At 35.7% G+C, this 57328-nt stretch overlaps 3 protein-coding genes across 3 annotated transcripts; all 3 read left to right on the top strand.

Annotated features, from left to right (window-relative positions):
• The first annotated feature begins 7992 nt into the window (after positions 1-7992).
• Positions 7993-14487, top strand: LOC110862805. Its single transcript, XM_022112012.2, has 2 exons — positions 7993-8852; positions 12414-14487. Exons 1-2 carry the CDS (start codon positions 8700-8702, stop codon positions 13296-13298), a joined length of 1038 nt encoding a protein of 345 aa, XP_021967704.1. The 5' UTR covers positions 7993-8699; the 3' UTR covers positions 13299-14487.
• A 4444-nt stretch (positions 14488-18931) lies between these two features.
• Positions 18932-22118, top strand: LOC118433685. Its single transcript, XM_035845865.1, has 3 exons — positions 18932-19038; positions 21110-21438; positions 21701-22118. Exons 1-3 carry the CDS (start codon positions 19026-19028, stop codon positions 21983-21985), a joined length of 627 nt encoding a protein of 208 aa, XP_035701758.1. The 5' UTR covers positions 18932-19025; the 3' UTR covers positions 21986-22118.
• Positions 22119-51432: 29314 nt separating this feature from the next.
• LOC110862804 lies at positions 51433-53073 on the top strand. Its single transcript, XM_022112011.1, has one exon. It carries the CDS (start codon positions 51433-51435, stop codon positions 53071-53073), a length of 1641 nt encoding a protein of 546 aa, XP_021967703.1.
• Positions 53074-57328: the final 4255 nt, after the last annotated feature.

Below are 57328 nucleotides of genomic sequence, written 5' to 3'. Positions count from 1 at the left end.
ATTCTGCAAATTTTCCAACAAATTATTTAAAAACTGTGTTAATCTAATTTTAATCAATAAAACATGATTATAATCGAAAACTACATTATATTTGCTAAATGCGAACATATTTTCACGCCAATTGTATAATGCACTCCAAGGCTACAGCCAATTTTATTTAGCTGGCGTGGGGGTTGCCAATACTTTTTCCATTGACTGTAAGCTATGAAAGATTACGACTATTTTAAATATATCCTATGTAACATTTCCACTATGTAAAAATTGACTATAGTGAATGATAATTCATTATAAATTTAAGCTTTTGAAATTAGATTAAGAATTTCTTTAGTTTTTAAAAAGCTAAATATTTTTCGTAATTCAATTTTATGCATTTTAAAAATTTAATTTTGTAAGCGTTTGATGTCGTATTAATAATATTTGAGTAATTGGGTAAATTGTAATAAATTTTTAGATTCCCTCAGCGCTTGGTATTTACGTTTTACCATATCGGTGGCAAATTTCTATGGTATAATTTTAATACCTGCGTGACTATACCAGATTTCTAGCAGTCATAAACAGCCTAAATGCATTTGGCAAAAAAGTGAGAATGTGATACGTAGCTCTGAGCATGAACATATTTAGATTGTGTCAAAATTAAGTATTATTTTAAAATTGTAATATGTGGTGAAATTCAATTTCTTGAATCTGACTGATTTTTGTATCAAACTTGAAATTGTATTATTTAAACACCAGAACAATAAGTTTTCAAAAATAATCATCAAAATTACACTTCTGAGATTACCTCTGCAGTTATGGTTTTGTTATAGAGATAGAGGTTTACAATCAATTCCAGAAATAATACTGGTAAAATTTTCGCACTAAAGCATGACAAATTTTAGTTTCGTTGAAATTAATGATACCCCTTGGTGACAAATCGTTACCAAAAAAGTCTGATACGTATATATTATACATCTTATTCCATGGTCTGATATTTTTAATAATAATTTTGTTACCAATGTGCATATATATCTTCGCTGTATTTATTTATTGAAATGCTTAAATTCATCTGGTGTCATAAATTCGAAGAATATAATCAAACACGAATTAATGCAAAAAGATGAAATTTTGATCCCATTAGCGCGACGAATATTTACTACAGTTTTCATGAAATCCATAACAATCTTTATGCACATCCTCTTTAAGAAAGTCTGTATTTTTGGGTTCAAGTGAAATCACAAATATTTATTAAGAATGACAAATAAATAAATAAATAAACTTACCGACCGGTAAATCCAGTCGAGATCAATTCTCGTAACCTCGATCGCTCATTACACAAATTTCACTCTCAAATTGGATTCAGCCTGAATTTTACAACTTAATAAACTCCACGCAGAGAGATAATTATGACGAGGAAGAATTCAGTTTAACTACGTCAGTTAATTCGAGTGTAAAGAATAGTGAAAAATTCTTAATTACAGATATTTATTTAAATAATTAAAAAGTTCGATTTAATGGTTTTACTACGCGTAACATTAAGTAATTATTTAAATGGACGGTACTACATATTTGAGAACATTTTTAAGTAATTATTGTTGAAAACCTAAAAAATGTGACAAATTTGTCACTTGAATTTATTCCAGATATTTCTTAACTAGTGGAAATTGTTGTGAATTTATGGATTTTATGAAGTTTACAGAGAACTGGATAAGGTTCCACATTGTTTTGCCGTGCTTAGAAGTCGCTATAATTTTTTCGAATAGTTATAAAACTGATTTATAAGTTTAGATAATGAATATGTTTTGTCATAAAATGTCGCAGAGATTCTCGTGTCAGTGAAAAAGTTAAAATTGAAATTCGAAAATAACGTTATGTTTTTTTTAAGAAATACCTTTTTTTATCGGGTACTTTTCTTGCATACAACTTTTTTGTGAATATTGGAAATCTTCAGATTTTGTATGCATGTATTTAACTGTAACTATTGATAAACTCTAGAAATTCGTGTATTTTGTTTAAAATTACGAACGGAACAATATTTACAAAAAAGTGACATTTCTGTGAAATTTCATTCTCAAATTCTGATTCAACCTCGTGAAAAATGGGATCCGCATATTATTCGATGCTACCACGTGGTCGATTTTATCCTCGGGACAACTATGGAAAACAGCTAAAACGCGATATTTCCAAAAATCAAGGAAATCCAGACCAACATAATTTTGAGGAACATTATTCCCCACTACAAAATTTATTGGTAAGGTTATTCCAAAACTTTATATTTTAAGAAATTTTAACAAATTTCACCTGAGCTAAAAAAAATGTTTACTTGCAACAATCAATCTGCGAACTTAGATTTTGATTATGATTTTTTTAAACTTAAATATTATTAAGTTTTAATTAGGTGTTTTTGTGTGTTTTCGGCTAAAAATTTCTAAAATTTGAAGGAAGATCAGATTAGAATTTATAATTTATATATATATTTATTTGCACAACGTACAGTTTTTAATTATTTTTCCTCGGTTTTAAAATAATTTGAGTGTAATTTTAGTAATTTTAGTTACGTCAACGACAGCGTTATTTCGTGGAGGTACTCACATCGCAAACAGCTTTGCGAAATAGTATTGCAAAATTCAAATTTCCCAGTATAAATTCCTTCCTAATGTTTGTAATTTATAAGGTTGGAAAATGTACACTGAAAAGAAATTAGCCGGGAGAGTTGGCACTATATTTAAGGCACATTATTACCGAAAGGAGACAATAATTTTGAAGAAATTTATAAATTTCTAACAGCAAATTTAACACGTTAACCCACCTTAAACCTACCTGTGCTACAAATCTATTGCCAGTATTTTCATTCGAATTAAAAAAAATTCTTCTTCTGACGTTTACATGATACAATTTTAACTTTGCAAAATTTCAACGCAAAATTGTAATAACTGTAATAACCGATTCGTTCTTCCAATTTCTGAATAACTCATAAAAATTCATTCTTTAAATTTCAAAATGGAATTTATGATTTCTGAATCTAAAGGTAGTAGTTAGAACTTTCATTAGCACAATGTGCAGTTTTTCTAATAAATAATTCTCCTTCGTAATGCAAATAGTTGGGAGTTGAATATTTTACATATTTTGTACACAAGTTAATATGTGTACATATTTTTTTAATCAGTTTCACATGAGGATCATTTTATGGAGATTAAGGTGAAATATGAATATTTAGAATTTTAATTTGTGAGTAGATTGTTGTTACCTTGCAGGGATCCATTCGGGTTATTGAATGAGATTTGGTCCTATCGATTGTGTGACTTAATTATCTTCAACTTATTGAAATATTATCAGCTTTCATTTTAATCATTTTTGTCATGAATAAATGAATATAAATACTAAAACTTGTCCTAATTTCAAAAAATTCGAGACATTATTTGTACATGAAAAATAATTATTACAAAATTATGCAAATTACAGAATTGTACAAAATTTCTGTACAAAATTTCAAGTTTGGAAATTTATCACGAGATAATATCAAATTTCATTTTTGCGACTTTACAACCTTTCTAATGTCGCACTTTATTATTTTTTACCAGATCGTAAACAAAATTTTGGACTATTTCGATCCAGCCTCCACGCTTGCGGCCAGGCTGATCAGTTCTTTATGGAATTCAGAAATCTGTCAAAGAATTAACGGCCCCAAAAAATCCACCCTCAAACATAAAACCATTTCAAACAATGTTCAACCCTTGAAATTTTCCACCCATTCGGAACTCGTACTTGCTAAAATTTTGCAACTCTGTCTCCGCTCCACCTAGAAAATTCTTCGTGACTTCGTTCTACTTTAAATCACGGAGATAAGTGTTATTGAAATTTGTAACCTACCACGTGACTCTCAACACGATAACTGTTAAAATTCGACTAGTATGATGAGTCAGGATTCATACAGTTCTTGGTAACTTTGTAAAACCCTTGAATGATGTAAAATAATGTTACAAACTTTTGCAAAACAAAAGACGCCCTTGATCTGAGCAAATTTGCAAAAATTGGTAAGCCAATTTTTCTAAGAAATATGTGCAAAATTTTGTAAAGGTTTGTAAGTTTGCAGAATTTGCTGATTTTACAATGTTACCCAAGGCCTGCGTGAATTGTCACAAAATTTAAAGCAGTAAGGGTCAAAAGCAGTATTTAATTTTTCTTTGAAAAGTATTACATATTTTGAGAAGGTGAAAAGTCGCAAGTAAAAAATAATATTGGGATTAATTAAGCAAAATGAAATGCAGATCGATCCTTAGCTTCATTGGTTGGCCAACGAAGTCGGAGTTAGAGTTCACTCATCATTAAAATAAAATTGGGTAAAATTCACTCAAGATTGAGAAAAAAGAATTTTGAAAGTCGGAATTTTGTAAGAGGTTAAGTAATATTTGTGAAATTGGATAAATTAATGGAAATGCTAAAATCTCCACGGCAGCTCGGCAATATGACGTCGTTTTTTGTAAATTTTGTTATTGCTTTTTTAATTGGTTACATTAAAATTTGAAATTACAGAAAACCCAAAAGTAAAAGACGACCAGATGAAAATATTTATTTTGTTCAGGTTCAATTAGGGACATGTGACAAAAAATTTTTTTGCTTGAATGAAATTCACCAATTTTTAAAATATGCACGAGTGAGTGACATGTTATTTTCTTCGAGTAAGAAATTTGTTTTTATGAAAAAGATGGCTTTATTTGAATTTTGTTTAAGGCTGCCTGGGAAGCAGGCACAAAAATAATTTCTTAAAAACGATGTTTAGGGCTCATTTTTGGATAGAATGGAAAACGGATCGGTAATTCTGTGGAGAAACCCATTCCTCACAGAATTACCGATCCGTTTTCCATTCTGTCCAAAAATAAGCCCTAAACATCATTTTTAAGAAATTCACTCTCCCAGGCACGGTTAAGAGATTTCGAATTATTACAAGTTGTAAAGTGACGTCGATTTGAAATTTATTCAGTTTTTACTCAAATTTAAAGCCCACATTTTAAAAAAATCTTTAAAAATTTAGTGAATTTCTGCGAGAAATTTTAAGCTCAGCGTGGATATTTTTGTTTTGTGTTCAGCATGTACAAATAAGGCTCAAGTTATGATGAAATTGCAAAATGGCGTCGATTGGCTCGGGTTCATAAAGTTAGCAATTAAAAACTGATGCAAAATTCAGCGAAGCAACCCAACGAATGTGATAAGATCACGGTTAATGATATAACCGGTTTTCGTTCGAAACTTTGGAAACTATGCAAGTTTTCACAAATTACGTACATAATTTCAGCAGGTTTTTAATGGGTTTAAAATTTTAATCTTAAGCAGCTTTTTAAATTTAATTATGAGTAGTTTTTTAAATTCAATTTTGATGAAAATTTTGAATGTTTTTTAATTCAATTTTAAGCAGTTTGTTAAATTTAATTTTGGAAGTTGGAATTTCGTAAGAGCTTGACGTTGTATTAATCATATTTCTGAAATTAGGTTAGGTTGACAAATTATTCAGATATGTTCTTCCCGACTTGATTTCCAAACGTTGTTAGTACGAAAAAGGAATATGTTTTTTAATTCGTTAAATTAAAAGGATGAAAAAGATAAAAGTCGACCCCACGGATTGCTTGAAGATATTTCTTCTAACTCTGGGTACTCACGAAAAGTTGGTTAGCATTTTAAAAAACTGATGCAAACTTCAGCGACGCAGCAGACTTAATAAGATTATGTTATAAAATGATACGTCTCCCTTCTAGCTTTTTAAACGCGACAGATAATTAATTGAAGTTTTTGAAATTAGATCAGCAGTTCTTCAGTTTTTAAAAAGCAGTTTTTCGTAATTCAATTTTAAGGTTTTGTTAAATTTAATTTTGAAAGTTAGAATTTTGTAAGCGCTTGACGTTGTATTAATAATATTTAGGTAATTGGGGAAATTATAATAAATATTTAGATTTCTTTCGCTTTTGCTGGTTGCTTGATATCATAGATCGGAGTACTCCGGGCTTGGAGTACGTACTCCGGCCTCCGGAGGCCGGAGTACGCAGCTTTTTCTGGAGGCCGGAGTACGCGGAGGCCGGAGTACACGTGGCCAGCCGGAGGCCGGAGTACGCGGAGGCCGGAGTACACGTGGCCAGCCGGAGGCCGGAGTACACGTGGCCAGCCGGAGGCCGGAGTACGCGGAGACCGGAGTACGCATGGCCGGCCGGAGGCCGGAGTACGGAGGCCGGAGTACGCAAAATTTCCGATCGCATAGATAGGAGAATTCCGGGCTTGGAGTACGTACTCCGGCCTCCGGAGGCCGGAGTACACGACTTTTTCTGGAGGTCGGAGTACGCGGAGGCCGGAGTACGCGGAGGCCGGAGTACGCGTGGCCAGCCGGAGGCCGGAGTACACGTGGCCAGCCGGAGGCCGGAGTACGCGGAGGCCGGAGTACACGTGGCCAGCCGGAGGCCGGAGTACACGTGGCCAGCCGGAGGCCGGAGTACGCGGAGACCGGAGTACGCATGGCCGGCCGGAGGCCGGAGTACGGAGGCCGGAGTACGCAAAATTTCCGATCGCATAGATAGGAGAATTCCGGGCTTGGAGTACGTACTCCGGCCTCCGTAGGCCGGAGTACGCGACTTTTTCTGGAGGCCGGAGTACGCGGAGGCCGGAGTACACGTGGCCAGCCGGAGGCCGGAGTACACGTGGCCAGCCGGAGGCCGGAGTACACGTGGCCAGCCGGAGGCCGGAGTACACGTGGCCAGCCGGAGGCCGGAGTACGCGGAGGCCGGAGTACACGTGGCCAGCCGGAGGCCGGAGTACGCGGAGACCGGAGTACGCGGAGACCGGAGTACGCATGGCCGGCCGGAGGCCGGAGTACGGAGGCCGGAGTACGCAAAATTTCCGATCGCATAGATAGGAGAATTCCGGGCTTGGAGTACGTACTCCGGCCTCCGGAGGCCGGAGTACACGACTTTTTCTGGAGGCCGGAGTACGCGGAGGCCGGAGTACACGTGGCCAGCCGGAGGCCGGAGTACACGTGGCCAGCCGGAGGCCGGAGTACGCGGAGACCGGAGTACGCATGGCCGGCCGGAGTACGGAGGCCGGAGTACGCAAAATTTCCGATCGCATAGATAGGAGAATTCCGGGCTTGGAGTACGTACTCCGGCCTCCGTAGGCCGGAGTACGCGACTTTTTCTGGAGGCCGGAGTACGCGGAGGCCGGAGTACACGTGGCCAGCCGGAGGCCGGAGTACGCGGAGGCCGGAGTACACGTGGCCAGCCGGAGGCCGGAGTACGCGGAGGCCGGAGTACACGTGGCCAGCCGGAGGCCGGAGTACACGTGGCCAGCCGGAGGCCGGAGTACGCGGAGGCTGGAGTACACGTGGCCAGCCGGAGGCCGGAGTACACGTGGCCAGCCGGAGGCCGGAGTACACGTGGCCAGCCGGAGGCCGGAGTACACGTGGCCAGCCGGAGGCCGGAGTACGCATGGCCGGCCGGAGGCCGGAGTACGCGGAGGCCGGAGTACGCAAAATATCCGATCTATGCTTGATATGACGTAATTGTTTTGTAATTTTTGTTATAACAAACAAGGAATTTTTGGGAAATAAATTTTTCATATTTCGCGAAACTCGTTTTTCTAGAAAAGTCATTTTTCTGAGCAGTAACATATATTTGAGATAACCCTCTTAATCAAGTATTCAAATAATACCAAGCGATATTCATATATGACTTTACCAAAGTGGTATTGATAAGTAATACCGTGTAGTAATAAATGGCTTGGAATTAAAGTTTTACCATATCGGTGACAAATTTCTATGGTATAATTTTAATACTTGCGTGACTATACCAGATTTCTAACAGTCATGAACAGTCTAAATGCATTTGACTTCTTTATGCACGGCCCTTTCAAGAAAGTCCATATTTTTGGGTTCAAGTGAAATCACAAATATTTATTAAGAACGATAAATAAATAAAAGTAAATAAATATATGAACTTACCAACCGATAAGATGCAGTCGAGATTAATTCGTGACCTCGATCACTCATTACACAAATTTCACTCTCAAATTGGATTCAGCCAGACTTTTAGAACTTAATAAATTCTCCACACAGAAGGACAACTATGTGACCAGGAAGAATTTCGTTTAATTAATCAAGTTAAATACGACTCGAGTTCTTTTTACAAAATTAGTGATTAATTAATTAAACAGTTCGATTTACTTGATTTAGCATTAAGTAATTACTTCTTGTTGAAAAGCTAAAAAATGAGTGACTTATTTTTCGCTTATTTTCACTCCGAATATTTTTTAACTTGTAGAAAATTTTGTGACTTTATGGATTTTATGAAGTTTACAATGTTGCAAGGAACTTGATAAGTTTCAACATTGTTTTATCGTTCTAAGAAGTCGTTATAATTTTTTTTAGATTAGTTATAAACCTTAATTTAAATTAATGTAATCGGAAGTTACAAAAAGTGGCTGAGATCAATGAAAAAGTTGTAAAAATCGAAATTTGCATAGTGAATTTTTTCAAGAAATATATTTTTTTTATGTCGTGTTTTTGTTTTTCGAACAATTTCTTTCTATATGAAAATTGGGAATCTCCAGATTCTGTCTGCATTCAAATTATTAACAGACTCTAGAAAATTTTGCATTTCGTTTAAAATTATGAACGGAACAACTACTTGCTAAAAAGTGATATTTCGGTGAAATTTCGTACCAAAATTCTGGTGACTATCTCGTGAAAAATGGGGTCTGCATATTACTCGATGCTACCACGTGGCCGATTTTATCCACGGGACAATCATGAAAAATGGCTGAAACGCGATATTGGTAAAAATGAAGGAAATCTTGACCAACATAATTTTGAGGAGCATTATTCCCCACTACGAAATTTATTGGTAAGGTTATTCCAAAAAGTCATATTTTAAGAAATTTTAACAAATTTCACCTGAGCTAAAAAATATTTACTTGCAACAATCGATCTGCGAACTTAGATCGATTTTGCTTGTGATTTTTTAAAATTTAAGTATTATTAAGTTTTAATTAGAGGTTTGTGTGTGTTTTCGGCTAAAAATTGCTAAAATTCGAAGGAAGATCAGATTAGAATTTATAATTTATATATACATTTAAAACATTCATTTGCACAATGTACAGTTTTTAATTATTTTTCCTCAGTTTTAAAATAATTTTAGTATATTGCGTCAAGGACAATGTTATTTCGTGGACGAACTTACCTTCGCAAACAGCTTTGCGAAATAGTATTGCAGAATTCCAATTTTCTAGGATAAATAACTAGAAATTAGCCGAGAAAGTTAGCACTATATTTAAGGGGCATTATTACCGAATGGAGATAATAATTTTGAAATGCATAAAAATGCATAATTAAAAAATACTCAGCAAATTTAACCTCAGCAAATTTAACCTCAGCAAATTTAACCTCAGCAAATTTAACCTCAGCAAATTTAACCTCAGCAAATTTAACCTCAGCAAATTTAACCTCAGCAAATTTAACCTCAGCAAAAAATGTTTACTTCCAAAAATCGATCTGTATCGAACTTTGATTTCGATTATCATTTTTTCTAAACTTAAATATTATTATATTTTAATTAGGTGTTTGTGTTTTTTGACCATAAATTTTTGAAACAAAACCAGATTCGTATTTACGTAAATATTCAGGACATTCATTTGCACAATGTGCAATTTTTTAAGCTTTTTTAAATACTGCAAATACTCACGTCAACGAGAACGTTATTTCGCGTAGGAATTCACATTTAGTAAACAGTTTGCGAAATAATATCGCATTTAGTAAACACTTTGATTTCGATTATCATTTTTTCTAAACTTAAATATTATTATATTTTAATTAGGTGTTTGTGTTTTTTGACCATAAATTTTTGAAACAAAACCAGATTCGTATTTACGTAAATATTCAGGACATTCATTTGCACAATGTGCAATTTTTTAAGCTTTTTTAAATACTGCAAATACTCACGTCAACGAGAACGTTATTTCGCGTAGGAATTCACATTTAGTAAACAGTTTGCGAAATAATATCGCAAAATCCAAAATTTTCTGGGATAAATATGTTAGAGGGTGCTCTAGAATTAACGCAACTTTCTTTATTTGCAGATATAAAATAAAGCAATTTATTTTTTTAAACGATATTTTGGGCAGAGATAGGCAAGGGTTCGAACTAATTATTTTTTGCTTTCAATGGTCCAAACACCCCCTTTCACCCAATCTGGAGAAGCGTTTATCAGACGCTCCAAAAAGTGCTTCGCCACTGTTTTGAGCTACCTTTTTTGAGATTTCTGACCACATTTAGTAAAATAAGTTTAAACTTTTAGTTGAATGCTTTCGGCTATGATATTCTTTCCAGCTTAAAGACAAAAATTCTTCAATAGGTCTTGTACGGGGCAAATTTGGGAACGTTGTTTACCTCTCCCATGTTAATTGCATTTGATCCGTTTATGGGCGGATCGGGATATTTTTACTTAGATCTATTTTCTAGTTCTGCTTAAATGGTTTTCTAGAGGGTAGGAGAGTTGTACTTTGCAGAAATAAAGTTATTTCGATACTTTGGGTAGTAAATCGGGTGGTGGACGACGTCCAATTTTGATAACTTCAGGTTGAGCCTTTTTTCGGCAAGCTTGTTTCCCACTTTGATTTTGACCTTCACTGTATTCAAAACCTTATATAGGCTTATAGGATCTGATACCCAACTCCTAAGGTTCAAAATAATGTGTAGTGTTAGGTGATAACTTCAAGTACTTAAAAGAGTTTCGCTTCGACATTGTAGATTTCTAGCTGTACGAGTCTTCACGTTTTGGGGGCTACCACACGAATGGGCCGACCAGATATTTTTTTGTGATTAGGAGTTTTTTGTAGCTCATACCTACGTAGTGTATGCCAAATTTTCGGTTTTTGAATTACTTGATTTTTAAAGTGACTACAGCTCAATTTCTTGGAGCGCGTAACCACTTTTTCGTGGTGTGGCAGTCGGCTTTTGCTAGTTGCTCGGTGGTTTGTGACCTCATTTTGGAACGGATAGAGATATCGACTTCTGGTTTTCGGATTTTAGACGATGGATGGATGTGCTACATGACCACGATCATTTCGAATTTGGGGCAAACTGATATCCCTAAGTTTTGTGCATATGAAAACAGTTGCGTTAATTCTAAAGCACCCTCTACTACTGTTCGTTCAGAATTAATATGCAGTAAAGTCCTCAAAATTTTTTAAAAGGTCAAATGGCCTAAGTTATTGATTGCCATTAACAACTATTTAATTATTCTACTTTTTAAACGAAAATCAGTCGAAAGATGGAAAATAATGTATTTTTAAACAAAATTAAGTCATGGAAAAAAATCATCCGCCAAATAACCCTTCAGATTTTTTAGTGCATATTAATTTTGAATGAACAGTAATATTTATAAATTGTAAGATTAGAAAATTTACATTGCAAATAAATTAGTACCATATGCTATACTTTACTATAGTATATTTAAAGCGCATTACCACCGAAGGGTAATAATAATTTTGAACAAATTTGAAATTTTCAACAGTGAATTTGATATTAACAGATCAACCTACTGTTCAACAAGCGACAAATCTGGGGTCAAAAATTTTATTTATAATTTTTATCAATTTATTATTTGGACGTCTACATGATGCAATTTTTAATTGTGTGGGATTTTTGGTAGTTGTAATACGCGAAAGAGAGCAAAAATATGTTTTGAAGAGTGGTGCGAGGAATCGAACCCCGCGTCTCCCATTTCCCGGACGGACACCTTTACCACTAGGCTAACCGCCCTTCTTCACATCTATCACTCTCTTTTACAACTACCAAATTCCACGTATTCTCTCCTACAATTGTTGAAATTTCAACGCAAAACTGGAACATATTCGTAGTTAGTACTTTCATTTGCACATTGTGCCATTATTCATAAATATATTCTTTTCTCCCCTGATGCAAATACTTCGGGGTAGTCACGTAAATACTTTAAATATTTTGTGCATAAGTTAATAAATTGTACATGTTCTTTTTAATCAGTTCCATATGGAGGATAATTTCATGCCGATTTAGATGAAATTTGAATATTTAGAATTTTATTTTTTGAGTGAATTATTGTTACCTTCCAGATATCCATTATTGAACAACATTTGGCAACCTTTTCTTACAGGTTGAAGCACTTATCTTCAACTTGTTGAAAGATTGTACATTTTATTTCAATAAGTTTTGACATTTAAACGCCACACATAAATATAAATACTAAACTAGTCGTAATTTCAAAAATTTCACAACATAATTCTTTTATGAAAAATAATTATTAAAAAGTTACACAAATTATAAAATTGTGGATTTGGAAATTTACTATTCTAGAAATGGAGACAATGCAAAACTTCGTTTTTGCAGATTTTCAATCTCTCTAATTTCACACTTGCTTATTTTTTACTAGATCATCAACAAAATTTTGGACTATCTCGATCCAGCCTCCACCCTCTCGGCCCGACTGATCTGCTCCTTATGGAATTCAGAAATCTGTCGAAGAATCAACGGCCCTAAACGATCCGTCCTAAACTACAAAACAATTTCCAGAAATATTCAACACTTGAAATTTTCCACCCACTCCGAACTCGTCGAGTTGCTAAAATTTTGCAACTCTGCCTCCCGAAAATTCTTCGTGACGTCGTTCTACTTTAAATTACTGCCAAAATTAAGCATTTCCATGTTGGGAGCGACAACTTTCTCCAACTTTCTCCAAGATTCCGTCACCCGGGTAAAAATTGCCGTCCACACGAGCCACGTTTCCCAGTGGTTCGACCTCCTCAAGAAAATGCGGGCTTTGAAACACTTGTACATCATTCGAGTTCCGGAATTCGGCCGGGCTAATTTTCAAGATGGTGGGACCTACAAACTCGATTCGAACTATGACGATAAAAATTTAATTCTAGAAAATTTGGTTACCATAAAATTACAAAGTTTAGCTTGTTCCGAACATTTTTTCAGTTTTAATGATTCCGATTTGAACGCGAGTTTGATCTCGTTTTTGAAATGTACGCGGACCGTGAAGCTCTTGCAGTTTGTCGGTTGGCCGGGAAAAGTGGTCGAAGTTTTGGACAAGGTGAAAGTTTTGGGTGAAAATTTAGAAATTCTGCGCATCTCGGGTGGGAGAAAGTTGGGAGAGGAGGATGTCAAAGTACTGACCGAGATGGAATTTCCTGCCATGAAAAGGATCGAACTTAACGTGTTGGACGAAAAAAGAGGTGGCGTTGGAGACCACGTGTGGGGAAAGCTAGTGGAGAAAGTTGGGCAGAAAGTGAGAGTGGTGAAAATTGTTTGAAATGATTCTAATTATTAAATAATTAATTACCTAATTATGAATTATTGTTTTGAATTGTGTTATAAAATTCTTGGAAAATTTGAGACGATTAAAAGGAAATATATATTGTATATTTTTTAGATCTAAATTTCCCAAACTTTAATCCATCCAACACAGCACGATCAAGTTTTCAGATACATCGTTTAACGGAAATGAGTTAGATTTATAACCTACCACGTGACTCTCACCACGAAAACTGTTAAAACTCGATTAATATGATAAGGTAGAATTCACGCAGTTCTTGGTAACTTTGTAAAATCCGTCAATTTTGTAATTAATTTTACAAACTTTTATAAAACACAAAGACACCCTTAATCTGAGCTGAAATTTACAAAAATTCGCAAGCCAATTTTTCTCAGAATATGTACACAATTTTGTAAACGTTTGTAAGTTTGCAGAAATTGCTTATTTTCCAATGTTACCAAGGCCTGTGTGAATAGTCACAATATTTAAAGCAGTAATCGTCAAAGTTAAGTATTTAATTTTTCTTCAGAAAATATTACTTATTTTGGGCAGGTGAAAAGTCGCTAGTAAAAAATTAGACTTGGTTAATTTATCTTAATTAATGAATTTAGATTAATTAATCTAAGTAAAATGCAGAATTATCCTTTGCCAACAGCTCGAGTTAGAGTTCACTCATCCTTAAAATAAATAAAAATGTCTCAAGATTGAGAAAAAATGAATTTTGAAAGTCGGAATATTGTATGAGCTTAAGTAGTATTTGTGAAATTGGGCAAATTAATGAAAATTCTAAGGTCTCCACACTCTTAATAAAATGTATTTTATTTTAAATTTAAATTTAAATTTATTTAGAGTGCACGGCTGGCTCGGCAATATGACGTCGTTTTTTATAAATTTTGTTATTGTAGTGTACTTTTTTAAAATTGGTTATATACATTAAAACCTGAAATTACTGAAAAACCAAGAGTAAAAACGACTTGATGAAAATAAATATTGGTTCGGGTTCATAAAATTAGCATTTAAAAACTGATGCAAAATCCAGTGAATTTATGGACGGCCCCTTTTTGCCGTGTTACCAAGGACAAAAATTGAGATATCAAAACTAATGATTATAAGAACGATTTCGTTTTAAAAACTAAAATGTGCACCATATTTAGTTCCATGTTTTGATTTTTTTTATCTAAAAAAATCCGTTCAAAATATAACTCGGATTAAATTTGCATCAGTGAATTTTCTTTATAATCAAAAATTAATAATTTATCATTAATAATTTATTATTAATAATTTTTAATTATTTTGTGCAAGTTACAAGTCGCTATTGAAAAATTAAACTGCGATGCATAAACCCAATTGAAATGCAGATAGTACCCCAGGGTTTATGACGTTGAGAGTTAGAGTACACACAAAATAAGTTGGCAACAAATTCATTTCCAGGTGAAGTCATCTCATCATATTGGTAAAGATTTGCCACCGTATTGTAGTAACAACTTTTGTAAAACTCAAATTTAGCACTTTTTCATTAGAAATTGATTACCATGTAGTAACAATTTCGAATCTCCGGGAAATTATTAGTATCTTTCAGTTACAAATAGGTATTTACCAACGTATGACTGCACGTGGTGGTGACGATTTGTTACCAACCTATTTCGAGTATGTGGTCATAAATTTTTTCAACCTAATTTAATCCTGTACATGACTATGCAATGTTATATGAGTTTAAGTCACCATAAATTCTAACAAACACTTAAGGAACAATCTGTTTGCTTAAATTACCTGTTACTTTCAGAATTTTATCCAATCAGCGGCAATCTCTAGCTAATCCTTAGTTAATAAATATTTCGAAAATTTATTATTGTTTTTCAAATTTAAAATCTAAATTATTTCTAGATTCAAACTACATCACGCATGCATAAACGTAGAAAAATTTTTTATGAGTTGCAGGAATTTCTGTTCAAATCGTTGCTAAAAATGAGATTCTAGTAAGACTAGATTCAATCGTAAATATGTAGGGATTTGACCAAAATGTTGGTAAATTTATATGAATTCTTACCCAATTCAGCCAATGGTTTTCTACAATTTTATGCAAAAAGTCTCATTTTTTTTATAAATTGAGAAATCGATTATGTATATACATACGCTCTTAGAAATCCAGTATTCAAATAATACTAAGCAGTATGTATATACATATTATACATATTCTACCAAAGCGGTATAGATAAGTGCTACGGTGTAGGAATAGTTCGGTATTAAATTTTTATAACATCGGTAGCAAGATCTTACGGACCAGTATAATTTTAATATCAAGCGGTAGCAACTTTAATACCGAAAAATCAATACCTTCCTGACTGTACCAGATTTCCAACAGTTTTTACATATTATTTGTAGTTGTAGTAAGAACGGCCGGGTTGTAAATATTTGTCTAACACGTAACCGAAGAGACGACGAACTACAATTGTGTGGGTAAAATACAACAAAAAACTTCCTTATTTACCACAAGCGAGGTATACCTCGAGTTATTCATTTTAATGTACACGTAGCTTTTTTCAGGTGTTCATGAAACTTTCTGAAATCCAGTGTATTCCATTTTCGCATGCAATTTGCATGCAACACCATTTTCGGTCTACCTGCAAATAATTTGAAGTCACCCCCACCCACGTAACTAACTGCATACTTGACTATGGTTATGTCATCAGTGATTAATTCATAAAGGGTTAAATTTAATGCACCACCGAATAAGCTGAAATCTACCACAAATTTTAGCTGAATTCGCCACCGGATGAATTTTTTCCAACATTAGCCTTTCTAGCCACAGATTTAGATGGTGGTTACCACAAATTTAGATGAGCTGCCATTACCATATTTAATGAGCATAGGATTATACAAGCAATATAATTTACAATAATATGATTCATTTATTTGTATAATACGTCTATACATATACATGTCATTTTTAAAAATACACCTGAAATTAAATAACATTGAGCGCTTTTTTAGCTTTCGCAACCCTATTTCGCAACCCCATTCTTACATACGCTTTTGACCAAATGGAACGGTTTTGGCTTCCGGTCTAACATCATAAGCGTATACTGAATTTCTAAACAAATTATTTCCTTGCGTCCCCCTTCAAGGCCTTCCAACAGAAATTGAAAATTGTTAGATGTCTCTCCAGCCATAACAGCAATACTGGTTGGGTGAAAAGTTCGGTTTTTTAAGAGACCCCCACTACTAGCAAAGGAAACCAGAGTGTAGTCGGATCGATGTTTTTCAAAACATCCGATTCGATTCGACTTGGTTGGGTCCTTACAAAATCCAATCCGATCCAATCTAATCTGGTCGGATCCTAAAATAATCCGACCCAATCCGAGTCCATCGGATTCGGATTGGACTGGATTAATCGGATTAACTTCGATCCTACTTTCTATAGTGTAGTCGGATTGATGTTTTTTCAAACCCAATCCAATCTGATCTGATCCGACTTGGTCGGGTCATAAAAAATCGATCCGATCCAACTTTATTGGGTCAGAAAAAAAGCAAGCCAGTGCCAGTTCTACCCTGTCGGATTCGGATTAGATTAATCCGGTTAATTCTATATTCTACTACTCTCTAAAGGAATATTAGACGCAACTGGGCTTGAGTTTCTAAAATTTGGGAGAATTTTCCTCTGGAAGAGAGGATACGGTATCACTGGTCTAATTAAAAACTAGCGAACACGTCATTTCTTTGGTTTTAAAAAACGTTGTTCAGATAGATATATTTTAACTGCAGGACAACTGTGAGAGTATTTATGACCACCCGAAAGGTAATACATACGTCACTTCTCCTGCCCAGTCTAGTCAATGATATGCACATAGATATATACATAGGTACATGCAGCAATAAGGAAATTAGGAAATTAGCATGATTTCTTGGGATTATTGTGCTTATATTTTTTTATAAATATATGTATACCCATGTTTTATCGTCATTAAATATGGTGATGGTAGCTCATCTAAATTAGTGGTAACCACCATCTAAATCGGTGGCTGAAAAGGCTAAAGTTGGAGAAAATTCATCCGGTGGCGAATTCAGCTAAAACTTGTGGCAAATTTCAGCTTATTCGGTGGTGCATTAAATTTAACCCATTCATAAAACATTCCATTGTTCGTTTATTTTAAAAATAACTCAATGGTTTTGATGTAAAGAAAAATTATTGCGCTCTTTTTGTTCTGGATGCATCCATGTAAAAGTAATTAACTTCACATGAGCTACTTAATAACGGTAAATATGTATCTGTATTGATTTAAAAAAATATAAATAAAGCTTGTTCATGACAACTCATGAGCATTCATGACTTTGTAAATAAATACGCAGGGATTTTCTACCTAAAGTGTGTGATGTACGTATGTAAATTCGGAGAATTTTGACCTTTGCTGGCTCCCTTGGATCACATTTTTGTGTGCACAGTCAGCTAAAATCGTTAAAAGATGATGTCACAATAAGGATGTTAGAGTCATAATTTTACGAAAAGTAGTCATTAATTTTAGTTTACTTGGTACATAAATGATATAAATTTCCGGGAATTTGAGACCCAGGACTTAATTTACACTCTAAGTAAAATTGTGCAAAATTTACTAATTGGATAAAATTTACGTACATTTTCAAATCGTTGTAAATCGTCTATTTTACACAACTTTGAGTTCAATTTCCAAAACTTTAATTGGAGCGTATACGCCTTTCTTTTATTATTTTTGAATAGTCATGTTTTCATGTGGTCTGATGATTTCAGTGTTTCCGACATACTTTAATTTTGTGATTTGCATGTTTTTAATATTTGTTTTATGTAAATTCAATTTTCGAAATTGCCTCGGATACTTACAATTATTTCATTAAGTATGAAATGAACGTTTCAACACAGTTTAAAATCTGGTAGAGTCAAATATGTATATACATACACGGTGCTGGTATTGACTTATTGGTGATAACTTCCTACCGGATTGGTAGTAGTTTGATTCTGAGTGGTAAATTTTAGCACAACCTCACTACACGGTAATATCCATTATTACCGAGCCGGTAGAGTCATCTACATAGGAACGTATACTCTGGTCAGATATGATTTAATACCAGTTTTTTTTTAAAGTGCAGTAAATAGATACACCCACTATTAAGTTAGTCGCTAAAAATGTTTCAAAGATTCTCAAGTGTGTCATATTCACCATGAACGTTTTTTATTGCTCACCATACGATGAGTAACTATAGATGAATCAAGTAGTTGCATTTCATACCTTCATACATACATAAGCCAATACTTCATGCAGAAAACAATCATATGATGACTCATGCTACTTACTCCCCTTGTTGAAGTTTTAAATTCTCTCATGGATAGAAATGATGTGCGTTTTAAATTCTCTCATGGATAGAAATGATGTGCGTTTTAAATTCTCTCATGGATAGAAATGATGTGCGTTTTAAATTCTCTCATGGATAGAAATGATGTGCGTTTTAAATTCTCTCATGGATAGAAATGATGTGCTTTCCTAAAGTACTTTTCGTTTGATAATCATCGCATCCACTTGGAAAAGTTTACATAAGCATGAAAATAGTTGCACATATAAATACGCCGAGATCATCGAGTTACAACCAGTTTCATCTCAGCTAAGGAAGTCTCCCAGAGTCAAATCGAAAGTTTTTTTTTTAAAACGCAACAGTACTAATTGTGCACATGCAGCGAGATAATTTAACAAGAAAGGAATGGGAAATAATGGTAAGGTTTTAAAATTTATAAATCTTTAAGTACAAATTGAATGGAGGAGTTACATTTTGTAGGTATGTACTGTAAAATTTGCAAAATTTTTGCATATGTAATATATTTATGTCTGTACAAGCGTATGGATAATTCGTTGCATAAATAATAAATCTTTGGTCGGGTAAACGTAGATTTCATGAATGAGATCAGTTCTCACTCACTCAAGTTTAAACAGGATTTTCAAGTATCAAAAAATTTGGGAAAGAAATATATTTCACGGGAACGATCATTCGAAAAGATTTATAATTTGTTACCGTGTTTTAAGGTGGAATAACTCTGTCATAGATTTCTAATCTCACTCCACCCGTTTAATTGCAAATTTCTTAAATGACACAAAGTTCATGAGTTTTGAGATACAATGTAACTTTTTATACTTTAATGTAAACTAATTTTTGCTACTATCGCATATCGATTTGAAAAAAAATTGCTAATTCATTTGCCATGATATATATCTTACAATCCTGTTAGCTAGTTTTTAAATCGACAGTTTTATAGCATCAACAATTAGTTTTACATGGTATGAAAAGTTTCATTTATCTAAAACCTCATGAAATTGATGCAATTAAAAAATTGCGAATAGGGGTAGAGCGAGACTAAAAATCTATCTACATCTAATCTTCATCCTCCATAGTTGAATACTTTTGATGCCACTTTGTATGTTTCTAGATATATGTAATCACATAGATAATTTGCAGATTTGCACTCCCCTGTTCTCCTTAGGTATTTTCAATTTTGATGAATTTTTAATTTTTTTGCACTATAGTAAGCGACTTTTTAACATGACATTTATATCATAATACGAAATAAGATTGTAACAAAATCGTCCCCGTGTGAGTCACTCACTAATGAAAGGTAAATATTTGTCACCGAATGGCAACGAAAATGATCATCTTACTTTTCAAGATACAAAGAATAGTTTGACAGTGCCGATTTGAGAATAATAAAAACAGCTTTGTAGGAACCTTTTAACATAATTTTTCTCCATATGTTCTGAAAAATTTGTCATTTCGACGTTTAAATGATGCAATTTTAAACTGCTAAAATTGAACACAAAACGGTTATTTGCATACTGTTTAAAATTCTGTTTTACAACCTTCCTCAGATTTTAAACAAGCCGAATACCGTGTTTTTTCGCATCACAATTTATTTAACAAATTTCGAAATAATCTTGAAAAAATAATAACATGCCTATTTTCTGGGTAAATTTGGGAAAAATCTGTAGATTTTCTGGGTTAATTTACGAAAAAAACACATCGTTTTCTATAAGTTTTGCCAATGTTTTGAATATGCAAAAACCTTGCAAGTTATATTTATGCCTGAACACTATCATATCTGAGTTATTGTTGAATAATTTTATTCTGCGAAAACATTGCCAACGTCGTTTAAATCCTACATTTTATGAAATTTATTAAGTAATTATTTTTTAGAATCTTTCCATAACCTCAAATATTTAATCTTTTAGTTTCCGAAATATCAGGAAATATTAGTAATCCAAAAATATGTCAATTCGCTCGTGCATATTTGGGAACGAAAAGTGCAGCTATCTATATTTTCAAATAAATTTTCTTTATAGTTTTTTTTTAAATTGATCATTACAACGTTCAAATGATCCAAATTCCAAATTAATTAAATTCAACATAACATTTTCACTTGGACAGTTTTTTTTAATTTCCCCGATTTCTAAGCAAAATTCAAATAGTTTAGATCATGAAAACGTCTCGTGTCGCATCACGACTGCGGGAATAATTTAAAATCAACTTAAAAAAACGCTTGTGTGTCAACTTAACGAAACACTTTAACATTTGGACTCATCGAAAACTGGTATCGGAGTACATATATGACTCTACTGGTCTTGGTAATAACGGGCATTACCATTTTAGTAATGTTGTTTAGCAATGAAAAATTTGCCACTCACAAATTAACAAATTTGTCAGAAAAAAATTATGTACTACTAATCCGGTAGAAAGTTATTACCAAAAAATACGTGTCAGTAACTCTACCGGATTTTAACAAGTCTATTTATTTACAGAGCTGACGCGTCATTCAACAAATTCGACGTCCAGTAGTTCTCCTTCTTTGGTGTCTTTAACGAATTCGGTGGAACTGCCGAATCCAAGGACGCCATCGGTCGAGGATGAGCCCGACATGGCGCAGGTGATGACGACGCTACGAATCCTGTCGCAGGCCACGATCTCAAGAAGACAGCAACTTTCTTCAACTTCTTCTTCAACTTCTTCTTCGACAAGCAGTTCGTCATCAGTGACATGTCCAAATTGTCAGAATCAATTCGTCCCGGATAAATCGTACAGACATAGCGTTCATAATCGGGCCGACATTTTGAAAAATTTGAGACAAATGGTGAGACGCCAAATTAAAAAAATCTCCACGAAACTATTAAACAAATTTAAACCAAGGTGTTAGAGTTATTAATACATTGGTTGGGAGCAGCATTTATTGTTACCATATTATTTGCAATTTACTAATTATGGTAACAATTTTGTTACCGAATTATTTCCAGTTTACCAATTATGGCAACAATTTTGTTACCGAATTTACCAATCGGTAATATTTAAGTTCATGATTAAACAACCTTTTTTTAAATTTCCGCTTATTTTTTTAGGAGGTGCAGTTGCGATCAAGAGGTGAGACGTTACCCGCGTGGGTGGAGGCGTACCGCGTCGGCGATACGATCAAAGCGGCCAAATTGCTCCACCTCAGCTACACGGCGGGCGGGAGGAAGGCTCTTCAGCAACCACGTGGCAACAACGTGCTTCAGGAGGCCACGTCAACCACAGGAACAGCGGAACGGGATATGCCTTCAACTTCTGGGCAGGAAGTTGGCGAAAAAAGAAATACGGACGATGAAAGAAATAAAAGAATCCGGCTAAATTCTGGGGAAATTTAAGGACGTTTCTGGAGCTAAATTTGAGAATATTATAATATTTTTATCAGTATTGTATGCATACATTATTTATTATAAACCCATCATGTTCTCATTATCAGTGCTGTCTTGATACGTAAAGATATTACTTGATAAGACTTATTATAAATATTTATATATATAAAATCATTCTTCAAATATAAATATTTCAATAAATCGATTCAAATAATATACAGTAAGCAAAAGAATAGATCGTACCTTTACGTATTTTTAATTGCGATATGAAACCGCGCACTTAGAGCTTCGGTGCTCTGCACGCTGTTGTATAAACTCATTGGCGAATAATTCCTCGTCGCCGAGTTTTAAGGTCACCGCACGGTCAAAGGTCAGAATTTTTTTAGCAATTAAGAATGAGAGGCCAAAATGAAAACTTCATGGATAATTTTTTTTGGACTTTCCAACATTTTTTATTGAATGCGGCAAGGCTTCACGAAAAAAATGAGCTATCATACGACCGTGTACGATTTTTTTGACGCCCACAGGATTTTTTCGCCATGGACAGTTTTGAGGGCTAAAATCTTGACCGTGGCGAAATTCAAAGAATTGAAATATACAAAAATATATATTCAATGTTTATATGTATGTATCTTTATTGCATAAATAGCCAGTAGCTCTTGCAAGTCATAATTACATAGTTAGTCAAATTTTTAGATTATAATAATTGAGATAGTAGTCAGGGGAGTAGATGGAAAACCAGACTGTGGTGGTCGGTCTGGAAAACCTCTACCTGATCTGGGAAGGATGCCCAGATCACCATTCGGCCCTGACTACCTGAAAAACCCAGGCTCAACCAAAGAGTGACAGAGATAATAGGCGATTTACATATGGGGAAAAATGGTGACATCCAAATGAGTAGGCGACGCGCTGGCGGGGACACGACGGGTTCTGGGCTGGAGCGGAGCGTCCATGGACCACAAACTAACCAATGGCCCATCAGGGTTCGGCCTAAGTGACCCCATAAAGGGGCCATGAAACTCTCCACAAACTAACCCCTCCCACCGCAGCACATGACCAGGTCATGGCAACCCCGTAGACCTACCCCAGCCGCCCCCACCAGCACCGCGCACACCCACTCTTCAGTCGACCACCCCCACATGCTCACCACCCCAATATAACACTCAAAGGTCTCACCTGGGGGAGTCCTCCAAGGCGTAGATCCTCCAGTGCACAGGGTCTGACGAGATCCATCTTCGCCTGATGGCTCAGCTTGTCGTTGCTGGGACGGGTGTGGCAGGGGGTGTCACTAGGCACGCAGGTGGGGGGTGTGAGTGGACGAGGCTCACGTGGCGTAGGGGCCTTAGGACACACTTAACTGGCCCTGGCACACCCGTGACCCAGATGGAAGGAGATCCAGATGCAGAGCGAGAGAGAGATACGTGTTGCACTGGAGAATGCCAAGAAGGAACTCTCTATTCAATGTTTATATGTTTTTGTATATTTCAATTCTTTGAATTTCGCCACGGTCACGATTTTAGCCCTCTCCATGGCGAAAAAATCCTGTGGGCGTCAAAAAAATCGTACACGGTCGTATGATAGCTCATTTTTTTCGTGAAGCCTTGCCGCATTCAATAAAAAATGTTGGAAAGTCCAAAAAAAATTATCCATGAAGTTTTCATTTTGGCCTCTCATTCTTAATTGCTAAAAAAATTCTGACCTTTGACCGTGCGGTGACCTTAAAACTCGGCGACGAGGAATTATTCGCCAATGAGTTTATACAACAGCGTGCAGAGCACCGAAGCTCTAAGTGCGCGGTTTCATATCGCAATTAAAAATACGTAAAGGTACGATCTATTCTTTTGCTTACTGTATTACTGCAAATGGGATTCCAATTATTCAAAAAATTGTATTTATTACGAGATCGCATTGTTAGAAGCGAAAAAAGTTCGCAAAAAATTAGGCTTCAAAATTCACTTAAGAACTTCACATCTCAAGGCTAGAATTTTGCAGTTCGAATTTCTTTTTTAAAAATTTTGTAGCGATGAAAACAGACGAATTCGTAATGAATAATAATTTCCATCTCGATTTGTAAATTTGTGTTACTTATTTACGTATACACTTTTAGAAATCTAGTATTAAAATAATACCAAACGGTATTCATACATGACTCTAAGTGATATTGATAAGTGATACTGTGTACACTCTTAATAATCCGGTAAAGTCACGCAGGTAATGATTTCTCGGTAATAAATTTGGTAATAATGTTTTACCCGGTAGTAAAAATTCGTTACCATGATGGTAAAACTTTATTACCAAGCCATTACCACACGGTACAACTCATCATTACCACTTTGGTAGAGTCATATACTTGTGCTTTTCGGTAATGTTTATTACCAGATTATTTACAGTGTAGCATTAGTGCGGTATTAAGTTTTACCATATTAGTAGCAAATTTTTTACTGACCGGTATAATTTTAATACCAAGCGGTAGCAACTTTAATACCGAGAAATCAATACCTGCCTGACTAGACCAGATTTCTAATAGTGTAAAGTAAAAGTCAGAATTAAAGGTTGCATTTACTAGGTTTAATGATAGCATGCACGTTATTGTGAGGGCTACAAGTCGTTATTTAATTTATGGATAGTTAAATTCATATAGTAGAAAAAAAGATCGCAAAATTCTCCATCTTAAGGAGTTAAAAACTGTTAAAATTTGGTTTTAATCTTGTTTCTAGAAGGTAAATTCACTCTTAGAATTCCAGTATTAAAATAATACCAGGCGGTATTCATGTGTGACATCACCACCAAAGTGGTATTGGTAAGTAATACCGTATAGCAATAGCTCGGTATTAAAGTTTTATCGTATCAGTAGCAAATTTTTACGGACCGGTATAATTTTTCTTAGTGATAACACCAAGCAGTGCCAACTTTAACACCGAGAAATCAATATCTCAGTGATTATACCAGGTTTCTAACAGTGTATATAGTGATTCGCTCGGCTTGTGTACGTATTTTTTAATGACGTTTCACACTCCTATTACTCAAATTAAATGAATAAACTAGTTATTTTCTAGTTGAATTTTATTAAATCTTTTTTACGATGGTTTCGAATTGAACTATAAATTTGATTGAGTTTATAGTGTCGAAAAACTTTGTTTATACAGATTCAGGTGAAAGCTGCGAAAATGCATTAATTATATCCACATAATGTCAAATGTAATTAATTGCGTAACATTTTAAAAACTTTAATTGTTCATAAATAACACGAAATCAGTCTAGGTGCTTTCAAGCTACAAAAATTATTGGTGAGCGGGAAAATCAAAATTTTGCTCCAACCTTGAACAAAAAATAATTGCAATTTTTGCATTGATAATAATTCTAGAGATTTTTTAAATTTTTCGGGAAGTTCAAATGTCGACGAGTTGATTATTGATTGAGCAAAAAATCAACTCAAACCTTGATTTTTTAATGAGCAAGAAAGTCTGGTTTTGAGTGAAATCTGGTGAATTTTGAGTGAAATTTGAGCGAATTTTTAGTGAAACGAGCAGAATGAGCAATGAGCAGAAAAGCCTGATTTTTTTCACGACTTTGAGAGCAACTAATTTATTCAGGCATAGAATCTATTATTAGTTCGAAACAAAACTATATCGCCATGACTATTTGCTGCAGCGCCAAATTTAAATAACAGTTTCCCCTTTGCTAGGAGAAGTTCTTGAATGAAAATTGCGGAGCAGATAAGCAAGCCTCCGATAAGCATGTAGAACGCGCCGGAAATGTGTTTCAAGGTGAGATCGTCGCTTTCCGCAAAGTTGGAATGTTCCAATTTGTCCGTTTGATTGGTTTCCAGCCACCAGGCGCGTTTTGGCAGGCGGACGGTGTAATATAGGTCGCGCTCTTCCCAGATATCTGCGAGATGAAAGGGCCGCGTCCAACTAATCCAACGTTCGAAACTTTCCTGGTAGATGGAGCCACCCTCGAGGACGAAACCCATGAAAATCTGTAAAAAAAATGGGAATTTATTTTAGTGTCTGGCGTAATTTAGGCGAAGCATGAAAATTTAAGCCATAAAAATTATCTCCAACTTGCGAAAAATAGTCTGTAACATTGTCTGGTGGCGTCATGTAGCAGAAATTTCTTTAAAAATCTTATCAAGGCGTCGTATACCGAGGGCAACTTAAAATTAGCACCATCTTGCGAAAATGAGCTGCAAAAATTTTATGAAAGCTCCACCTAGCCGAATTTTCCTCAAACAATCGTATTGTGGAGATCACAATCTCGACAAATCCTAAAATCTGGCGAAATTATCTTTGAAGGGTGGCGCCAAAATTTTAAAAATCTACTCTTTCCCATCCCAGAAATTTAAATCACTCACATTATACGTCGTCTCCGGTGCGAAGACAAGCTTCCTCGTTTCCGAGTCTGACAAATTCCTCGCCTTCAAGAAAATCGTTGCCAGCGCGTAGGCAATGCAGGCATATTTTTTCGCCACGGCACGTTCCAAACATTCCAAACCGTTTCCCGTAATGATCTCCATGTCGTTCAGCAGTTTCACGTAGACCGGATCGGTCGACGCTTTCAACGTGTTGTACGCAGAGTCACCATGCTTGACAAAACCGATTTCGTAATCAGATTTCACCAATTGTTCGAAAGTTAGGGGAAGTTTTTCCAAAACGGGAAACGCTAATAAACCAACCATTTTTGACCTGTAAAATAATTTATGATTTTATTTATAGTTTATGTAGGAATTATTTATTGAGACAATTCACGCAGTTATTGGGAACTTTGATAAATCCGCAAGTTTTATATAATAATTTTAGCAACTTATTACTTATTTGCTGCTAATATTGGCTCATCTAATTAGCATTTTATAACTCTAATTTGCCTATTTTTAAATGTGGCGTTTAATTCTCACATAAAAATAATGAAACGTAGTCATTGAAAAAATGGAAAATCTGTAAGTTTGGCAAAATAATTTTACAAACTTTTACAAAAAGGTCCCTTGATCTGAGTAAGTTTAAGAAAATTGTTGGCTAATTTTCCCAAAATAATTGTAAAATTTCGTAAAAGTTTGTAAGTTAACATGCAGAATTTACGGATTTTACAATGTTACCAACACTCTAAGAAACCCGGTAACTAGGTTATTACCAGGCGGAGTATCTATGTGACTCTACCGCATGGTAATTTATTTATTATTGAGTGGTAGAAAATTAGTTACCAATTGGTAATATTTTCAAATTTCGCGACCGGGGTTGTCCATCAAAGTCGATAGTTTAATTCGAGGAATTTAATGCTTAACTAAATTTAGTACGGATGGCTGAATAAAATTTATTGATAAGCTACAGCCTTCAGTATACCACCGGGTTTAAATTTATGCTTGGTTGCTGTACATACCAAGGCCTGCGTAAATTTGTCTAATTTTAATTCCGTAAAGTTTTAAAAAATAATTCTAAGCCCTAAAAATGTTTTTGAAAAATGGATACATTTATGGGATAATTATGTGCAAATGACAACTGATAAGTTTATAATTGGGAATAATGTCACATTTAAACGGGCTTTTAATTTTTTTGAGATATACAATTTTTTGTTAACTCATCGTGGAAAGGTTCTATAAAATAATTACACATTTGGAGTTAACAAATTTTATAAATGCAGGATTTGAATGACTTTGCCATTTTTTGCATGCATATAGTTACACTATCTGAGTTGGTTAAAAACCGAGTAAGTTATTTTAAAAACCGAGGAGGATTATAAAAAAACTATAAAAATTTGCAATTGCCCGGTTTTTCACAGATTTTTGCAGTTTAAATTGCATCATTTTAACGCAGGAATGGTAAAGATTCCTGCTTGTGATAAACTTGGAACAAGTGTGTTTTCCTTAAATTTGTGATAAATTTGCGACCTTACTAAATTTTTGATCCTGTTTAAATGCTAGACATGCAATTTAGGTGATATTTTGTAACTCGAGAGCGAACTCCAATTTCTAAGCTTCATTACAAATTGTTTTAAAAAAGGAAAATAACCCTTTATTAAAACGACATCGTTACTGCTCAATTTGAATATTTAACTACAATTTTGCAGTTTTACAAATTTAATTCCAAACTCTAAGTAAAAATTACACGACCAATAAACCAAAATAAACCTTCCTGAAAAAGTTCATGTTTTTAAAAATGTTGTATTTTAACGTTGTTATAAGGTTTTTAGGAAATATAAAAGATGCATTTTTAATTTTTGTCAGGTACCTCGGCTGTTGGTGGAAAAATTTCGCAAATTGGAATAAATAACATAAACATAAATTGCCAAGTCTCGACAAATTTGAACCATTTGACAAAAAGATGATATTTTTCAAAATTATTCCCGAAAAATCGACATGTTTTCATTTTTTACACTATTTGCCAAATAAGTCATGCTGTATGATAAGACTCATACTTAAGTACGACTTAACTATTTGATTTAATTATCTAGAAATCAATAAAAATAAAAAAATACGCAGTGACGTGACAATTTTATATTAAATTTGAGAAATTCAGAATTGTATCATTTACACGTCCGAATGGTAAATTTTCCAAAACTTAATAAATAAATAAAATTTGGAAAGATGAATTACTCTAAAGAGGGTTGTCGTTAATTGTTAGTAGATTGGAAAAGATACATCTTGTCAGTCAAATTTAATTTTTTTTGTTTTCAAATCATTCTTTTAGAAATTGGACCAGAAATAGAAATTAAACTCGGTACATTTCAAAAACAATTGAGGGAAATATTTGGTTAAAAGGTACACGATTTTGTGAAAAAATTTTTGTTTGCTTCGAAATTTAGAAAAAAATACAAAATGCCAATATTCATTCCTTTTATTTTATCGACGAGCTACCTGAAACAGATACACTGTAAATAAAGTTGAGCAAAATTTACCCGGACAAAGGTAAAATTTACTCAAGGTTGAGCAAAAATCTTTCAACCTTGAGTAAATTTTACCTTGCTAAAATATTTGCTCTGGTGGCAATTTTACTCAAAATTGAGTAAATTTTACCTTGCTAAAATATTTGCTCTGGTGGCAATTTTACTCAAAATTGAGTAAATTTTAATCAAATTTATTTAGAGTGTACTAATTAAGGGTGAAATGATAGCTAACAGTAAAAGGTTTTGAAATTGCTCAAATATGCAAAAATTCTGCAAAATCCACAAATTTAAAACTATTTTCTGAAAAATTACCTGTACACCGTTGTAATTACGAGGGTGAAAAACAGCCAAAACGCTACGAAACACCGGAGCGGAGAGAAAGTCGGCATGACGCAGTCCTGATCGAGATAGCTCGTCGCTACGAAAAATATTTGATGTTGGAGCCCCCACTTTTCCTGACTCACAATGCCCCGCCGAGCGTAACCCATTTCGTTGCCGGTGTCCATTCCCAGAACCGTCATAGATCTTAGGATTAGTTTGAAGACGAGGAAAGCGACCAACGTGGAGACCGCGATAAGCGACCACATCAAAAGATCGAACGACCAGAGGAGCGCGGCCGGCGAGAAGATTCGCGTCCCCTCGGTCGTCACGAAGTTGAGATAGCTGATGTCGAAAAAGGAATTTGTGTGAGACACGACGCGCACTGCGGGAAAATTTGAAAAAAATTATTAAAATTTCAATTTTTTTTAAATTAGAAAGGGAAATCTTACATCGTTTGTCCGTACTGGCAACAACGATAGCGATGTCGGCCCGATCTGCGACAACGTCTCCTATTGCCCCTAAAAATTAAGGATGCGTGTTAAAGAATTTGTCCCGCCTCGCCGGGTTTATTAAATTTCTGACGAAAATAAATTGGGAATTATTGGGAAAAAATAATGACAGAAAGAAATTGGAACAATTTCAATTTTGTAGAGTCAATACGTTTCAAAAAATTAATAAATTCATATCAGGCATTTTAAATATTATACAAAATTGATGGTTAAAAGTCAATTGTAAGTAATTCAAAAATTTATTCAATTTGTAAAATTTGAAAACCTATAATTATTTTGCGAAGAATTTTATTAACTAAAGTACATTTCTCAGATATCCTAAACGCTGGGCAATTTTCATTTCATAATTTATTTTTGCGTCGTGTTGAATTTTTGTCGTCGTTCGTAACAAAAATTTCAGTGATCAAATTGGACTATTTTCTTATGAAATGGGTATTTCTACGCAAATTATTTCTTGTTTACAAAGCATTAAGGAAATTCATGGCGACATTTGTGACGCAGCTTCATGGTAAAATCCATACGTTTTGTAAACTAAGTTTTTCATACAAAATTTTAAAACATGAAAAGACGCACTTGATCTGACAAGGGACACTCACGACCTGTCGTTTGAGTCCAGGGTACCCACTATGTTTTTTAGAATCTACTAGGACCCCTGATGAAGGATTCCTTCATATTTCCGTGTAAAACTCATATTTGGCGCCATGGCGTGGCGCTAAACTTAAAAATTTGCATTTTCGAAAATTTCAAACCCTCATAACTTTTGCAGTTTATGTCGGATTTTTAAAATTTTATGCTTAAAATGATCACAAAAGTCGAAATTTTAGAGAAAAAAATAAAAATAAAAAAATTTTTGAGATATTTTTAGCATTTTTTCGACGAACCCAAAATTTCGAAATTTTTGCGAAAAGTTAAAAGCGATAATTTTGGAAAAAATTTCATAGAATACGAAAGTTGAACTCCTTGTCATGATTTTTGCCAAAAATTTTGAAAATCCGTCCAGGATTTCAAAAGTTATGGCGGTTTTAAAATGTAAAACCATCGAATTTGGCGCCACGGCACGGCGCCAAATATGAGTTTTACACGGAAATATGAATGAACCCTTCATCTGGGGTCCTAGTAGATTCTAAAAAACATAGTGGGTACCCTGGACTCAGACGACAGGTCGTGAGTGTCCCTTGTGAGTAAGTTTACGAAAATTTGGGGGCTAATATTCCTTATAAATATTTGTAAAAATTCTTAAGTTTACAGAATTTACGGATTTTACAAGGTTACCAAGGCCTGCGTGAATTGCCTCAGTATTTCGTTACTCTTTGGAAAATTATAAGGTAAAGAAATAAATAAATAAACCGGTAAAATATTTACCAATCCAGGTCCCATTCGGTAATTCTAACCCACTCCCCTTCCCCGTCGCCAGGAACAAATTATACGAAAAATTTAACTTCGGCATCAGAAATTCGTGAAAGAGCATCTTCCACATTCCACGTTTCGCATTGTTGATCCCATCGTACGGCGGGGTGGCCTCCATCCGTCCGTACACGGCGGGAAATACGACTCGTAACATTTTCCCGCGAAAATTTAGCAAATAGTCGGGAAAGTAATTGAAACTGGGGGGTGACTGAACTGGCAAGGTGAGCACGACGGGACGACCTGCGTCACAAAAAAAGCAGACGGATCTGATCACCAATTCGTCCCGATTCTTGTCGAGGGAAAGTCCCAACTTGTATTTCGTCCTGGCCGGAAGTGCGGGTGAAAGTAGGAGTGGTTCGAGCAGGGCGGGATCTAGCGTTAGGTACACGAAGGGATCCACACCTTTTGCCACGATGGGTAGATAAACGGGGGATATTGTCCTGAAATTTGAATCGATAAAACAGTTTTACTTTACCAAACTTTTATATAAATAACTTGTCACTGATTGACAGAAAATTAGAAATTTGGATAAATCTCGCTATGTAAATATGCTTTTAAATCTTTTATCAAATCTAATATTATAATTGCATAATTTTAATTCCATAATATTTTTAAAAATAATTTTAATGTCGTAAAATGTTTTTAAAAACAGATACAATAGTACAATACACTCTCCGGCAGTTTAGGTTGCGGGATTCCAGCGATTATATTCAAAGCGAATAAAGGAAAGATACTTTTTTCTTGCTATTTTAATCCTAGAAGTCATTGCGGTGAAAGACAGAGTGAAAGACGGTAACTTTATAAAATCCTCACATTCCGTGAACTTATGTACATAATTTTACAAAATTTTACAAATATTTGAAAGAGAAGGAATTTTGCAAGAAAGTGAAATTTGTAAAATTATTTTACTAAATTTGCAAGTTACAAATGAATGCGAGAATTGCTTCAAAATTTCGAAAGTTATACGACACAGTTATTGCTTAAATATTTAGGAAATTATAATTTTAAAATTTTGCACGTTTGCAAAGTGGATATCAAACTATGAGGAAAAATAGCGCTCCAACGCATTAATGCATAATGAAAAAATGTGCGGCGAACAAGTTGCAAATTTATCAATAATGTTATATTCAACCGTCTGTGCAAATTTTTTAGGATGCAAAAAAAATATTATTTTTAACTCCTCTAGATCTGTTCGTCGTCAGATAATTTTTCAAATTCAGTGGCCGCAGAAGTGATGTGGGGACCGAGGGGAAATGTCCCCACGGTGATTCAATGTCCCCATCATCTGCCCACCATAAACCCCTCCCTCCACTATCCTATAATGTTAATGGCCCAGATGTCCCCACAGCTTCCTCGGCCAGTATCCAAATTGAGCAGATCAACATAACATAACTAAGAAGGGAACCTTAAGTACTGTAACCTCTCGATTTCCTTCGGAATAGCCTTAATCGACAGATAATTTAGTGAAACTAAAACTTTGTCATAGAACATGCGGTGCAAAATCCCGTTTTCGCGAAATATTTGGCGAGAGCTGCACCAAAACCTTCCATTTTCCCAATGCTTTTAACATAGCCACCAGCCTTTCGAATGATGAAATGAACTAATTATATTTTTACCCGTCCGCGTAATTTCAGCCTGATCCCGAATATGCAAAAAATGATGCAAAGATTCGCAAATCTTTTGCAAATTGCGAAACTGAAAACTTTCGCAAATTTTGAATTTGTTCGTTTTTTTAATTCATCAAATTTATCAGTTTAACTGATATAAAACAGATTTTTCTTATTGCAAAAAGTTTGCAAAAATTTGCAAAATCTGAACTTCGCAATTTTTCATGAAACTAAATTAAATAACCAATGCTAGTCTATTTTTATGCATTTTTCGAAATTATTTGCGGTATTTATTTTTGCAATTTGCAAAAACTGGCAGTGTGTGCAATTTTTTAATTCAATATGTAGAATTTTTTGCAATGTTTGCATGTTTTAATTGTTCAACAAACTAACTTTAGCCTCTATTCGCTCATACATACGTATATGAAATTTTAAATTTAATTTAATTTAAATAAAAAGCAAAATTTAAAAATTGTAAACTTCAATTTTTGCAAATGTTTGCAAATTTTTTGCAATAAGAAAAATATATTTTGTATCAGTATCAGTATAAATTTTGTTGAATTTAAAAAACGAACAAACTTAAAATTTGCGAAAGTTTTCAGTTTCGCAATTTGAAAAAAATTTGCGAATCTTTGCATCATTCTTTGCATATTCGTGATCAGGCTGAAATTACGCGGACAGGTAAATATATAACTTATCAAGATTCTGTAAAGTTCATTTTATCATTCGAAAGACTGGTGACTATGTTAAAAGCATTGGACAAATGACAGGTTTTGGAGCAGCTCTCGCCAAATATTTCGCGAAAACGGGATTTTGCACCGCATGTTCTATAACAAAGTTTTAGTTTCACTAAATTATCTGTCGATTAAGGCTATTCCGAAGGAAATCGAGAGGTGGCAGTACTTAAGGTTCCCTTGTAAGTCTTGAAAAATTTAAAACAATGCGGAATGTTTCAAGTTTACGAAAATTTTGAAAGTTTGCTAAATTATTGATACTGAACAATTGAACATCCCTATCCCTAGGTACTCTCAAAAAGCTTTATTAGACACAAACAATTTTACATTTTACATTTTATGAAATTTGCTAATTCTGCATTTCTAACTATTTTATAGTCTTTTCCACGACTAAAAATTTATTATTATTTTAGTTTCAGAAATATTGGGAAATTTTGAGAAATAAAACTAAAGCTCACCATTTACTGGTAAATTTGTAAACTGAAAAGATGATAAACTAATCGCTTAATACAAAATTTTACTATAATTTAAAAAATTTAGTGTTCCAAAGTTTAAATGCCTCAATTTCAAATTGCTAAAATTTTTCTCGGGTTTTAAGTAATTCAACCAAATAGTTTAAGTCATATACAAGTCTCTGTCTTATCTCGCAGCACGACTTGTTGTCAAATATTTTGAAATATCAGTATTTTTTTATAAATAAAAATATACCAATTTGCTATGTGCAAATTTGGCGAAAAAAAACACTCCAACAAAATCAGACGAATCTTTTCAAATTATTTAAACTACAGATTTAAAAAATTTATGACGCTTAAATGACACAATTCAAAATTCCTAAAATTTAACATGAAATGACGATTTGACATTTTTTTCTTTTAAAGTATTGCCAATTTCGTAAAGTCGTCCTTCGCAATCTACAGGGACCATACTAAAAAAATAATTAAATATAGATTAATTATCAAATCACTCACTTTTTAACGATCCTGAAGAATTCCAAATTGACCTCGTTCACGGTGACCAGTACGAATTTGCAGACGTCCGACCTTCTATTAAAGGTGGCAAGGGACGCGTGAAATTTTACCTTGCGAAAAAGTATGGTTGAGTTTTTCACAACTTTTTCCTTCTCAAAGTAGACTAAATTATGGTACGCCATTCTTCCCCCAAGTTTCTGCACGACGAGACCCACCAAACTTTCCCCCAGTTCGTTTCCCTCATACCGGAGGAAAAATAGGGCACAGTGTGGATACCGGGAAAGTGCGAGATCCGCCAAAAATCCGTCTACTTCGATTTTTCTACTCGAATTGGATGCTCCAACATTTTGCAAAAGTGCAAAATTGCAGAAGTGGAGCAACGCGGATATTATTGTCAAACTTTTCATGTTTATGTAACTTTACACTGTTAGAAATCTGGTATAGTCAGAGGCAGGCATTGATTTCTCGGTATTAAAGTTGCTACCACTTGGTATTAAAATTGTTCTGGTTCCGTAATAAATTTACTTCCGATATGGTAACATTTTAATTTTAATACTGAGCTATGTATTACTACACGGTATTATTTATCAATACCACTTTGGTTTAGTCATATACATGAATACCGCTTGGTATTATTTTAGTACTGATTTCTAAGAGGTTATATGTTTAACATAATTCAGTAATATAATTTTCACAGAGTTTCTGCTTCACGTCGAAGCACACTGCGAATTGTACCTTTTACTCACTTTTGGTAAAAACAACACCAATTGACATCAATCGTTTTTGCCGTGAAAAAACACAACCTGAAAAACATTAGTGTAAAAAATTGTTTTTTTGCAAGCATAATTTCTTGCACGAGAAGAAAGAAATGAAATAAATATGGCGAACAAACGTCATAAATTATCACAAAACAAAACGAAACTCAAATAGAGTCAAGTCATCTTATTTCATGTTACAGCGTAATTAATTACTTGGCAAAATAATTATGGGCTTTTCAACTTTACAAATGGCGTCTAATTACGGGTTAAATTTCAGAAACTCAAAGTCCGCATAATTTGTCGAGTTCAGAAATTCAAAATTCACATAATTTGTCATATCTTAAATCCAATATAATTATTCTACGAAGTAGAAAAAGTTGTAATGTTTATTTTGGATTTTTCTTTTTCTTGTCTTTTTTGGTATCAATCACCAGTTATGATTTGCTACCGAACGGTGGCAAAAATTTCTATTTCACAAAAAAAAGTCAAACTCGATCACAAAGTACTTCAAGTTTTGCTATTTCATTTTTGAAGTAAAAATAATTTTTCCTTCTGCAGTTAAATTTCCGAAATATTTCTAACAAATTATTGTTCTTTCTTTTACCATGTGTGACTCTTCCATTTATCAAATTTCGACTAAACTGTCATCGAAAGATAAATTCGCCTACGTGTAGAAAATAGGGTGGAAAACAAGTGAAATTTTAAAAAGCGTGAATGGGGAAAGTTTATGTAAGCTTTACGCAATCAGACGTCACTCGTCTGGATGGATGTATTTTCAGTCCCGTTTTTTTCAAGGTTTGCAACTTTGCGTGCCGATTTGTAGATTTGGCTACACGATAACAAAGTGAAACTGGTTTCATGGTTCTGAATTATTTGGAAATGTTTAATCATCGAAAGTGCCCAGCTTAGCTCAGCGTGTCGGAGGGAAAAAACTGTTAATTTTTTAAAAATCAAAGCCATAAGAAGGAAGCTTATTACCGGATTGATAATATAAATATTGTATGGGAGTAATTTACGTTCATTTTTGTAAATGTTGAGGATGCAATGATTGTGAAGTATTGGGACAAGAATTGGTAAAAGTTTGCTGCCAATTGGACAATTTTCCAGAAAATTGCCTAGTTTTAAGTAATAGGTGCTGTCCTTTCACCCTTTTACAAACTCCGTTTTTCCAGTTTTTGAAATTTTCTTAAACAATAATTCAGTTTTCTCCAAAATGGCTTTTTGAAACCGGTATTCGGTATAATCAAAAACAGGTTTATGAAACCGGTTTAATACAAAAATTTAAGATTTTATATAAATAATTATATAACAACATTGACAAAAGTTGTTGAAGTCCTATTAACGTTTTATTAAATTTGTTAACTCCACACCTGTAGTTATTTTTTTAAGATTATTTCCACAACTTTAAATTATGTTATTACTTAATCGTTGTTATTTTAGTTTCCGAGTTAAAGCAAAACTTAAGCGTGTCAATTTTGAAACAAATAAACGCAATTAATATTGTGGGAATCTTTCAATATTATTTTACAATACATTTTGAAAAAAATTGTAATTCTGGCGTTTTAGGTAGGTTTAGTTTGGTAGGTAGGTTTAGTTTGGTAGGTAGGTTTTTATTTAACTGAATTGATGTGGCCATACGGCCTTTACAATTATACACATAAACTAAATTATTTAATAAATATCGTGGATATATAAATAATGCATGCATATATAAGTTTAATTAATAGTTTAGCTATTATGGCGTTTTAAGATTTAAGATGCAATTCTTAATTGCTTAAATTTGATACAAAACTGTTATTCGTATATTATCTACGTTTTTCGGCAATAACTTTCCTCAGTTTTTAAATAGTATACGTGTCATTTCGTATAAAAAATTAAATTTTCGAAATATTATCTAGAAACAAAAACATGCCAATTTTTTTTGGGTAAATTTGGAAAAATATTCCATCCTTTCCTAGAAATAAAATTCCTAGCGAGAAATTTGATCTTGTAACATTTTTACTTAATTTGGTTATCATAAAATGTGTCAAAGTCGTTTAAGTTCTACATTTTCTAAAATTTGTTAACTTAACCTCTTAATTATTTTTAGAATCTTTCCACAACTTTAAAATATATTATTGCTTAATCGTTATTTTAATTTCCGAGTTAAGAAAATTAAAATGTGCTAATTTCGAAACCAAAAAAAAACGAAATAAATATTGTTGGAGTTTAAAAAAGAAAAAACGTGAAAATAAATTCACACCTAACTTCAAAGTTTAACCTCCCCCATCCTGATAGTTTTTAGAGTTTATTTCATACCATCCAATGAAAATATGGTTTATTCCAACCAAAATTAATAAATTCGCCAATCATGACATATGCAACCACAATGAATTTATTTATTTTGCAACAACTTTCATTTAAATTTCCAACAAAACAATTATTCTGTATATAATTAAAATCGAAATAGTTGAAACTTCGATTGAATGGAAATAATTATTTAGGAAAACGATGAAAACCTCTTTTTCAACCGCGCTTGGGTTTGCTCCTAATGTTTGTTATCAGTCTTGAGGTGAGTCTGAACAACAATTATGTTTTGAATTATGCAAATTCCATATTTCCAGGAAATTCAATATTTTATAGAATCGAGCCCACTGGTCTAGTCAAGTGAAGGATTTGTTCTTACAAATTGATTTCACTAGGAATTGAAAATTCTAATTTTATGTAAAATAGTTTATGTAAATTTTAACTTTTTAACTTTATTCAAAATTCTACACCGATTTAAAGTATTGTAGATATCATTTAAAAAATAACCAGTGTGAATTAGATGTGAATAGAGTTTGTTTATGTAATGAATTACTGAATATTTACTAACTATTCAGACAGTATTAAAATCTCAATTCCTTAGAAATTTTTCTGAGAGGTTATTTTGTTTTTGGAAAATAATATAAATTATGTGCCCAGAAACCTTTCAGATTTTCTTCAAACTATTAACATTGGCTGAACTGTAATGTTTATCAATACGACCAGAATTATATTTTGTCCAGACCCATTTTTGGCATGCCTTTTTTGTCCCCAATTAAAATTCATGCCCCGCAAAGGTCAGTATTACAATAAATCTCCGGAGTTCATTCTTGTTTTGCCTAACATGTCAATAATCCTGAGCATTAATTTTCATGCTTTGGTGCCATCGTAAAATTCAAATTGTAGAGAAAATAAACCTTAAACTACAACATTTTTATAACGTTTACACGAAATTTACGAGGCGATGAAATAATTCACGAATGCAATTAAAAAAAGTTAGACATGCTAAAAAGCAATTGCAAAACTGGTTCCACATTTGTATTTACAACTTGCCAGAATTACGGAGACACCATAAAACATTATGGAAGTAATTGCGATCTTGATAAATTGGCAGAGTCTGAAAATAGCTCAATTATTGCAAAACCCAGTTAAAATAATTAAGAGGTCGCCTTTCCAGACGAGACTGGTTTCTTGTCACACTTTCATTTCATCATAGTTTTCATTACCGTGTTTTCGTATAATTGGAGTTCGTTGTCGTATTTCGTAAACTGTTAAATTATCTAAAATTTTCAATCTAGAGCAAAACGAGATTCAAAAATTGCCTAAAATTTATCAAAATTGATTGAAAACCTAGTTAGATCTTTATAAAAAACCCTGCTAAGATTTAACGTACAGATTTTAATGAATTAATTAACCAAAAATCGTGAGAAATATGAATGTCGCTCGAAAAACTGCGTAAAAATTTGTAACATAATTCTTCAACATTATTTTTACTCGGCTTAAAAAATGCGAGTGATACTAATTCCAAGACAGGTTCTTATTAAAAATCGAATAAAAAGGCGCCCTTGAGATGAGTAGATTTACAAAAATTTGTAAGCTAACTTTCCTCAGAACTTTGAATTTTAGTTCTAAGTTAAGACTCTGCATTGCGAAAGATAGTCGATAATCTTTTAACAATATTTTCCATTACATTTTTAAAAACTTGTCATTCTTGACGTTAAAATTATGGAATTTAAAACTGCAAAAATTTGAAGTTTATAAAAACCTTTCTTGCTAATCAGATAGTGTAAGCTAGTCATTTCTAATTTCACGTTACATTTTTTGACAATGAAATAATCTTGAGAAATAGAACATGCCGGTTTTCGGGAAACTCGAGAAAAAATCCACCCTTTTCTAGAAAAGAGTTTTGCACAAAGTTTTCAAATTTGCCAAACGCCTGTGAGTTATGTTGATTTTTGCAAAAAACAACAAGTCAATAGAAGTAGTTTATCTTAATAAAATTTGTTAACTTTCTATGCACAATTATAATTATGTTTTAAAACCATTCCACGATTTCAAATTTTCTTTATTATTACATTATTACGTTATTACATAAGTTTCCGAGATACATTGCGTCTCGCCAAATTTTCAAAATTGTCATTTCGACGTTTAAATGATGCAATTTTAAACTGCTACAATATGACGTAAAACAGTCAATTTTCTTAATTTAAAAAAACTTTCCTCTGGTTTAAAGGAGGTCAAATATTATTGGTGTCATTTGGCCTAAAAATTTATTTGAGAAATATTTATATGGTTCTCGAAGTGAAAACGTTGGTTTTCTGGGTAAACATTTTAAAAAATTACTTCCTTTTCTAAAAAAAAGTTTCGAATTTGCGAAAACGTTCCAAGTTATACTGGAAACTTTGTAACTGGATCGAACCTGAGTTACTCTTATATAATTTGATTCTGCAAAAAGAACCTTTCCGCGACAAAAATTTTACTTCAAAATTTTAGTTTCTGAAATATCAGGAAATCTTGACAAATCAAAACATGTTAATTTCTAGGGGTAAGTTTTTGAAGTGATTAACGCTAAGGACAACTTATCTCACCATCTTTCCTATTTTTATTACTATGCGGGTTTCAAAATTTTACATTCCCTCGTTCGAATTATGCAAATCCGAATTGTTCAAATTTAACATAGATACAATTGTTTGGCAAATATTTTAAGAAATGAAAACACGCCAATTTTCCATCTAAATTTGGCAAAAAAAATTAGCCTTTTATAGAAGCAGAATTATGCATTATTTCAAATTTTTCAAGACTCGGCGAAATTTCCGAAATTTGCGAAATTTTGCGACACAGTATCGATACTGTTGGGGATGACGGCTCCCAACGAGCAGGGGGTTTGTGTGAGTGATAAAAATGAGTGTTCCCTGATTATGGGTATTGAAATGTGTGCAAATATGTGTATGGATCGGTGAGAAATAAGATGGCAATGTGAAGTACTTGATTGTAGTCAGTTTATACAAGTTATTAAATTCATACAAATTGAGGCAAAGTGAGATTAGGAAAATAGACTGACGTGACCTGACTGACTTGGACAAATTGTGTAAGCAGAATGACAACGAGGAAAAATATGTAACTTGTATTTATAACCTATGGTAAGTAAATGAGCAATTAAGTATGTAAAATTAGACCTTCTGGAAAGTTACTGTCAAGGTAAAATAAGAATACTTAGAACTCGGGTTCAACTTATTAGTCAAAATAGAGATTAAAGGAAATGAACTCGTACACAATTACTCAAATGAAGTTACATGGGTAACTTAAATGTAAAATACGATAAGGAATGAACTCAAGTCAGTGCACAAAATTACATAAATAAATAAGCATAGCATAATGATTATTGAAGGTTATTTTGGATAAAACTTGAACTAAAGTTTAAAACTGTACGAATCCCAACATTCCGGCCGGGTTGAAATAACTATTTCAAAAATAATTACAAAGTAAGCACTAAATCGTCGTCTTGATTGGGGTCGGATGAAGGTAAGGAAAGTGGGCAAATTTTCACGATGGGGCGTTTGATTTCACCGTTGGATGTCTTGAGGGTGACGACTCGAACGATTGAATCGGGTCCAGGATGAAGGGCGAGAACGCGTCCGAGCTTCCACTTCAATGGGGGGAGGTTCTCATCTTTGATAAGTACCAGTTCACCAACTGATATCTTCTTGTTTCCAGCCATCCACTTTGGGCGTTGTTGTAGGCGCGTGAGATATTCTGCAGACCAGCGTTTCCAGAATGACTGCATCAGTTGCTGCAGCAGTTGCCAATGGGATAATTGATTTTGCTTGATGTGGTCGAGTGACGGTTCAGGGATTGCAGTCAAGGGGGCACCGATTAAGAAGTGGCCTGGCGTTAAGGCAGCTAAATCCTGGGGATCAGTGGATTCTGCTGTGAGGGGTCTTGAGTTAAGGATTGCTTCTATTTGGCATATTGCTGTCGTCATCTCTTCGAAGTTGAGGCGTTGCAAGCCAATCACTCGGCGGAGGTGGTACTTGATAGATTTCACTCCTGCTTCCCAGAGTCCTCCAAAATGGGGAGAGGCAGGACTATTTAGATGCCAGGTTATTCCATCAGTTGACATGTAATTTGCAATCTTGTCATTATGGGATTTTGAAAGGAGAAGTCTCATGACATCCTTCATCTCGTTCATGGCTCCAACGAAATTGGTACCGCAGTCACTGTAGACATCGGTGGGTCGACCTCTGCGGGCAATGAATCTCTTCAGGGCGGCGAGAAATGCCTTAGTAGTTAAGTCACTCACGACTTCTAGGTGGAGGGCACGAGTTACACAGCATACAAATACTGCTAAATACGCTTTGATTGTGATCTTGCTTCCTTTGAGTAGGGGCTTGAGCATGAAGGGTCCAGCGTAGTCCACACCACATTTGAGAAAGGGTCGGGATTGATTGACGCGAAATGCTGGTAGGTCAGCCATCACTTGCTGCATGGTGCTGGCTCGTTGTCGAATACAATTCACGCACTTTCGTGTAAAGTACCGAATAGCGTCCCTGGCTCGGATGATCCAAAACTGGCGTTGGATCACTGCCATCATTAGTTGAGGTCCGGCGTGAAAGTGTCGGATATGGGCGTCTTGGATGATGAGGTGGGTTAACTGGCCATGATACGGAAGGAGAATTGGATTTTTCTGGTCTGGAGAAAGTGATGAGGATTTGAGACGACCTCCAACACGGATAACACCAGTTTCGTCCAGAAATGGGGAAAGGGAGAGAATTTTGCTCTTGCTGTGGAGTGGTTGTCCTTTCTTCAGTTGTTGAAGATCTTCATAAAAAGCTTGGTGCTGAACGACTTTGACCCAGTGATTCAAAGCTTGATGTAGTTCACCTGGGGTCAACGGGTGATGAGACTTGGTCTTTTGCGGGTGGAGATTGGGATTTCTGCAATTCCTTACGAAACGAAGTACGAATGCGGTGACTCGTTGCAATTTTCGGAGTGATGAGGTCCCACATAACAATGCTTGATCGGTATCGGATAACGTGATGTGACAAGTTACTTGGCGTTCTTCCTTGGATACGTCTTCAGATTCGAGGACTTGGACCTTGGTTGGATTTGGTATCCCACATTTGAGCCATGATGGACCATTCCACCAGAGGGGATGATGAATAAGTTCGTCACATTTGATTCCACGAGATGGGCAGTCGGCTGGGTTGTCGTCTCCGCGAACGTGACTCCATGACTCGAGGGGAACCTTGTCTTGAATCCTTGTGACCCTGTTGGCCACGAAGGTCTTCCATCGGGAGGGATTGGACTTGATCCAAGCGAGTGTGACTGTGGAGTCCGTCCAGGCGCTGACGGAGTGAATTGGGATCTTGAGAGCTGTTTTTACTTTGGGAATGAGTTCGGCTAATAGAACTGCTCCACACAATTCGAGGCGAGGAAGAGAGACGACTTTGGTTGGGGCTACACGGGTTTTGGATGTGATGAGAGAAATTGATGAGCATGACCCTTGGTAGGCGCATAAGTATACGACAGCGGCGAATGCTTTCTCAGACGCGTCGCAGAATCCAGCAAGGCAAATCTTGAGGGTTGTGAGCGGATAGGGGATATTGAGACTTGGGCAGGTTATGCTTGAATCTTTGAAGAAACAACGCTTGATTTTTAGTTTGCAAAGTTGTTGTAGGTCCACTTTGAACTCCATCCATTGTTGTTGAACGTCTTGGGGAAGTTCATCGTCCCACCCTTGATGCAATTTCCACAATGATTGCATCAAAATCTTGGCGTTTATCATGATGGGGGCTAGCCAACCGATCGGGTCGAAGAGGCGAGCTATTTCGGACAGGACGGTGCGTTTGTTGAGAGGCTTATTACCATTTGGTTGCGGGTTAAATCTGAAGAAGAAATGATCAGATTTTGGATTCCAACTTATCCCGAGGGTTTTCACGCTTGAATCCAAATCGAAGAGGTCGAGAGATTGGGTCTCTCTCATTTCTGGGGGCAGCGAGTCCAACACAGCTTGCGAGTTGGAACTCCATTTGCGTAGGCTGAGACATGCAGACTTGGCAAGGGCAATAATCTGAGTTTGGGTGTTGAGGGCTTGTTTGATAGTTGGCTCACCGGACATCAGGTCATCCATGTATAGGTCGCGCGCGGCGGCTTCTGCTGCTTGGAGGTAGTTCTTCTTTTCTACGGTTGAGACCTCCTTGACTGCTCTGGTGGCAAGGAATGATGCCGATGCTGTCCCATAGGTAACAGTGTTGAGTTTGTAGTGGCGTATAGGGCCTGAGGAGTCTTCTCTCCACAAGATTCGCTGCATCTCAGCATCTTCCGGGTGGACAAGAATCTGACGGTACATCTTGGCGATGTCTGCCGTAAATGCTATTCGGTGTAGCCTGAATCTGATTAGTAAGTCAATGAGGGGATCTTGAATAGTTGGGCCAACTAACATTGTGTCGTTGAGAGAAATGTTGTTGGATGTCTTGGCAGATGCATCAAAGACGACCCTGAACTTTGTTGTTGTGCTTGAGGGTTTCAGCACAAAGTGATGGGGCAAATAGCATTTGTTACCCGATTCGGAGTCCAAATTGGTAACTTCTGTCATGTGTCCGAGCTGCTCGTATTCCTTCATGAAGGAGTGATACTCTTGGCGATAGGTAGGGTTTGCTTGAAGTCGTCGCTCGAGGTACATGAGACGCTTCTCAGCAATCTTGAGGGAATGACCCAGCTTTGGTCGTGGGGTCTTGAAGGGGATTCTCACCATGAATCTTCCTTCATCATCACGGGTGTATGTGGAAGTGAAGTGTGTTTCTGCGGCCGATTCTTCAGGGGAAAGTAGTCGTGTGGGTGGTTCATTCTCCATTTCCCAAAACTTGCGAAGGAGGCTGTCAAGGTGTTCATCTTCTTGATCACTGGTCGATGAGAAGTGTGTCGAGTTTGGTGTTGTAGTTTCCTTTGGCGTGAGAGTGGTATGCACCGTGGGCTGGATAAGAGGAGAATCGCTAGATCCACCACCAATCAGCCAACCGAAACTGGTTTCAAGAGCCACGGGACTGTTGGGAGGACCGGACCTCTTTCCACCTTCTAGGATGGCGAAGAAAAATTCTGCGCCCAGGAGCATATCCACTTCTTCAGGTTCGTGGTACGAAGGGTCTGAGAGATTGATACCCTGCAGATGAGGCCACCTGGTGTGGTCAAATTTGGAAGTTGGAAGTTTACCAGTGATCTTGTTTGTAAGGAGGCACCTTGAGACAGTAAAGGTAACGGATGTGTCGAAATGGGGAGTTATTGTGAACCAAGTGAATCCTGATGACGTAGCTACTGCTGCTCCACCGAGTCCAGTTGCTGACGTGAGATATCGTCGACGTGGTAGGCCGATACGACGGGCGCAGGATTCTGTCGCGAAGTTGGTGTTGCAGGCGTTATCAGCGAGAATTCTTACTGTATGGTAGTGACCGTGCTTGTCAAGGACTTGCACCATTGCTGTGGCGAGGAGAGTGTCGTACTCCTTGCCCAAAGAGAAAGAACGACTTGATTGAGGGGGTGTTTCAACATTTGATTTATTGTTGTAGCCTTGGGATGTTGAAGTAGACGTGAGGTGCACAATAGCACCACCATTGGGGTCATCTCTTGGCCTGGTGCCGGTTGAGTGATCCGATGGCGTGGGTCGGTGTAGCATGGTATGATGTCTTCCACCGCACGTACGACAACCCTTGTTGCTCGTACACTTTGAGACCTGATGTCCCTCAGTTAGACAATTATAGCAAAAGTTGTGCTTACGGGTGACTTCACAACGCTGCTGGACGGGAAATTGGATAAACTTCTCACAGCGGTAGATGGGATGAGACGGCTCGTCGCAACATTTGCAGGAATTGGACGACTTCGTCGCGGTGACATGGACAAGACTTCGAGGGGTTCGGCTCTTGTCGCCATGATAATTGTTGTTGGATTTGCTTGCATTCTTTGGGGTCGTGCTGGTTCCGCTGGCGGCGAGGGCGCGGGCACGCTGCTCTAGGAAATCGAAGAAGGACTTGAGGGTTGGGATAGCGCTATCGTTCAGGCTCTGTTCCCACAATTCTTTGGAGGAGGAATCCATCTTCATCATCATTAGGAAGAGTAGAATAGCATCTCATTGGTCTGTAGGTAGTTTGAGGACTTGAAGGGATCGGATGCATTCTCTTGATACGTCCACAAGTTGACGAATTGCTGTTGCTGATTGGGACTGAACAATTGGTTGATTTGTAAACTTTCGCATGATTGCAAAAAGGAGCTCACGGTCATTCTGGTAGCGGTCGGATAGCTGGCTCCATGCGATGTCGTAATTGGCGTCAGTGATTATCATACTTTGGAGTTGTCGGGCTGCTTCACCCTTTAATTGGCTTTTGAGGTAAGTGAATTTTTGGGATTTACTTAACTTGGTGTTGTCGTGGACTGCAGTTACAAACATGTCACGGAATGACACCCATTCGTGGAGATTACCGTCGAACGTGGGTAGCTCCAGTATAGGAAGTCGGATTTCGCTGTTGGTTGTGGATGTCGAGACGGTGGGGGTGCCAGGAATCTTCAGCTTGAAACCGGTCATCGTTGTGACGATACGACACGCCTTGCGAAGAAGACGTTGGTATTCCGTAACGTGGGGAGTCATATCGGCAGGAGCTGTTGCTTGAATCTTTTTATGAATATCCATCACTTCTAATTGACTGGTTTTTGCCATTACAAGGAGATGATTGATTCCGGCTTCATCAAGGGGTGTGGTTGCATGGTTGGTGACTTCAACTTCAAGGAAATCGAGGGTGTCGCTGATGCTGCTGCGGTCGTGCACTGCTTTGTCGATCGCTGAAGGTGCCATGGGTGTTGCTTTTGGCTTCAGGGGGGTTTTAATCACTATTATCACACTTTAATTACCGGTAGAGATATCCGGTTCGGAGAGACCAAAATGTTGGGGATGACGGCTCCCAACGAGCAGGGGGTTTGTGTGAGTGATAAAAATGAGTGTTCCCTGATTATGGGTATTGAAATGTGTGCAAATATGTGTATGGATCGGTGAGAAATAAGATGGCAATGTGAAGTACTTGATTGTAGTCAGTTTATACAAGTTATTAAATTCATACAAATTGAGGCAAAGTGAGATTAGGAAAATAGACTGACGTGACCTGACTGACTTGGACAAATTGTGTAAGCAGAATGACAACGAGGAAAAATATGTAACTTGTATTTATAACCTATGGTAAGTAAATGAGCAATTAAGTATGTAAAATTAGACCTTCTGGAAAGTTACTGTCAAGGTAAAATAAGAATACTTAGAACTCGGGTTCAACTTATTAGTCAAAATAGAGATTAAAGGAAATGAACTCGTACACAATTACTCAAATGAAGTTACATGGGTAACTTAAATGTAAAATACGATAAGGAATGAACTCAAGTCAGTGCACAAAATTACATAAATAAATAAGCATAGCATAATGATTATTGAAGGTTATTTTGGATAAAACTTGAACTAAAGTTTAAAACTGTACGAATCCCAACAGATACACCTGCGTGAATTTTCAATACAGATTTTATATACCATCAAATCTTTAAAACGACGTTAAAATATAATATTTTAAACAAACATGAAACTTATCACTTGCACATATTTTTTAATGAATGTTTTTGCGTGTGATTTTCCTTAGAATTTTTTTAACCGTTATTATATTTATTTCCGAGATAAGAGAAAATTTAAGACGTGCTAATTTGGGAAACAAAAAGCATCCAACACACGAAATTTTGTCAAAATCATTAATCTAACCATATTTTGAAAAACTTGTCATTTCGACGTTTGAATGATGATGATGCAATTCTAAAAAGCTCAAATTTGGCACAAAACTTTCCTTAGTTTTAAAGTAGTATTAGTAGAAATGAAATTTCGAATAACAACTTATTTGAAAAAGGTTTTCGAAATATTTGTGAGAAATAAAGGCATTCCCTTTTCTGGGTAAGTTTGCACAAAAATACGCCCTTTTCTAGAAAAAAATGTATGAAATGTTTCAAATAAATATGATGTAAAGCTGTGGAAAAGTTCTACAAATTAATTACGCACGTGGACGTAATTTTATAAAATGTCGGATTTAAACGACTTTGTCTAGTTTTTGCGTTATCGAAATACTTAAAAATAACTTAGATTTGAACACTTTCACCGAGCAAGGGTCAAATTAAAAATTAACTCCCAAACAAGGATCTTGTAAGTTTTTATGTTCTTAAACATTTTTGCCTTCAATATTAAAATGATGAAATTCTAAATTCCTTTAATTTATAAAGTGGTTTAACTCTTTGGCCCCATTTGCGCCCGCCACACCCCCTCACTAAAAGGTAAGAAAATCACAAAAATTTACAACTAAAAAAATCCCCCAAAAATCCAATTTTGTTCGAATTTTTATGAAATTTACATTTTTGTGATCCCTTATACTTGACTGATCATATCAAATAACAATCTCTAATGTGCAATTTCAAACGGATAAAATTTTATACAAAACATTTGCACATTTTTTTAAAAGTTTCTTTATTATATTCGAAATAATCTTACGAATCTTAAGATTACTTCTAAAATCGAAATTTTATGGGCATGTTTCTATATTTCAAGTTGAGATATATAAACATGCCGATTTTCTGAGTAAACTTGTTAACAAAAATTCCATCGTTTTTTGTGTAGAACAAAATTTTGGATAAGGTTTTAAATTTACAAAAACTTTGCGTGTTATGACTATTGAAGCCGTCCCATCTTGGTTACTATTTGGTTACTAATTTGATTACATAATAGAATTGATCAGGTCGTTTAAATACTGCATTTAATAAAATTTTTAACTCCGCAGGTGTAATTATTATTCTTAAATCTTTCTACAACTCCAAACTATTATCATTTTAGTTCCAGTGAATCTCGAACTGTGGAGAAAAATAGCTCTGGAAAGCAATCATGAAAAAATTTGTGTGGGGGACAAGTCGCATATTTATAAATAATGTTACATTTAAACGTATTTGGAAAATAGCTAGGATATGAAACTATTATTTTAACCCCTGTACATTTGTTCTTTTCGTGATAATTTTCTGAATTCAGTGGCCAAGAAAGCGTGGGGATAGAGGGGCATTGCTCCCACTCGTGTTACAAGTCCTTCCCTAAAATGTTAATGCCCCAGATGTCCCAACATTTTTCGCGGCCATTGTCCAAATTGACCAGATCAACATAACTTCTTGAAAAATTTAAAACAATGCGCAATGTTTCAAATTTGCGAAAATTTTGCAACCTATGTATACCCATAAATGTTTGCCACATTACATGTCAAGCTACCATATAACTATCTGAGGAGGGGAGGTTGTGTACTATCAACTCCCGGATCTCGATGCCCTTTGGATATGTTGTAGTGTCCCATGAATGTACAAGAACCCTGAAGTGGTTTGATTCCATGGCCACATTTGCGCCCGCCACACCCACTCAAAGGTGCCCAAAAATCGCTTTCACTCCAGCTTTCACTCATTCAAAACCACGCCAAAAATCCAATTTTACCCCGATTTTGAAATTTCTTTCACCATTATACTCCCAGATAGTTTCTCTCTTATATCCAACATCAAAATCAACTTTTTTGATGATTATTTCGCAGCCATAATTTGCTTTGTTGATCACCACAACGATGCTAATTCTCATTAATATTTCTCATTGTTGAGATAAGAATATTAATTGTTCTGAAATACTTGATTTGCAGGTGCATGTGAAATATTAATTTCACAAATTAGTTAATTAATTTTTTAATTAAGTATTAAATTCTGGCTTATAAGCAAGAATTTAATACTTAATTAGCTAGCTAATACTAGCTACTTAGCTAGCTTTAAAAACGGTTTTATAAAATTTTGACAAAATTTTCCCAAGCCCGATTAACCCAAACCCAGTTTTATCAAAATTTGAAAAACCGGAATAATCGAAATCGAAACCCAATTTTTCAAAATATTCCGATTTTCGATGCCCTCATGATTGGTGTTCAGCAATTCGTCTATCTTATCTATTTCACAATAAATAGAAATTACTTACTTGACAAAATGATTATTGGGTTTTAAACTTTACAAATCTTAAACTTTACAAATCTTAAACTTTGCAAATATTTTACAAATTTTTCAAGTCGTACCTCCTTCACTTAATTATTTGTTACTAAATTTCAGAAATTTGAAATTCACTAGCTTCAATCCCATATAATTATTAGCGAAGTATACACAAAAGTTGTGACATATTTATTTCTCTCCATTAATTTAGTTTTTCCATGATTTATATTATTATCATGCCTTATCTATCACCGCTAACGATGATTTGTTACTGAACGGTGGCAATAATTCGACTTGTTGAATTACGAAGAATTGTTTTTTGAAATATTTTGACGAAAGTCTGAATTTTTGTCGTTATAAAATTAAATTTTCAAAATATTTCTAACAAATTATTTTCTACTTTCTTCCCATGTATTACTCTTCCATTTATCAAATTTCTTCTAAACTGTGGTCCAAAGATAAGTTCTCCGACGTGCAGAAAATTGGGTGAAAAACAAGTGAAATTTTTAAAAACGTGAATGGTGAAAGTTTACGTAAGCTTTAAGCAATCATTCGTCACGCGTCTGGATAGATGTATTTTCAGTCCCGTTTTCTTCAAGGTTTGCAACTTTGCGTGCCGATTTGTAGATTTGGCTACACGATAACAAAGCGAAACTGGTTTCATGGTTCTGAATTATTTGGAAATCTTTCATCATCGAAAGTGCCCAGCTCCTCAGCGTGTCGGGGAAAAAGTGTTAATTTTTTAAAAATTAAAGCGATAAGAGAAAGCTTATTACCGGATTGGCAATATTGGAACAAAGTAATTTCCATTCAGTTTTGTAAATGTTGAGGATGCAATGTATGTTGGGAAAAGAATTGGTAAAAGTTTGCTGCCAATTGGACAATTTTACAGAAAATTGCCTAGTTATGGGTAATAGATGCTGTCCTGGGGGTTGCTTTGATTAGTACAACAAAATTTAGGCATTAATTTGGGAGACAACCAATTTCATAACAATCAATTATTACAGAAATTGTAAATGGTAACTCAACAACGTTTTGTACTATGAAAACTCAAAACCTTGTCAAACTTGGTTAAAGGCTAATTAATTTTTACACTGTCCTCTAGGGGACATGAGTTTAAATTTGAGTAAAAAAAGGCATGCCATAAATTCCTACAGCGAATGGAAATAACTACAACTCCATATGTTTCTTGAACAATTTGGACACATTGGTCATCCAAAATCGGTGTTTCCTATTTTATAAAACCGGGTTTCGATTTAAGGAATATGAGAATTTTAAGGCTTTGTCCACCGAGATCCTCAATGACGCGAAGATGGATTTGCGCCAATGGGAGCACACCACTGTGGGGACATCCGGAGTCGGGTACTACCCGTACCGCGGATTGGATGGCGACAGCGATTGTGCTCCACAGGATTCAAGTATCAAAACTACAACAATGGTTTTGGGTCTCGTGTGGGATAAGGAAGAGGACAGCCTCAGCTGCAAAGTGAAAATTGCAGACTTGCCAGATAAGTTAACCAAGAGGGAAATCTTGTCAAGAATTCAGAAGATTTTCGACCCAATTGGTTTCACGTGTCCAGCAACCCTTCAGCCGAAGATTTTACTGCAAGAGGCGTGGACACATAAGATGGAATGGGATACAGAGTTATCTCAAGAAATGCAACTAAAGTTTAGAAGTTGGTGCGAGGAAATTGAATGCTTGACCAAGATTAAGATACCAAGATGGGCATCACTTTCGTCGTGTCTGCCTGAAGATTTACAGTTTCATGTTTTTTGTGATGCTAGCCAAGTAGCATATGCGTGTGTCGTGTATGCACGAGTGAGAATTGGAGATGAGGTCGAAGTGCACCTCCTCCAAGCCAAGTCACGAGTTGCGCCCCTCAAGAAGATGACGATCCCTAGATTGGAGCTTTAGGGATGCACAATCGCAGCTCGGATTATGAAGTCGGTCTCCGACGCTTTGTCATTGGAAGGTGCGACCACCACTTATTGGACGGATTCTACGACCGCGTTAGCGTGGATCCAACGTAATGACGGTTGGGGCACTTTTGTCGGAAATCGAGTGCGATGTATTTTGAAGTTGTCAAGTGCTGAAAACTGGAGACACGTTCCCGGTGTCATGAATCCAGCGGACCTCCCCTCCAGAGGATGCGACTCACGAGAGCTTCTGGAATCCAAATGGTGGGAGGGACCCGACTGGCTTAAAGGAGATGAAGACAATTGGCCATCACGAGAAGTTGACCAAGATGAAGTGGAAGTTGCAGCAGAGAAGAAAGCAGCGACGACCCAGATGACAAGTGCAAGTCAAGTTGAAGAGTCGTGGTATGTGAAGCGATTCTCAAGTTTTAAGAAGAATGTGCGAGTCATTGCATGGATAAGAAGATTTGCTAAGAATGCAAGACCATCGTCACAATCACGAGTAAGTGGTCCACTTATGATTGAAGAGATCATCAATGCGGAAAAGTGCATTGTGAAGTTGATACAAAAAGAAGTTTTCACTGGAGAAAATTCCATCAGAGGAATGGAAACTGTAGTGGACGACGATGGTATTATCCGAGTGGTAACTAAGTTATTCCACTGTCAAGAACCAGATGGATTCCGAAGACCAATGCTGTTACCGAAGTCTCATCCAGCCGTTGAGATGTTGATTCGGGACTGCCACTTGGAGAATTCTCATGCAGGAGCTCAATTCCTCATGGGAAAGTTAAGAGAAAGTTATTGGATTCTACAAGGAAGACAAGCTATAAAGAAAGTGATTTCGTCATGCGTGAGATGCAGACGATTTAATGCAAAGGAGCCCATTGTACCACGAGGACAACTTCCGGACAACAGAGTTAAGATGGGGAAAGTATTTGAAGTGACAGGAGTCGACTACGCCGGGCCCCTCTATTTAAAGGACAAGAGTAAAGTTTGGTTTTGTCTCTTTACGTGTGCGGTGTATCGTTGTGTCCACCTTGAAGTTGTCAACTCTTTGTCGACGGAGGCGTTCATCATGACCTTGGATCGCTTCATCGCAAGGAGAGGGCGTCCCTCCATTATTTACAGCGACAACGGAACAAATTTTGTCGGGGCTGTAAATCTTTTCAAGAATATTGACTGGTCTCAGGTTGAAAAGGAAACTGAGACGAAGAGGATTAAGTGGATTTTTAGTCCACCATCATCGCCATGGTGGGGAGGATGGTGGGAGCGGCTCGTCAAGACGGTCAAAGACCTTATCAAAAGGATGCTAGGGAATGCAAGGTTGAATTTGGAGCAGTTGGCGTCCTGTCTATGTACCGTGGAAGCAACGGTCAACGGGCGGCCGCTTACATTTGTCACAGAGGATCCGACGGATTTAATACCCATCACTCCTGCAATGTTTATTCAGGATATTGAAGATGCAAGTTATCCCGAGTTTGGACTTTCGGATGGGGACATCTTGAGGATGAAGAATCGAAACATGCAAGTCAAGTTAAGGGAACAGCTTCGTGGGAGGTTCAGAAAAGAGTACCTCGGCCAACTCGTTCAGCGTGGAAACGAAAACGGATCGAAACAGTTCAAGGTCAACGAGTTGGTGCTTATCGCCAACAGTTATCGATAACAAGAAGCGTGTCGAGTGGCCCTTAGGAAGAATTACGGAGCTAATGTCAGGGAAGGACGGGAAAGTTCGAGTTGCCCGAGTCAGAACTCGTACTGGAATTTTCGTTCGACCACTGCAAAGGCTGTACTCGTTGGAAGTCAACGACCCAGTTACAACATTACCAGCATTAAGTGAAGACGCCAAGAACGAGATGCCGAAGTCAAAGGATTTGAAGGCAGAAGTCGTCGTGCGAACCAAGAAAGGAAGAGAAGTAAAGAAGCCTCATCGATATGGAGAGTTTTGCAGCGATGAGTGAAAGTGATATGATTGGATTTATTTGATTTTTGATTGTTTTACGTTATGGTTTACTTTATTGATTTATTTGTGTAAAATTAAGTAAGTTATGAATGATGTTAGTTTGAATTTAGTCAAATTCAGGTGGGAGGAGATGTCAAATATCTGTAGTCTTATTTTGCCCTTAATATCTAAATGTCCCTCTTAGAGAGCTCCCTCCCATCCTTTGTCAGTTATTCGTTGTCAGTTCGTTGCGAGAGAAAGATATAAGAGTTGAGCAGTCAACATTATATTTAATTTCACGTTCATTTTAAGTAATTAAAGTAAAGTAAAGTTATATTCCTCTCGGTTCATTATTAACTAACTAAAAGTGTGATGATATTAATAAATCGTCTAGTTAATTCATTTAACAGTGAGGTTTGATTCGTCCTATTAATTCACGCCTAGTTAGTTCGGTATTCACGGCCAGTAACACATTTTAAGTAATAGAGACCTCTTCTCGGGTAGAGAGAAGGATTTCTACAGACCTGTCGTCAAGGTCTGTCTCTATGGTATTGTTAGAGGTGACCTGTTCGCTAGCCTTACGCGGCTTAAATGTCTCCAAATCGATATTTTAGGTAATTCCCAACCTTCTACATACCCACCCTCCGGTCTACATAAGTATATCGGTTCATCGTCAATGCAAAATGGACGATGAAATCTTTACCTCCGGGCTTTAACAAATTAGTATACAAAACCGTCGATGAACCTCTCTTGGTAAAATATCTACTGCTATATACCCTTAATTTGTTAATGGTACTTTGACTGTAAAATATTTATATACATAGCTAATTATTTAGCCAAACTAAAAATTTGTTAAGTTTATAGTCACGAAGAGTAAAAAAGTCCTGAATTATTAAATATGCACATACGGTAGGTAGAAGGATTAAATTATTTTACTTGTAATATTGAAAGCAATGCGGCATAATATTACACAAATTCTGAACCACTTAGAAAATTAAAGTTACCATAAACTAATTTCGAGAAGTTTTACGCAGACCAAATTAACTGAGGAATGTCATCTGTGTCCCTTTGTCTATATATAATAAAAATTGCCTCATGCACACAAGATTATGATCTTCTCACAAAGTTTTCAATGCCACCAGTCTAATTTATAGGTTATGGAGGTTTTAGGTACAATTAGAATTATAAGATTTATCCAAGTTAGGAAGCTACTAAATGTTCGGGCAAAATTATCTTCAGTACATTTATCCCTTCTAGGATTACTAAATATTTTAAAACTAATATCAACCTCCTACAACAGGGGTCAATTCTGGACAGTAAATATATAAATTTATACACCTTACAACTTTGTATATGTATAGCACCTTCATTAAAATCACCTACCACCTTGTTGCAATAGGAGTCACTTTTCAATATGCAATGCCCCGTGAAAGTCTTTATCAGGATTTCCTATGAGCGATGTAATACATAAATAAATGCATAGATTGACAATGCCCAAGGTAATTATTTAATATTTACATGCGGAATAAAAAGTTGGCTCTAATATAGTTTACTTGATGTCAGTATGTATGCATAGACTGGTAATAAAAAATATCGTCGTGCGTATTTTTTGGTTGAGGACGTCATGGTGTGGGGTCATCGTGCCGCCGGGTTATCATGTCATGATGGTCTTAATTGTACATCAATAAAGTCAAAATTTAAATTTTGAAATTATAATTCTTTGAAATCGCCTAACGTATTCAAAACCCTCTCAATTCTGAAAATCTAATTGAGTCAAATCGGTTGAGAATTGCTAATTTAGCCTAAATTAAGTTTTCCACTGCTTACATATATGCATAGAGATCGCATGCGCCTTTGTATTAGAATGTTAATGTAGAAAAATTTTCGAGGAACAGTTTCTTATGAAAATGAATGGACTTACATAACTTTTCCATATAATTTGATTTCAATTTATTAAATCTATTTAGTTTGGTGACGAGGGTTACGGAAACAAAACATTTAATATATTTAAAAACTGACATATTTATATTGTACAGATATCAATAAATAGAAATGTGCTCACGAAAGCACGATGGTTCCTGTGTGTGTAATGACGCTACGCAATACAACATTGAGCTACTTACTTAAAACAAATTTGTTACGCTTAGTTCACAGCAGAATTAAAGGATTTAACAACCGTAGAAAAAACATTGCTACGAATTTCCACCAAAGCAACTAAACTTGCCAAAATAACAGTTCCTCCGCAGAGTATGGATAACGTTGACAACGCCCCATCTAACCTACCATATACGACATACGGTTCCAATCTTATCAATGGTTTACGGGACAAATATTTCTGGTGAATTTCTTCAAGTTGAAGTCGTCCATATATTCCACTCTCAATCACCGCCCTAAACTTCCTGGGGACCTTGGACTTGCCCCTTTGATCCAAATACCAGCTATGAAACGTTTCATTCAGAGTTTCCTTCCCCTTGTAGAATCTTTTAGAAGGGTAATATTTATTCAAGAAATCCAATTCAGCCTTAACGATTTGTGGCTTTGAAATGTAAACCGATTTCCCACACTGCAACAATTCTCGTTCCAGGTTATACCGTAACTGTAGTAGGGTCTGATTTGGATTTGAATATTGAAAACCGTTTAAATGATGTGTGTGCATCGGATGTAACAAATTAAGTAGTTGCAGTCCTATTGGAGCTTTGGTATTTTTACAACTTCCCTTACGGAACCACTTCCTATCCGTTAGACCGTTGAATAAGTGTCTTAAAAATTCCGGTAAGTCTGGGAATCCGGAGACGTACCCATTTGGTAAAGAAAGAAAATGGAAACATCCCTTCTGGGCAAATGGGTTTATTAATTCTTTAATGTACATATGCTTTAGCCTCGTTCCTGTTTTACGCGTTATCGAGTTATTTATTAATTGCAACATTGCACCAGTATACCATCCCAACTGTATTTTATCCGTTCCATTAAAACCATATTTTTGTAGCTCTTTAGCATCTACAGGTAGAGGTGTTAGGTTCTTATAATTTGAAAAGTAAAACACGATTCCTTTACATGATTCGTATTCGTGATGTACAGGCATCCTTTCACAAACTAGGTCATCAAACAATGTAGGCTTCCAAGCCTCATGTGGAGCATTAAGTTCCGTGATCATCACACCGTTATAGCAGTTTGTTAGAATCACAGACATCAAACACCAAGAGCCAAGTACTAGACGAAAAATCAAGCGCCTTTCCATTTTCCTAGGTAGGGAACCACTCTCTTCGAAAATTGTGGCAAGAACATAAAGCCAGAGGCTGGCTGACGTGTTAGCAAAATCACTTAAATACGTGAAACATGTTGTAATTACAATAATTGAGACTATAGAAACTGCTAACACAACCCACATCGATGGGTTGAACGGAGTTATGTAAAATTTAAAATTTAGGTATTCATCTCGATAACAGGCTACAAATTCCAAACCGGTTATATGCGTAATTATTAAGGTAACTTCCTGTCCAAATATTATTTTAGTACCATCAGTCATCCAAGAACAGTGACCAGGACGTTGACATTTAAGTGCCATATCGAACGTCTCATTTGCCGAGGTAAAAATTATTTCCAAAATATTTTGCAGATGTGGTTTATAAATGCATGGCAAATGGTTTGTCCGTCAAACGGATTTCCAACTCCTGAGAACATATTTATATTCAAGTGAGATAAGTCCTTGGAGTGCCTAAACCCATACTCCCATTGATGGGTATGTTCTGTAAATTCTTTACTAACGTCTAATACACTGCGGTTTATAAGATTATCCTTTCTGTCTGCATCACAAGAAAATGGCTGGTTTTGGTATAACAGTAAAGTGTCCCTGTCCAACTCATTTCTAAACCATGCGCAAATTTTAAGCTGGTTTTCTTGAGCTATAAAAAGTACAGAAATTCCAAAGTAGTAACCAGCCCAAAAATAAAGGTTGTCATGGTTATCTCGACTAGTGTCT

This window comes from Folsomia candida, unplaced genomic scaffold (assembly GCF_002217175.1).
Source record: "Folsomia candida strain VU population unplaced genomic scaffold, ASM221717v1 Fcan01_Sc069, whole genome shotgun sequence".
Taxonomy (NCBI): Eukaryota; Metazoa; Arthropoda; class Collembola; order Entomobryomorpha; family Isotomidae; genus Folsomia; species Folsomia candida.
Note: the sequence above shows the minus strand (reverse complement) of the source record. Positions and strands in the feature narration are given on the sequence as shown.

Bases quoted from the DNA above. Each gene is read 5' to 3' on its own strand.
- LOC110862805 (XM_022112012.2), top strand. From the start codon at position 8,700: ATGGGGTCTGCATATTACTCGATGCTACCACGTGGCCGATTTTATCCA. The intron at 8,853-12,413 runs GTAAGGTTATTC...ATTTTTTACTAG, and splicing joins CCCCACTACGAAATTTATTG to ATCATCAACAAAATTTTGGA.
- LOC118433685 (XM_035845865.1), top strand. The intron at 21,439-21,700 runs GTGAGACGCCAA...TTATTTTTTTAG, and splicing joins TGAAAAATTTGAGACAAATG to GAGGTGCAGTTGCGATCAAG.
- LOC110862804 (XM_022112011.1), top strand. From the start codon at position 51,433: ATGAAGTCGGTCTCCGACGCTTTGTCATTGGAAGGTGCGACCACCACT.